General features: G+C 42.8%; 2 protein-coding genes and 1 long non-coding RNA gene across 11 annotated transcripts in view; all 3 read left to right on the top strand.

Annotated features, from left to right (window-relative positions):
* The first annotated feature begins 5346 nt into the window (after nt 1-5346).
* Nucleotides 5347-7947, top strand: LOC109200499 (uncharacterized). Its single transcript, XR_002060667.2, has 2 exons — nt 5347-5692; nt 7543-7947. It is a non-coding gene; the product is annotated as an uncharacterized LOC109200499 (long non-coding RNA).
* Nucleotides 7948-34862: 26915 nt separating this feature from the next.
* LOC109200498 (uncharacterized protein K02A2.6-like) lies at nt 34863-42214 on the top strand. Of its 5 annotated transcripts, none has more exons than XR_002060665.2 (3): nt 34863-34991; nt 36912-37118; nt 41362-42214. XR_002060665.2 is itself a non-coding variant. In XM_025904743.1 (2 exons), exons 1-2 carry the CDS (start codon nt 38074-38076, stop codon nt 41529-41531), a joined length of 1338 nt encoding a protein of 445 aa, XP_025760528.1. In that variant the 5' UTR covers nt 37906-38073; the 3' UTR covers nt 41532-42214. The 5 variants fall into 5 exon arrangements, 2 of the variants coding, with proteins under 2 accessions (XP_025760528.1, XP_019211631.1); XR_002060666.2 differs by having other exon boundaries at nt 41355-42214; XM_025904743.1 differs by lacking the exons at nt 34863-34991; nt 36912-37118 and adding an exon at nt 37906-39241.
* Nucleotides 42215-45881: 3667 nt separating this feature from the next.
* LOC109200501 (uncharacterized) overlaps nt 45882-57170 on the top strand; it is a 12079-nt gene continuing 790 nt past the window's right edge. For 2 of the 5 annotated variants that reach the window (XR_002060669.2, XR_002060670.2), the window contains exons 1-2: nt 45882-46316; nt 48143-48349. Coding sequence is in view for 2 of the 5 variants with exons in the window: in XM_019356090.2 (XP_019211635.1) it covers nt 48925-50741 (1817 nt within the window). In the remaining 3 variants the exon portion in view is untranslated. The other 3 variants (XR_002060671.2, XM_025904744.1, XM_019356090.2) reach the window with 3 other exon arrangements.

The following is a 57170-nucleotide window of genomic DNA, read 5'->3' as shown; positions in this document are numbered from 1 at the left end:
GGAGCCTCGTCGTCTCGTCTCTCTACATACTGGACTGTATGTAGCGGAGATGACAATAAAGTTTACTTTGACTTCAGCAGCGCGCAGGCGCACCGAGAGCTCTCGCGCTCACTTTTCAGGTATAGAATTTCGAAAAAACATCAGTGCAAATTATAAGTCTGTATCATGATGTCTGGTGTTTTCGTATTGTTGGTTTGTTTTAATTTTGTTTTATTTTGCGAGTTGGTTATTAGATGCTGCTCCAGTCAGCCAGAGAATCCCCCGCCGCCCCGCCCTCTCCTCCCTGTGCTGCAAGAAGCAGGCGCACCTCGCAAACGGAGGGCGCCCTTACTCCCAGCAAATGGGCGATAGAAAACCGATCGGTGCCTATGCCATTCCCAATATGCGCTGGCTGATGTCGGGGCAGCATGAGTATGAGCAATTTATTTATTTATTTATTTTGCCGATGCCCGTGATGCCGCCCCCACCAGGATGCAGCCCCGGTCAACTGCCCGTGTCGCCCGTATCTAAAACCGCTACTGATTGTAACATTGTAAATATAATGTTACAATTTTACATTATGTTAAATTGTAACATAATGTAAAATTGCAACATTGTAAACATAATGTTACAATTTTACATTATGTTACAATTTAACATAATGTAAAATTGTAACATTGTAAACATAATGTTACAATTTACATTATGTTACAATTTAAAAAATTGTACAATGCAATTTAATGTAAAATTGTAACATTATGTTACAATGTTACAATTTTACATTATGTTACAATTTAACATAATGTAAAATTGTAACATTAGTTACAATGTTGCAATTTTACATTATGTTACTGTCAGAGTCGGACGGTGCCCCGACCGGTCGACCTGTGTGTGTGTTTGTTCTCCTCTCTCTCGCTCTGCTTTTTCTCCGGCTCCGCTGCTATTGTCACGCGGTCGCGTAGCAACGGAAGACCTCAGACCCGGAAGTGCTGCCGCTCTGAGCTGCCTCACCTGCGACCGATTTGTCGCCAGCTACTGCCAATTATCCACCATCGTTGGCAGGGCTGTTTAACGGTGTGGCTGAGTGACAGACAGCGCTGGAGTATTGCACCAAGCCTGGAAGCGAACGAGACAGAAGGGGAGACTTCACTGATTCTCTGGAGTTTTGTGGACACACGAGGGGAGACGGGGAGAGGAGCACTGAAGGGACTTGCACTGTGGATAACTGTGGATTGGTTTTGGCTTCACTGTAAATAAAGACACTGTTCAACTTAAACGAGAGGTCAGCGTCTGGGTTCGCTAACTCACCACCCTTAACAGTTACAATTTAACATAATGTAAAATTGTAACATTATTACATGTTACAATTTAACAATGTTACAATTTACATTAATTACATTTTTTTTTTTAAATTTTTTTTTTTTTTTTTTTTTTTTTTTTTTTTTTTTTGTGTTAATTGTAACATAATGCTTAACAGATAATGGTTATCTTTTTTATATCATACACAATTGTCTTTTTCACAGGTATTGATGGTAATTTGCAGTGGTTTAGTATTGATTGAAATACCTGTGAAGTCCTGTTGGTTTTTAATGATGATTTTATTGTTGCTTCAATATTATCCAAGGTTGCAAACGTGGTGGAAAATCAGAATCAGAATTTAACATTGATCCAACATCAGACCCTAACATTGTTTCAATATAGGACAGCGAACTGGATGAAAGTGACAGCGAGTACGAGAGGATCCCAGAGTCAGGCCTGAGAACAGTTGTGTTTGTGTGTTGTGTGTGTGTTGTGTGTGTGTGTGTGTGGTGTGTGAGTGTGTGTGTGTGTGAGTGTGAGTGTGCGTGCCCTCACAGAAGGAAGGTCACAGCAGGAGCTTTTTCAAACGCATTTCCAATCATTTTTTTACAAGAAGTGTGGCTCATACAATGGTATAAATGTATTATTTGCGATACTTTATAAATATGAAACTCTAAAGATTTTGAGTTCATGCACATTGTGAAACAAGAATCTAAATATTTTGTGTCACAATGATTTCTATAAAGCATGTTGTTTATGGGCATAATGTGACAAATCTTTTGCGGGCCCTATTAATGATCAATGGTAATTGAAGAGGAAGCTGAACCCAGGCTCTGGACATTTTCATGACAAGTGACAGCGCAGACATCTACTAATGAGAGAACATGTTTTATCATCATAAAGACTGTGATATGAAGCATCGTTAAAGTGTCACTTCAGTAATGTTGACTCGTGTTTTTAATAGATGACTTTAAAACACTAAACTCTAATTTCTGTGGTTTATTTTAAGTTTACAGAATATAACATGTGGTAAGACGATGAGTTTTACTTCTCACAGGTCGTGTTATGTGTATCTATTTATCATGTATGCTACTTTGCTCTGTGGACTGTAAAATGTTTCATTGTGTTCATGAAATAAACCAGACTTTCACCGTCTGCATCTTTTACTGTTTTTCTGCTTTTGTTCACTCCAAGTTTGACAAACCCACAGATATCCAGAGTTAACTTGCTAACAATGTGGAGCAGTCTCAGTGTATTTAGCTGCTTTTCCCTAAACACAACCAACTGAGAGAAACGCTTGTAGTCCTCACTTTGGTCATTTTGAACACTGAAGGAGATTTGTTCCATAGACACCTTATACTAGTGTTTCCTGCACTTAATCCATCACTACTATGTTCTATTAAAATTCAGATTCCTTTTATAGTTTGCAGTGAAATTTGTTAAACCGTTGCTTAATGTGACAGCAGTACACGTCACTCTTTACTAACACATTTGTAGATAAGTTTATTGCTGAACCACACAACTAGCAGTCTCACACACTCTTTAGGTTTTGAAGTTTTGTGTGTAATGGTTTAGTCTATCAAACCTTACCCTTTTCTCCCCAGTATCACAACAGTATGACTCCAAAGTACGGATCAGTAAACAACCAATGATTCTAAAGCCAGAACAGAAAGATACGGTTGGAAGATGCATGATTGCGTTTTTATGATGCATAGTAAAACTACCCCCTCTTCTTCTTCTCTGTGTTGTTGTTGTTCTTGTGTGTGTGTGTGTGTGTGTGTGTGTGTGTGTTTTGTTTGTTTGTTTTGTTTTTTTTAAGGTCGGGTTTCTGAATCCAGTGAAGGTACGTCCACTGAGGATCTGCGCCTCACGCTCCGCATAAGAGAGGTGGAGACCCGAAACAGGCAGCTGGAGGTGCAGGCTATGCATCTCCGTATCAGGGCTCTTGAGCTTGAAAAGGGCTCAGCTGGTGTTTCCCCGACGTCTCAAGCACAAGTGCTTCTTCTTCTGCCAGCTTTGACATAAGTAAGCACATCAAGTTGGTTCCCCCGTTTCGTGAGTCTGAGGTAGACTCTTATTTTAGAGCATTCGAGCGCATAGCCGCTGCTTTGAAGTGGCCGAAGGAGTTTTGGTCCCTCTTACTTCAATGTAAGCTTGTGGGAAAAGCCCAGGAAGTGTGGTCAAGCCTGTCTATTGAGCAGAGTTTAGATTATGAAACTCTTAAGAAAACTGTGTTGCATGCATATGAACTTGTCCCTGAAGCATATCGGCAGAAATTTAGGAATCTTAATAAAACTGCTAACCAGACTTTTGTTGAGTTTGCGCGAGAAAAGAATGTGTTATTTGAGAAATGGTGTTGTTCATGTAAAGTTAAAACCGTGGAAGAGTTGAAAACTCTTATTTTGCTGGAGGACTTTAAAAAATGTTTGCCAGAACGCATAGTGACCTATTTAAACGAGCAAAAGGTTTCATCTCTCACCAACGCAGCACTTTTGGCTGACGAGTTTGTTTTAACGCACAAAAGTGTGTTCTGTGCACAGAATTCGTTTCCGGAAATTTTCTCTGAACGAAAAAGGTCACCAAAAGCAGTGCGTAACAATATGCCTGCGTTTATTGCTAAATCAAACGGTCGCGAATGTTTTTATTGTCAGGACTCAGGACATTTAATTGCTGCGTGCCCGGTATTAAAGAGAAAAGAAGCGAGGGGCGCTAAATCTCCTGCAGGCGTGGGTTTGATTAAAACCGCTTGCTCGCCAAAGGTGCGCATGGAGGCTGAACAAAACCCGAAAACTGACAGCGACCCGCAGTTTCTACCATTTGTGTCACGCGGCTTTGTTTCGTTGACAGGTGAAGAAAATGATAAAGTGCCAGTCACAATCCTGAGAGATACGGGTGCGTATCACTCATTTTTACTAGAGTCTGTACTGCCTTTATCTGAGAAAACATCCTGTGTTCCGACATACTAGTGTGGGGAATAAAAATGAGTGTGACCAAAGCCCCTCTGCATATGGTACACCTGCATTCGCCGTTAGTGTCGGGCTACGTTAAAGTCGCCGTGCGCCAGCGATTGCCAATTGAAGGAGTTTCCTTCATTCTGGGTAATGATCTAGCTGGTGGGCATGTTTTTCCCCGCCAGAAGTCGTTGATGTTCCTGCCCTCGCTGCTGATTCAGGCTCACCCGCTTCAGAGGTGTTTCCTGCGTGCGCAATTACTCGTGCGCAGGCTCGTAAAATGGGTGAGATGGTGGACTTGTCGGGGTCGTTTATGGCAACGCTTGATGAAGACGACTCTTTTGTGTCACCCATTGAGTCTGTGAAAATATCAGCATGTGATGTTCCAGAAATGATTCCTGAAGACATTAATCAAAGCTTAAACATGTCCAGAGAAATGTCGATCAAAGGCAGCAGGGTGACCCTTCACTGGTGCCTTGTTTTTCCTCTGTTGTGGACAGAGAGGCATCTAAAGCGCCAGTAAAATATTTCCTTGAGAACGGTGTGCTTTTGCGGTCTTGGTCTCCTGACTCGACTGATCTACACAGAGTAAATCAGGTACTGGTGCCAAAGGAATATAGACTCCAGATTCTCAGTCTCGCGCACGATGCCAGCTTAGCTGGACATCTTGGGGTCAAGAAGACGTATCACCGTGTATTACGTAACTTCTTTTGGCCTGGATTAAAATCGGATGTGGTGAAATATTGTCGCTCATGTCATACTTGCCAGGTAGTGGGAAAGCCAAATAAACCGATTCCACCAGCGCCTCTTCACCCTATTCCAGCGTTGGGTGAGCCATTTGAGAGGGTTCTGTTGGACTGTGTGGGCCCGTTGCCAAAATCGAAATCAGGCCACCAGTACATATTAACTGTAATGTGCGCTGCCACTCGCTTTCCAGAGGCAATCCCATTACGCACATTAAAGGCAAAGAACGTTGTGAAAGCCCTCACAAAATTCTTTTCAACTTTTGGGTTACCCAGAGTTGTTCAAACTGATCAGGGAACAAACTTTATGTCAAAGGTGTTTGCCCAGGTTTTGAAGGAGTTAAAAATTAAACATCAGAGGTCCAGCCCTTATCACCCAGAGAGTCAAGGTGCACTGGAACGATTTCATCAAACCCTAAAAACCATGTTGCGCAAATACTGCCTTGAATCAGGTAAAGACTGGGAGGAGGGACTTCCACTTCTGCTTTTTGCTGTTAGAGAAGCCACCCAGGAATCCCTTGGATTTAGTCCGGCTGACTTAGTTTTTGGACACACTGTGCGCGGTCCCCTGCGACTGCTTAAAGAAAAGTGGTTATCAGAGTCGCATCAAGCCGAACATAATGTGTTAGATTACGTTTGCAGTTTTAGAGAGCGTCTTTTCCGGGCATGTCAGCTGGCCCGTGAAAATTTGGAACAAACCCAAGGCAACATGAAAGCCCGGTATGATAAAAGGACGGTGGTCCGACATTTTGCTCCTGGTGAAAAGGTTCTGGTGTTGCTTCCTTTAGTCGGGTCTAGCCTCCATGCTCAGTTTTCCGGTCCCTATGAGGTGGACAAAAAGATTAGTGACACTAGCTACGCAGTAAAAACTCCTGATCGAAGGAGAAATTGAGGGTTTGCCACGTTAACATGCTTAAACGCTATGCTTCTAGAGAGGACGCGGCAGCTGAAAAAACCTCACCCATAGCGCCTGTCTCTGTGAGTTCGGCACCACCACTGTATGTTTTGCAAGATGATGACTTGATTGAGAAGAGCGGTTGTATGCCTGTTGCCCGTTTGCGAAACTCAGAAGTGTTAGGAAACTTAGAATCTTTTCTGTCGCATCTGTCAGGTTCCGCCCGCAAAGATATCAGTGATCTGATCGAAGCTAATTTGCTGATTTTCTCTGACCATCCCCGGCAAACGTCTGTGCTGTTTCATGATATTGTTGTGGAAGTTGATAAGCCAATAAAACAACACGCTTATAGAGTGAATCCAACCAAGCGGATTTTAATGCAACAGGAAGTAGAGTACCTGGTTAAACATGGGTTAGCTGAGCCCAGTAACAGTGCGTGGAGTTCGCCCTGCATTTTGGTGCCGAAACCTGATAACACCCCACGTTTCTGTACCGATTTCAGAAAGGTTAATGCAGTCACAAAACCAGATTCCTTTCCTCTTCCCAGAATGGAGGACTGCATTGATCGTGTCGGCTCAGCTACATTTGTCACTAAATTAGACCTGTTAAAAGGGTATTGGCAAGTTCCGTTAACCCCCAGAGCTTCTGAAGTCTCCGCTTTTGTAACTCCAGATCATTTCCTCCAATATACTGTAATGCCCTTCGGGTTGCGAAACGCACCTGCAACATTCCAGCGTCTAATGCAGAGGGTATTGTGTGGAGTGAAAAACTGTGAGGCATACTTGGATGACATTGTCGTTTATTCTCCAACATGGTCAGAACATCTAGAAACGCTCTCTCAGGTGTTCAGACGTTTTTGCGAATCTTGTCTCACATTAAACCTCTCTAAGTGTGAGTTTGGGAAAGCCACCATTACTTATTTGGGGAAACAGGTCGGACAGGGGCAAGTGCGCCCTGTGACTGCGAAAGTACAGGCCATTGTTGATTTTCCTGTCCCGCAGACAAAAAGAGCTCTGCGTCGCTTTTTAGGAATGGCTGGTTTTTATCGAGGGTTTTGCAGAAATTTCTCTGATGTGGTTAGTCCCCTAACTGATCTTGTTAGCCCTTTAAAGCCTTTTATTTGGTCTCCAGCATGTCAGGTGGCATTCGAGTCTGCCAAGGCATTGTTGTGCAGTGCACCAGTGCTAGCTGCGCCGAATTTTGAGCGCTCTTTTAAATTAGAAGTAGATGCCAGCGCGTGTGGTGCAGGCGCTGTTTATTACAGGAAGATGGTCGTGGCGTAGATCATCCCGTCTGCTACTTTTCGAAAAAGTTTAACAGACACCAGACCCATTATAGTACCATTGAAAAGGAGGCTCTTGCCTTACTACTTGCTTTACAGCACTTTGAGGTCTATGTTGGGTCAAGTGTTTTGCCCGTGCACGTGTTTACCGACCACAACCCACTGGTGTTTCTTTCCCAAATGCGCAATTCCAACCAAAGACTTATGCGCTGGTCCTTGTTACTGCAAGATTTTAACTTGGAGATCAGTTACAAGAAAGGGAAAGAGAATGTGTTGGCTGATACTCTGTCTAGGGCACTTTCTCCTTGAATTAAACATTTGGTGGTAATGTTAATTCTTGGGTAAGGGGTGTTACGACTGGGATTGTAATTATATGCAAATTTGAGTGTGCAGGTGCTCCTCCGTGGTTGGTGCATCCAGGGTGGATGGCTCGCACCGATTGGCTGACGACCGGGAGGCAGCGGATGAGAAGAGACCACCAGGGACTGCCATTCATTCATCCTCGGCCCAACCCAACCGGCAGACCGTTCACTGTGTCACTGTTACTATGTTGGTTAATGTAAGAGCATGTAGGGGTGGACCGCCTTTTTGTTTGATCAGTTTTCTCCTGTTTCTGTTAGGTAGGGAGGAAAGTGATTGTCGTTTGGTTTAGTTCTTTTGAGTAGGTAAGTTGTGTTTATTCCTGAGATAGGCTATCTTTTGTTTGTTGTTTTGGCCTTGGGTTCACCCTGAAGTTATGATATGCTCCCTTCCTTTGTTTAACTGCACTCATTGTAAATAAATCACTGTCACAAAATATTAAGTGTGTGACGTGCTGCTTGGGGTTGGACGGGGATGGATCACCCTTTATGTTGTGGTCTGGCCGCGCCTAGACGGGCCATAACACTGAATCTTTGAGATGATTAAACTTAATCTAAGTCTGGTGTGACTTTGAGAACATAAGGGTAATGGTGTTACTTTGTCTCTGTTAGAGCTCCCCCTGCTGGTCAGGGTGGCAGCAAAAAAAACATTTTTGCAAGAGCTTTGTAAACACTGGCAATCCCACGTCTCCCAAACTGCCTACCACCTCATTTATTTCAAGCATCGGCTTATTAATTATCTCTCTGTTAGTCTCTACATCCTTCCTATAGCCGTTATGTGACATTTGGAAATTATCCTACAGACAATCGCACCAGATCTCTTGTTTTTTCTCTTTTCTTTTTGAAATTCAGCATATTCATGCAGGATAAGACCAACACTAAAAAGAGAAGATGAGAACCTGAAAGACATGTATTTCATGCTTCTAGATTATTTAATATTTTAGGGGTGGCTGTAGCTCAGGAGGTAGAGCAGGTCACCTACACCTACAGACAACGATGAGACGGCCTATAGAGAGGAGGTGATGGCACTGTACGAGTGGTGCCTGGAAAATAACCTGACTCTCAACATCAGCAAAACTAGAGAAATGATAGTGGACTACCGGAAACGACCAGTCAGGGAACACCAGCCCATCCACATCAACGGTGTCAAGGTCGAAAGGGTCAGCAGCTTCAAGTTCCTTGGAGTCAACATCACTGAGGACTTCTCCTGGACCCTCCACACAGACACTGCTATCAGGAAAGCTCGCCAGCAGCTTTACTTCCTGAGGAGGCTGAGGAAGTTTAGCATGAACGCCAACATCACCTCAAATTTTTACAGGTGTGCAATTGAGAGCTTGCTGACGAGCTGCATCACAGTTTTGGTACGGAAGCTGCTCTGCCAGCAGCCGTAAATCACTACAGAGGGTGGTGAAGGCAGCAGAGCACATCACTGGCACGAGGCTTCCTGCCATTCAGGACATTTATCTCCAGCGAATCCTCCGTAAAGCACACAGCATCATCAAGGACCACAGCCACCCAGCACATCAGCTCTTCTCCTTGTTACCATCTGGCAGACGTTACAGGAGTCTGTCTGCTCGGACTACAAGACTTAAAAACAGTTTTTACCACCAAGCCATACGACACCTCAACCACAACACTTAAACACACACAACACAGCACTCAGAAGCTACCCTGCAGCTTCACAAGTACTCTGTTTAATCTGCACTGGTCACTTCACTTTATTGTTATTGATATTTATATTTAAAAAGTGCAATACTGTAATTTTCTGCTGCTCATTCCTGTGCAATATCCCATCTGCCCTCCCGTCATATTTCTTTTCAAGATTTTCTTATTTAATCACTAGTGTACATATATTTATATTTATAGATACATATATATTTAGTCATCTTTTCTCTTTTACCATGTCTCTCTAATATTTTGCTCTTTACTATTTTTTTATTTTTTATTTTATTTTATTATATTTTGTTATATTTTCTCCTACTGTATCATGCTGCTGAGTGACTGCTGCTCGTCAAACACATTTCATTGCAATGTTGACCCTGTGCTAACTTGGATATGACAAATAAAACTGAAAACTGGGAATCCCCGGCAGCCTACGTCTATTGCAGCATAACTAAGGGAGGATTCAGGGTCACCTGGTCCAGCCCTAACTATATGCTTTAGCAAAAAGGAAAGTTTTAAGCCTAATCTTGAAAGTAGAGATAGTGTCTGTCTCCCGAATCCAAACTGGAAGCTGGTTCCACAGAAGAGGGGCCTGAAAACTGAAGGCTCTCCCTCCCATTCTACTTTTAAATACTCTAGGAACAGCAAGTAGGCCTGCAGAGCGAGAGCGAAGTGCTCTAATAGGGTGATATGGCACTACAAGGTCATTAAGATAAGATGGGGCCTGATTATTTAAGACCTTGTATGTGAGGAGCAGGATTTTGAATTCAATTCTGGATTTAACAGGAAGCCAATGAAGGGAAGCCAAAACAGGAGAAATATGCTCTCTCTTTCTAGTCCCTGTCAGGACTCTTGCTGCAGCATTTTGGATCAGCTGAAGGCTTTTCAGCGAGTTTTTAGGACATCCTGATAATAAAGAATTACAGTAGTCCAGCCTGGAAGTAATAAATGCATGAACTAGTTTTTCAGCATCGCTCTGAGACAGGATATTTCTAATTTTAAAGATATTGCGCAAATGGAAGAAAGAAGTCCTACATATTTGTTTAATATGTGCGTTGAAGGACATGTCCTGGTCAAAAATGACTCCAAGGTTCCTCACAGCATTACTGAAGGCCAAGGTAATGCCATCCAGAGTAAGAATCTGGTTAGATACCATATTTCTAAGATTTTCAGGGCCAAGTATAATAACTTCAGTTTTATCTGAATTAAGAAGCAGAAAGTTAGCGGCCATCCAGGTCTTTATGTCTTTAAGGCATTCCTGCAGTTTAACTAATTGGTGTGTGTTACCCGGCTTCATGGATAGATAGAGCTGCGTGTCATCTGCATAGCAGTGAAAATTTATGCTATGTCTTCTAATGATGCTGCCTAGGGGAAGCATGTATAATGTAAATAGAATTGGTCCTAGCACCGAACCCTGTGGAACACCATAATTGACCTTAGTGTGTGAAGAGGACTCTCCATTTACTTGAACAAATTGGAGTCTATTAGACAGATATGATACAAACCACTGCAGCACAGTACCTGTAATACCTACAGCATGTTCTAATCGCTCTAATAGGATATTATGGTCAACAGTATCAAACGCAGCACTAAGGTCTAGCAGGACAAGCACAGAGATGAATCCACTGTCAGAGGCCATAAGAAGATCATTTGTAACCTTCACTAAAGCTGTTTCTGTGCTGTGATGAGCTCTGAAACCTGACTGAAACTCTTCAGATAAGCCATTCCTCTGCAGATGACCTGTTAGCTGTTTGACAACTACTCCAACACTTCCAGTGTTAAGAGCCCAGACCCATTTTTTACCGTCATAAAAACCATGGGACAGTCAATTCTGAAACATTAACAGAAAGTGTCCTCAATGTGTAAAGGGGCAGTGACACCTGTGTCACTGTGGGTGCTTAATATATACATTTTAAATTGTTATTGATCCCTTTACCCCGAATCCTAAAGTATATATTTATTTTCTTACTCTTCTTATATTTGTTGTTTGTTTACTTGCACTGCTGTAACTGGAGCCTCGTCGTCTCGTCTCTCTACATACTGGACTGTATGTAGCGGAGATGACAATAAAGTTTACTTTGACTTCAGCAGCGCGCAGGCGCACTGAGAGCTCTCGCGCTCACTTTTCAGGTATAGAATTTCGAAAAAACATCAGTGCAAATTATAAGTCTGTATCATGATGTCTGGTGTTTTCGTGTTGTTGGTTTGTTTTAATTTTGTTTTATTTTGCGAGTTGGTTATTAGATGCTGCTCCAGTCAGCCAGAGAATCCCCCGCCGCCCCGCCCTCTCCTCCCTGTGCTGCAAGAAGCAGGCGCACCTCGCAAACGGAGGGCGCCCTTACTCCCAGCAAATGGGCGATAGAAAACCGATCGGTGCCTATGCCATTCCCAATATGCGCTGGCTGATGTCGGGGCAGCATGAGTACGAGCAATTTATTTATTTATTTATTTTGCCGATGCCCGTGATGCCGCCCCCCACCAGGATGCAGCCCCGGTCAACTGCCCTGTCGCCCGTATCTAAAACCGCTACTGATTGTAACATTGTAAACATAATGTTACAATTTTACATTATGTTAAATTGTAACATAATGTAAAATTGTAACATTGTAAACATAATGTTACAATTTTACATTAAAATTGCAACATTGTAAACATAATGTTACAATTTTACATCAAAATTGCAACATTGTAAACATAATGTTACAATTTTACATTATGTTACAATTTAACATAATGTAAAATTGTAACATTGTAAACATAATGTTACAATTTTACATTATGTTCCTGTCAGAGTCGGACGGTGCCCCGACCGGTCGACCTGTGTGTGTGTTTGTTCTCCTCTCTCTCGCTCTGCTTTTTCTCCGGCTCCGCTGCGATTGTCACGCGGTCGCGTAGCAACGGAAGACCTCAGACCCGGAAGTGCTGCCGCTCTGAGCTGCCTCAGCTGCGACCGATTTGTCGCCAGCTACTGCCAATTATCCACCATCGTTGGCAGGGCTGTTTAACGGTGTGGCTGAGTGACAGACAGCGCTGGAGTATTGCACCAAGCCTGGAAGCGAACGAGACGGAAGGGGAGACTTCACTGATTCTCTGGAGTTTTGTGGACGCACGAGGGGAGACGGGGAGAGGAGCACTGAAGGGACTTGCACTGTGGATAACTGTGGATTGGTTTTGGCTTCACTGTAAATAAAGACACTGTTCAACTTAAACGAGAGGTCAGCGTCTGGGTTCGCTAACTCACCACCCTTAACAGTTACAATTTAACATAATGTAAAATTGTAACATTATGTTTACAATGTTACAATTTTACATTATGTTAAATTGTAACATAATGTAAAATTGTAACATTATTTTTACAATGTTACAATATAAAATTGTAACATTATTTTTACAATGTTACAATTTTACATTGTGTTAAATTGTAACATTATGTTTACAATGTTACAATTTTACATTGTGTTAAATTGTAACATAATGCTTAACAGATAATGGTTATCCTTTTTTTATATCATACACAATTGTCTTTTTCACAGGTATTGATGGTAATTTGCAGTGGTTTAGTATTGATTGAAATACCTGTGAAGTCCTGTTGGTTTTTAATGATGATTTTATTGTTGCTTCAATATTATCCAAGGTTGCAAACGTGGTGGAAAATCAGAATCAGAATTTAACATTGATCCAACATCAGACCCTAACATTGTTTCAATATAGGACAGCGAACTGGATGAAAGTGACAGCGAGTACGAGAGGATCCCAGAGTCAGGCCTGAGGAACAGTTGTGTTTGTGTGTGTGTGTGTGTGTGTGTGTGTGTGTGTGTTTGTGTGTGTGTGTGTGCGTGTGTGAGTGTGTGAGTGTGTGTGTGTGTGTGAGTGTGAGTGTGCGTGCCCTCACAGAAGGAAGGTCACAGCAGGAGCTTTTTCAAACGCATTTCCAATCATTTTTTTACAAGAAGTGTGGCTCATACAATGGTATAAATGTATTATTTGCGATACTTTATAAATATGAAACTCTAAAGATTTTGAGTTCATGCACATTGTGAAACAAGAATCTAAATATTTTGTGTCACAATGATTTCTATAAAAGCATGTTGTTTATGGGCATAATGTGACAAATCTTTTGCGGGCCCTATTAATGATCAATGGTAATTGAAGAGGAAGCTGAACCCAGGCTCTGGACATTTTCATGACAAGTGACAGCGCAGACATCTACTAATGAGAGAACATGTTTTATCATCATAAAGACTGTGATATGAAGCATCGTTAAAGTGTCACTTCAGTAATGTTGACTCGTGTTTTTAATAGATGACTTTAAAACACTAAACTCTAATTTCTGTGGTTTATTTTAAGTTTACAGAATATAACATGTGGTAAGACGATGAGTTTTACTTCTCACAGGTCGTGTTATGTGTATCTATTTATCATGTATGCTACTTTGCTCTGTGGACTGTAAAATGTTTCATTGTGTTCATGAAATAAACCAGACTTTCACCGTCTGCATCTTTTACTGTTTTTCTGCTTTTGTTCACTCCAAGTTTGACAAACCCACAGATATCCAGAGTTAACTTGCTAACAATGTGGAGCAGTCTCAGTGTATTTAGCTGCTTTTTCCCTAAACACAACCAACTGAGAGAAACGCTTGTAGTCCTCACTTTGGTCATTTTGAACACTGAAGGAGATTTGTTCCATAGACACCTTATACTAGTGTTTCCTGCACTTAATCCATCACTACTATGTTCTATTAAAATTCAGATTCCTTTTATAGTTTGGAGTGAAATTTGTTAAACCGTTGCTTAATGTGACAGAAGTACACGTCACTCTTTACTAACACATTTGTAGATAAGTTTATTGCTGAACCACACAACTAGCAGTCTCACACACTCTTTAGGGTTTTGAAGTTTTGTGTGTAATGGTTTAGTCTATCAAACCTTACCCTTTTCTCCCCAGTATCACAACAGTATGACTCCCAAAGTACGGATCAGTAAACAACCAATGATTCTAAAGCCAGAACAGAAAGATACGGTTGGAAGATGCATGATTGCGTTTTTATGATGCATAGTAAAACTATACCCCCTCTTCTTCTTCTCTGTGTTGTTGTTGTTCTTGTGTGTGTGTGTGTGTGTGTGTGTGTGTGTGTGTTTTGTTTGTTTGTTTTGTTTTTTTAAGGTCGGGTTTCTGAATCCAGTGAAGGTACGTCCACTGAGGATCTGCGCCTCACGCTCCGCATAAGAGAGGTGGAGACCCGAAACAGGCAGCTGGAGGTGCAGGCTATGCATCTCCGTATCAGGGCTCTTGAGCTTGAAAAGGGCTCAGCTGGTGTTTCCCCGACGTCATCAAGCACAAGTGCTTCTTCTTCTGCCAGCTTTGACATAAGTAAGCACATCAAGTTGGTTCCCCCGTTTCGTGAGTCTGAGGTAGACTCTTATTTTAGAGCATTCGAGCGCATAGCCGCTGCTTTGAAGTGGCCGAAGGAGTTTTGGTCCCTCTTACTTCAATGTAAGCTTGTGGGAAAAGCCCAGGAAGTGTGGTCAAGCCTGTCTATTGAGCAGAGTTTAGATTATGAAACTCTTAAGAAAACTGTGTTGCATGCATATGAACTTGTCCCTGAAGCATATCGGCAGAAATTTAGGAATCTTAATAAAACTGCTAACCAGACTTTTGTTGAGTTTGCGCGAGAAAAGAATGTGTTATTTGAGAAATGGTGTTGTTCATGTAAAGTTAAAACCGTGGAAGAGTTGAAAACTCTTATTTTGCTGGAGGACTTTAAAAAATGTTTGCCAGAACGCATAGTGACCTATTTAAACGAGCAAAAGGTTTCATCTCTCACCAACGCAGCACTTTTGGCTGACGAGTTTGTTTTAACGCACAAAAGTGTGTTCTGTGCACAGAATTCGTTTCCGGAAATTTTCTCTGAACGAAAAAGGTCACCAAAAGCAGTGCGTAACAATATGCCTGCGTTTATTGCTAAATCAAACGGTCGCGAATGTTTTTATTGTCAGGACTCAGGACATTTAATTGCTGCGTGCCCGGTATTAAAGAGAAAAGAAGCGAGGGGCGCTAAATCTCCTGCAGGCGTGGGTTTGATTAAAACCGCTTGCTCGCCAAAGGTGCGCATGGAGGCTGAACAAAACCCGAAAACTGACAGCGACCCGCAGTTTCTACCATTTGTGTCACGCGGCTTTGTTTCGTTGACAGGTGAAGAAAATGATAAAGTGCCAGTCACAATCCTGAGAGATACGGGTGCGTATCACTCATTTTTACTAGAGTCTGTACTGCCTTTATCTGAGAAAACATCCTGTGGTTCCGACATACTAGTGTGGGGAATAAAAATGAGTGTGACCAAAGCCCCTCTGCATATGGTACACCTGCATTCGCCGTTAGTGTCGGGCTACGTTAAAGTCGCCGTGCGCCAGCGATTGCCAATTGAAGGAGTTTCCTTCATTCTGGTAATGATCTAGCTGGTGGGCATGTTTTTCCCCCGCCAGAAGTCGTTGATGTTCCTGCCCTCGCTGCTGATTCAGGCTCACCCGCTTCAGAGGTGTTTCCTGCGTGCGCAATTACTCGTGCGCAGGCTCGTAAAATGGGTGAGATGGTGGACTTGTCGGGGTCGTTTATGGCAACGCTTGATGAAGACGACTCTTTTGTGTCACCCATTGAGTCTGTGAAAATATCAGCATGTGATGTTCCAGAAATGATTCCTGAAGACATTAATCAAAGCTTAAACATGTCCAGAGAAATGTCGATCAAAGCGCAGCAGGGTGACCCTTCACTGGTGCCTTGTTTTTCCTCTGTTGTGGACAGAGAGGCATCTAAAGCGCCAGTAAAATATTTCCTTGAGAACGGTGTGCTTTTGCGGTCTTGGTCTCCTGACTCGACTGATCTACACAGAGTAAATCAGGTACTGGTGCCAAAGGAATATAGACTCCAGATTCTCAGTCTCGCGCACGATGCCAGCTTAGCTGGACATCTTGGGGTCAAGAAGACGTATCACCGTGTATTACGTAACTTCTTTTGGCCTGGATTAAAATCGGATGTGGTGAAATATTGTCGCTCATGTCATACTTGCCAGGTAGTGGGAAAGCCAAATAAACCGATTCCACCAGCGCCTCTTCACCCTATTCCAGCGTTGGGTGAGCCATTTGAGAGGGTTCTGTTGGACTGTGTGGGCCCGTTGCCAAAATCGAAATCAGGCCACCAGTACATATTAACTGTAATGTGCGCTGCCACTCGCTTTCCAGAGGCAATCCCATTACGCACATTAAAGGCAAAGAACGTTGTGAAAGCCCTCACAAAATTCTTTTCAACTTTTGGGTTACCCAGAGTTGTTCAAACTGATCAGGGAACAAACTTTATGTCAAAGGTGTTTGCCCAGGTTTTGAAGGAGTTAAAAATTAAACATCAAAGGTCCAGCCCTTATCACCCAGAGAGTCAAGGTGCACTGGAACGATTTCATCAAACCCTAAAAACCATGTTGCGCAAATACTGCCTTGAATCAGGTAAAGACTGGGAGGAGGGACTTCCACTTCTGCTTTTTGCTGTTAGAGAAGCCACCCAGGAATCCCTTGGATTTAGTCCGGCTGACTTAGTTTTTGGACACACTGTGCGCGGTCCCCTGCGACTGCTTAAAGAAAAGTGGTTATCAGAGTCGCATCAAGCCGAACATAATGTGTTAGATTACGTTTGCAGTTTTAGAGAGCGTCTTTTCCGGGCATGTCAGCTGGCCCGTGAAAATTTGGAACAAACCCAAGGCAACATGAAAGCCCGGTATGATAAAAGGACGGTGGTCCGACATTTTGCTCCTGGTGAAAAGGTTCTGGTGTTGCTTCCTTTAGTCGGGTCTAGCCTCCATGCTCAGTTTTCCGGTCCCTATGAGGTGGACAAAAAGATTAGTGACACTAGCTACGCAGTAAAAACTCCTGATCGAAGGAGAAAATTGAGGGTTTGCCACGTTAACATGCTTAAACGCTATGCTTCTAGAGAGGATGCGGCAGCTGAAAAAACCTCACCCATAGCGCCTGTCTCTGTGTGTTCGGCACCACCACTGTATGTTTTGCAAGATGATGACTTGATTGAGAAGAGCGGTTGTATGCCTGTTGCCCGTTGCGAAACTCAGAAGTGTTAGGAAACTTAGAATCTTTTCTGTCGCATCTGTCAGGTTCCGCCCGCAAAGATATCAGTGATCTGATCGAAGCTAATTTGCTGATTTTCTCTGACCATCCCCGGCAAACGTCTGTGCTGTTTCATGATATTGTTGTGGAAGTTGATAAGCCAATAAAACAACACGCTTATAGAGTGAATCCAACCAAGCGGATTTTAATGCAACAGGAAGTAGAGTACCTGGTTAAACATGGGTTAGCTGAGCCCAGTAACAGTGCGTGGAGTTCGCCCTGCATTTTGGTGCCGAAACCTGATAACACCCCACGTTTCTGTACCGATTTCAGAAAGGTTAATGCAGTCACAAAACCAGATTCCTTTCCTCTTCCCAGAATGGAGGACTGCATTGATCGTGTCGGCTCAGCTACATTTGTCACTAAATTAGACCTGTTAAAAGGGTATTGGCAAGTTCCGTTAACCCCCAGAGCTTCTGAAGTCTCCGCTTTTGTAACTCCAGATCATTTCCTCCAATATACTGTAATGCCCTTCGGGTTGCGAAACGCACCTGCAACATTCCAGCGTCTAATGCAGAGGGTATTGTGTGGAGTGAAAAACTGTGAGGCATACTTGGATGACATTGTCGTTTATTCTCCAACATGGTCAGAACATCTAGAAACGCTCTCTCAGGTGTTCAGACGTTTTTGCGAATCTTCTCTCACATTAAACCTCTCTAAGTGTGAGTTTGGGAAAGCCACCATTACTTATTTGGGGAAACAGGTCGGACAGGGGCAAGTGCGCCCTGTGACTGCGAAAGTACAGGCCATTGTTGATTTTCCTGTCCCGCAGACAAAAGAGCTCTGCGTCGCTTTTTAGGAATGGCTGGTTTTTATCGAGGGTTTTGCAGAAATTTCTCTGATGTGGTTAGTCCCCTAACTGATCTTGTTAGCCCTTTAAAGCCTTTTATTTGGTCTCCAGCATGTCAGGTGGCATTCGAGTCTGCCAAGGCATTGTTGTGCAGTGCACCAGTGCTAGCTGCGCCGAATTTTGAGCGCTCTTTTAAATTAGAAGTAGATGCCAGCGCGTGTGGTGCAGGCGCTGTTTTATTACAGGAAGATGGTCGTGGCGTAGATCATCCCGTCTGCTACTTTTCGAAAAAGTTTAACAGACACCAGACCCATTATAGTACCATTGAAAAGGAGGCTCTTGCCTTACTACTTGCTTTACAGCACTTTGAGGTCTATGTAGGGTCAAGTGTTTTGCCCGTGCAGGTGTTTACCGACCACAACCCACTGGTGTTTCTTTCCCAAATGCGCAATTCCAACCAAAGACTTATGCGCTGGTCCTTGTTACTGCAAGATTTTAACTTGGAGATCAGTTACAAGAAAGGGAAAGAGAATGTGTTGGCTGATACTCTGTCTAGGGCACTTTCTCCTTGAATTAAACATTTTGGTGGTAATGTTAATTCTTGGTAAGGGGGTGTTACGACTGGGATTGTAATCATATGCAAATTTGAGTGTGCAGGTGCTCCTCCGTGGTTGGTGCATCCAGGGTGGATGGCTCGCACCGATTGGCTGACGACCGGGAGGCAGCGGATGAGAAGAGACCACCAGGGACTGCCATTCATTCATCCTCGGCCCAACCCAACCGGCAGACCGTTCACTGTGTCACTGTTACTATGTTGGTTAATGTAAGAGCATGTAGGGGTGGACCGCCTTTTTGTTTGATCAGTTTTCTCCTGTTTCTGTTAGGTAGGGAGGAAAGTGATTGTCGTTTGGTTTAGTTCTTTTGAGTAGGTAAGTTGTGTTTATTCCTGAGATAGGCTATCTTTTGTTTGTTGTTTTGGCCTTGGGTTCACCCTGAAGTTATGATATGCTCCCTTCCTTTGTTTAACTGCACTCATTGTAAATAAATCACTGTCACAAAATATTAAGTGTGTGACGTGCTGCTTGGGGTTGGACGGGGATGGATCACCCTTTATGTTGTGGTCTGGCCGCGCCTAGACGGGCCATAACACTGAATCTTTGAGATGATTAAACTTAATCTAAGTCTGGTGTGACTTTTGAGAACATAAGGGTAATGGTGTTACTTTGTCTCTGTTAGAGCTCCCCCTGCTGGTCAGGGTGGCAGCAAAAAAAACATTTTTTGCAAGAGCTTTGTAAACACTGGCAATCCCACGTCTCCCAAACTGCCTACCACCTCATTTATTTCAAGCATCGGCTTATTAATTATCTCTCTGTTAGTCTCTACATCCTTCCTATATCCGTTATGTGACATTTGGAAATTATCCTACAGACAATCGCACCAGATCTCTTGTTTTTTCTCTTTTCTTTTTGAAATTCAGCATATTCATGCAGGATAAGACCAACACTAAAAGAGAAGATGAGAACCTGAAAGACATGTATTTCATGCTTCTAGATTATTTAATATTTTAGGGGTGGCTGTAGCTCAGGAGGTAGAGCAGGTCACCTACACCTACAGACAACGATGAGACGGCCTATAGAGAGGAGGTGATGGCACTGTACGAGTGGTGCCTGGAAAATAACCTGACTCTCAACATCAGCAAAACTAGAGAAATGATAGTGGACTACCGGAAACGACCAGTCAGGGAACACCAGCCCATCCACATCAACGGTGTCAAGGTCGAAAGGGTCAGCAGCTTCAAGTTCCTTGGAGTCAACATCACTGAGGACTTCTCCTGGACCCTCCACACAGACACTGCTATCAGGAAAGCTCGCCAGCAGCTTTACTTCCTGAGGAGGCTGAGGAAGTTTAGCATGAACGCCAACATCACCTCAAATTTTTACAGGTGTGCAATTGAGAGCTTGCTGACGAGCTGCATCACAGTTTTGGTACGGAAGCTGCTCTGCCAGCAGCCGTAAATCACTACAGAGGGTGGTGAAGGCAGCAGAGCACATCACTGGCACGAGGCTTCCTGCCATTCAGGACATTTATCTCCAGCGAATCCTCCGTAAAGCACACAGCATCATCAAGGACCACAGCCACCCAGCACATCAGCTCTTCTCCTTGTTACCATCTGGCAGACGTTACAGGAGTCTGTCTGCTCGGACTACAAGACTTAAAAACAGTTTTACCACCAAGCCATACGACACCTCAACCACAACACTTAAACACACACAACACAGCACTCAGAAGCTACCCTGCAGCTTCACAAGTACTCTGTTTAATCTGCACTGGTCACTTCACTTTATTGTTATTGATATTTATATTTAAAAAGTGCAATACTGTAATTTTCTGCTGCTCATTCCTGTGCAATATCCCATCTGCCCTCCGTCATATTTCTTTTCAAGATTTTCTTATTTAATCACTAGTGTACATATATTTATATTTATAGATACATATATATTTAGTCATCTTTTCTCTTTTACCATGTCTCTCTAATATTTGCTCTTTACTATTTTTTTATTTTTATTTTATTTTATTTTATTATATTTTGTTATATTTTCTCCTACTGTATCATGCTGCTGAGTGACTGCTGCTCGTCAAACACATTTCATTGCAATGTTGACCCTGTGCTAACTTGGATATGACAAATAAAACTGAAAACTGGGAATCCCCGGCAGCCTACGTCTATTGCAGCATAACTAAGGGAGGATTCAGGGTCACCTGGTCCAGCCCTAACTATATGCTTTAGCAAAAGGAAAGTTTTAAGCCTAATCTTGAAAGTAGAGATAGTGTCTGTCTCCCGAATCCAAACTGGAAGCTGGTTCCACAGAAGAGGGGCCTGAAAACTGAAGGCTCTCCCTCCCATTCTACTTTTAAATACTCTAGGAACAGCAAGTAGGCCTGCAGAGCGAGAGCGAAGTGCTCTAATAGGGTGATATGGCACTACAAGGTCATTAAGATAAGATGGGGCCTGATTATTTAAGACCTTGTATGTGAGGAGCAGGATTTTGAATTCAATTCTGGATTTAACAGGAAGCCAATGAAGGGAGCCAAACAGGAGAAATATGCTCTCTCTTTCTAGTCCCTGTCAGGACTCTTGCTGCAGCATTTTGGATCAGCTGAAGGCTTTTCAGCGAGTTTTTAGGACATCCTGATAATAAAGAATTACAGTAGTCCAGCCTGGAAGTAATAAATGCATGAACTAGTTTTTCAGCGTCACTCTGAGACAGGATATTTCTAATTTAAAGATATTGCGCAAATGGAAGAAAGAAGTCCTACATATTTGTTTAATATGTGCGTTGAAGGACATGTCCTGGTCAAAAATGACTCCAAGGTTCCTCACAGCATTACTGAAGGCCAAGGTAATGCCATCCAGAGTAAGAATCTGGTTAGATACCATATTTCTAAGATTTTCAGGGCCAAGTATAATAACTTCAGTTTTATCTGAATTAAGAAGCAGAAAGTTAGCGGCCATCCAGGTCTCTATGTCTTTAAGGCATTCCTGCAGTTTAACTAATTGGTGTGTGTTACCCGGCTTCATGGATAGATAGAGCTGCGTGTCATCTGCATAGCAGTGAAAATTTATGCTATGTCTTCTAATGATGCTGCCTAGGGGAAGCATGTATAATGTAAATAGAATTGGTCCTAGCACCGAACCCTGTGGAACACCATAATTGACCTTAGTGTGTGAAGAGGACTCTCCATTTACTTGAACAATTGGAGTCTATTAGACAGATATGATACAAACCACTGCAGCACAGTACCTGTAATACCTACAGCATGTTCTAATCGCTCTAATAGGATATTATGGTCAACAGTATCAAACGCAGCACTAAGGTCTAGCAGGACAAGCACAGAGATGAGTCCACTGTCAGAGGCCATAAGAAGATCATTTGTAACCTTCACTAAAGCTGTTTCTGTGCTGTGATGAGCTCTGAAACCTGACTGAAACTCTTCAGATAAGCCATTCCTCTGCAGATGACCTGTTAGCTGTTTGACAACTACTCCAACACTTCCAGTGTTAAGAGCCCAGACCCATTTTTTACCGTCATAAAAACCATGGGACAGTCAATTCTGAAACATTAACAGAAAGTGTCCTCAATGTGTAAAGGGGCAGTGACACCTGTGTCACTGTGGGTGCTTAATATATACATTTTAAATTGTTATTGATCCCTTTACCCCGAATCCTAAAGTATATATTTATTTTCTTACTCTTCTTATATTTGTTGTTTGTTTACTTGCACTGCTGTAACTGGAGCCTCGTCGTCTCGTCTCTCTACATACTGGACTGTATGTAGCGGAGATGACAATAAAGTTTACTTTGACTTCAGCAGCGCGCAGGCGCACCGAGAGCTCTCGCGCTCACTTTTCAGGTATAGAATTTCGAAAAAACATCAGTGCAAATTATAAGTCTGTATCATGATGTCTGGTGTTTTCGTGTTGTTGGTTTGTTTTAATTTGTTTGATTTTGCGAGTTGGTTATTAGATGCTGCTCCAGTCAGCCAGAGAATCCCCGCCGCCCCGCCCTCTCCTCCCTGTGCTGCAAGAAGCAGGCGCACCTCGCAAACGGAGGGCGCCCTTACTCCCAGCAAATGGGCGATAGAAAACCGATCGGTGCCTATGCCATTCCCAATATGCGCTGGCTGATGTCGGGCAGCATGAGTATGAGCAATTTATTTATTTATTTATTTTGCCGATGCCCGTGATGCCGCCCCCACCAGGATGCAGCCCCGGTCAACTGCCCGTGTCGCCCGTATCTAAAACCGCTACTGATTGTAACATTGTAAATATAATGTTACAATTTTACATTATGTTAAATTGTAACATAATGTAAAATTGCAACATTGTAAACATAATGTTACAATTTTACATTAAAATTGCAACATTGTAAACATAATGTTACAATTTTACATTATGTTACAATTTAACATAATGTAAAATTGTAACATTGTAAACATAATGTTACAATTTTACATTATGTTACAATTTAAAATTGTAACATTATGTTTACAATGTTGCAATTTTAATGTAAAATTGTAACATTATGTTTACAATGTTACAATTTTACATTATGTTACAATTTAACATAATGTAAAATTGTAACATTATGTTTACAATGTTGCAATTTTACATTATGTTACTGTTAGAGTCGGACGGTGCCCCGACCGGTCGACCTGTGTGTGTGTTTGTTCTCCTCTCTCTCGCTCTGCTTTTTCTCCGGCTCCGCTGCGATTGTCACGCGGTCGCGTAGCAACGGAAGACCTCAGACCCGGAAGTGCTGCCGCTCTGAGCTGCCTCACCTGCGACCGATTTGTCGCCAGCTACTGCCAATTATCCACCATCGTTGGCAGGGCTGTTTAACGGTGTGGCTGAGTGACAGACAGCGCTGGAGTATTGCACCAAGCCTGGAAGCGAACGAGACAGAAGGGGAGACTTCACTGATTCTCTGGAGTTTTGTGGACACACGAGGGGAGACGGGGAGAGGAGCACTGAAGGGACTTGCACTGTGGATAACTGTGGATTGGTTTTGGCTTCACTGTAAATAAAGACACTGTTCAACTTAAACGAGAGGTCAGCGTCTGGGTTCGCTAACTCACCACCCTTAACAGTTACAATTTAACATAATGTAAAATTGTAACATTATGTTTACAATGTTAGAGTTTTACATTATGTTAAATTGTAACATAATGTAAAATTGTAACATTATTTTTACAATGTTGCAATTTAAAATTGTAACATTATTTTTACAATGTTACAATTTTACATTGTGTTAAATTGTAACATAATGCTTAACAGATAATGGTTATCCTTTTTTATATCATACACAATTGTCTTTTTCACAGGTATTGATGGTAATTTGCAGTGGTTTAGTATTGATTGAAATACCTGTGAAGTCCTGTTGGTTTTTAATGATGATTTTATTGTTGCTTCAATATTATCCAAGGGTGCAAACGTGGTGGAAAATCAGAATCAGAATTTAACATTGATCCAACATCAGACCCTAACATTGTTTCAATACAGGACAGCGAACTGGATGAAAGTGACAGCGAGTACGAGAGGATCCCAGAGTCAGGCCTGAGGAACAGTTGTGTTTGTGTGTGTGTGTGTGTGTGTGTGTGTGTGTGCGTGTGTGAGTGAGTGTGTGAGTGTGTGTGTGTGTGAGTGTGAGTGTGCGTGCCCTCACAGAAGGAAGGTCACAGCAGGAGCTTTTTCAAACGCATTTCCAATCATTTTTTTACAAGAAGTGTGGCTCATACAATGGTATAAATGTATTATTTGCGATACTTTATAAATATGAAACTCTAAAGATTTTGAGTTCATGCACATTGTGAAACAAGAATCTAAATATTTTGTGTCACAATGATTTCTATAAAAGCATGTTGTTTATGGGCATAATGTGACAAATCTTTTGCGGGCCCTATTAATGATCAATGGTAATTGAAGAGGAAGCTGAACCCAGGCTCTGGACATTTTCATGACAAGTGACAGCGCAGACATCTACTAATGAGAGAACATGTTTTATCATCATAAAGACTGTGATATGAAGCATCGTTAAAGTGTCACTTCAGTAATGTTGACTCGTGTTTTTAATAGATGACTTTAAACACTAAACTCTAATTTCTGTGGTTTATTTTAAGTTTACAGAATATAACATGTGGTAAGACGATGAGTTTTACTTCTCACAGGTCGTGTTATGTGTATCTATTTATCATGTATGCTACTTTGCTCTGTGGACTGTAAAATGTTTCATTGTGTTCATGAAATAAACCAGACTTTCACCGTCTGCATCTTTTACTGTTTTTCTGCTTTTGTTCACTCCAAGTTTGACAAACCCACAGATATCCAGAGTTAACTTGCTAACAATGTGGAGCAGTCTCAGTGTATTTAGCTGCTTTTTCCCTAAACACAACCAACTGAGAGAAACGCTTGTAGTCCTCACTTTGGTCATTTTGAACACTGAAGGAGATTTGTTCCATAGACACCTTATACTAGTGTTTCCTGCACTTAATCCATCACTACTATGTTCTATTAAAATTCAGATTCCTTTTATAGTTTGGAGTGAAATTTGTTAAACCGTTGCTTAATGTGACAGAAGTACACGTCACTCTTTACTAACACATTTGTAGATAAGTTTATTGCTGAACCACACAACTAGCAGTCTCACACACTCTTTAGGGTTTTGAAGTTTTGTGTGTAATGGTTTAGTCTATCAACCTTACCCTTTTCTCCCCAGTATCACAACAGTATGACTCCCAAAGTACGGATCAGTAAACAACCAATGATTCTAAAGCCAGAACAGAAAGATACGGTTGGAAGATGCATGATTGCGTTTTTATGATGCATAGTAAAACTATACCCCTCTTCTTCTTCTCTGTGTTGTTGTTGTTCTTGTGTGTGTGTGTGTGTGTGTGTGTGTGTGTGTGTGTGTGTGTTTTGTTTGTTTGTTTTGTTTTTTTAAGGTCGGGTTTCTGAATCCAGTGAAGGTACGTCCACTGAGGAACAGGCAGCTGGAGGTGCAGGCTATGCATCTCCGTATCAGGGCTCTTGCGCTTGAAAAGGGCTCAGCTGGTGTTTCCCCGACGTCATCAAGCACAAGTGCTTCTTCTTCTGCCAGCTTTGACATAAGTAAGCACATCAAGTTGGTTCCCCCGTTTCGTGAGTCTGAGGTAGACTCTTATTTTAGAGCATTGAGCGCATAGCCGCTGCTTTGAAGTGGCCGAAGGAGTTTTGGTCCCTCTTACTTCAATGTAAGCTTGTGGGAAAAGCCCAGGAAGTGTGGTCAAGCCTGTCTATTGAGCAGAGTTTAGATTATGAAACTCTTAAGAAAACTGTGTTGCATGCATATGAACTTGTCCCTGAAGCATATCGGCAGAAATTTAGGAATCTTAATAAAACTGCTAACCAGACTTTTGTTGAGTTTGCGCGAGAAAAGAATGTGTTATTTGAGAAATGGTGTTGTTCATGTAAAGTTAAAACCGTGGAAGAGTTGAAAACTCTTATTTTGCTGGAGGACTTTAAAAAATGTTTGCCAGAACGCATAGTGACCTATTTAAACGAGCAAAAGGTTCATCTCTCACCAACGCAGCACTTTTGGCTGACGAGTTTGTTTTAACGCACAAAAGTGTGTTCTGTGCACAGAATTCGTTTCCGGAAATTTTCTCTGAACGAAAAAGGTCACCAAAAGCAGTGCGTAACAATATGCCTGCGTTTATTGCTAAATCAAACGGTCGCGAATGTTTTTATTGTCAGGACTCAGGACATTTAATTGCTGCGTGCCCGGTATTAAAGAGAAAAGAAGCGAGGGGCGCTAAATCTCCTGCAGGCGTGGGTTTGATTAAAACCGCTTGCTCGCCAAAGGTGCGCATGGAGGCTGAACAAAACCCGAAAACTGACAGCGACCCGCAGTTTCTACCATTTGTGTCACGCGGCTTTGTTTCGTTGACAGGTGAAGAAAATGATAAAGTGCCAGTCACAATCCTGAGAGATACGGGTGCGTATCACTCATTTTTACTAGAGTCTGTACTGCCTTTATCTGAGAAAACATCCTGTGGTTCCGACATACTAGTGTGGGGAATAAAAATGAGTGTGACCAAAGCCCCTCTGCATATGGTACACCTGCAATTGCCGTTAGTGTCGGGCTACGTTAAAGTCGCCGTGCGCCAGCGATTGCCAATTGAAGGAGTTTCCTTCATTCTGGGTAATGATCTAGCTGGTGGGCATGTTTTTCCCCCGCCAGAAGTCGTTGATGTTCCTGCCCTCGCTGCTGATTCAGGCTCACCCGCTTCAGAGGTGTTTCCTGCGTGCGCAATTACTCGTGCGCAGGCTCGTAAAATGGGTGAGATGGTGGACTTGTCGGGGTCGTTTATGGCAACGCTTGATGAAGACGACTCTTTTGTGTCACCCATTGAGTCTGTGAAAATATCAGCATGTGATGTTCCAGAAATGATTCCTGAAGACATTAATCAAAGCTTAAACATGTCCAGAGAAATGTCGATCAAAGCGCAGCAGGGTGACCCTTCACTGGTGCCTTGTTTTTCCTCTGTTGTGGACAGAGAGGCATCTAAAGCGCCAGTAAAATATTTCCTTGAGAACGGTGTGCTTTTGCGGTCTTGGTCTCCTGACTCGACTGATCTACACAGAGTAAATCAGGTACTGGTGCCAAAGGAATATAGACTCCAGATTCTCAGTCTCGCGCACGATGCCAGCTTAGCTGGACATCTTGGGGTCAAGAAGACGTATCACCGTGTATTACGTAACTTCTTTTGGCCTGGATTAAAATCGGATGTGGTGAAATATTGTCGCTCATGTCATACTTGCCAGGTAGTGGGAAAGCCAAATAAACCGATTCCACCAGCGCCTCTTCACCCTATTCCAGCGTTGGGTGAGCCATTTGAGAGGGTTCTGTTGGACTGTGTGGGCCCGTTGCCAAAATCGAAATCAGGCCACCAGTACATATTAACTGTAATGTGCGCTGCCACTCGCTTTCCAGAGGCAATCCCATTACGCACATTAAAGGCAAAGAACGTTGTGAAAGCCCTCACAAAATTCTTTTCAACTTTTGGGTTACCCAGAGTTGTTCAAACTGATCAGGGAACAAACTTTATGTCAAAGGTGTTTGCCCAGGTTTTGAAGGAGTTAAAAATTAAACATCAAAGGTCCAGCCCTTATCACCCAGAGAGTCAAGGTGCACTGGAACGATTTCATCAAACCCTAAAAACCATGTTGCGCAAATACTGCCTTGAATCAGGTAAAGACTGGGAGGAGGGACTTCCACTTCTGCTTTTTGCTGTTAGAGAAGCCACCCAGGAATCCCTTGGATTTAGTCCGGCTGACTTAGTTTTTGGACACACTGTGCGCGGTCCCCTGCGACTGCTTAAAGAAAAGTGGTTATCAGAGTCGCATCAAGCCGAACATAATGTGTTAGATTACGTTTGCAGTTTTAGAGAGCGTCTTTTCCGGGCATGTCAGCTGGCCCGTGAAAATTTGGAACAAACCCAAGGCAACATGAAAGCCCGGTATGATAAAAGGACGGTGGTCCGACATTTTGCTCCTGGTGAAAAGGTTCTGGTGTTGCTTCCTTTAGTCGGGTCTAGCCTCCATGCTCAGTTTTCCGGTCCCTATGAGGTGGACAAAAAGATTAGTGACACTAGCTACGCAGTAAAAACTCCTGATCGAAGGAGAAAATTGAGGGTTTGCCACGTTAACATGCTTAAACGCTATGCTTCTAGAGAGGACGCGGCAGCTGAAAAAACCTCACCCATAGCGCCTGTCTCTGTGAGTTCGGCACCACCACTGTATGTTTTGCAAGATGATGACTTGATTGAGAAGAGCGGTTGTATGCCTGTTGCCCGTTTGCGAAACTCAGAAGTGTTAGGAAACTTAGAATCTTTTCTGTCGCATCTGTCAGGTTCCGCCCGCAAAGATATCAGTGATCTGATCGAAGCTAATTTGCTGATTTTCTCTGACCATCCCCGGCAAACGTCTGTGCTGTTTCATGATATTGTTGTGGAAGTTGATAAGCCAATAAAACAACACGCTTATAGAGTGAATCCAACCAAGCGGATTTTAATGCAACAGGAAGTAGAGTACCTGGTTAAACATGGGTTAGCTGAGCCCAGTAACAGTGCGTGGAGTTCGCCCTGCATTTTGGTGCCGAAACCTGATAACACCCCACGTTTCTGTACCGATTTCAGAAAGGTTAATGCAGTCACAAAACCAGATTCCTTTCCTCTTCCCAGAATGGAGGACTGCATTGATCGTGTCGGCTCAGCTACATTTGTCACTAAATTAGACCTGTTAAAAGGGTATTGGCAAGTTCCGTTAACCCCCAGAGCTTCTCAAGTCTCCGCTTTTGTAACTCCAGATCATTTCCTCCAATATACTGTAATGCCCTTCGGGTTGCGAAACGCACCTGCAACATTCCAGCGTCTAATGCAGAGGGTATTGTGTGGAGTGAAAAACTGTGAGGCATACTTGGATGACATTGTCGTTTATTCTCCAACATGGTCAGAACATCTAGAAACGCTCTCTCAGGTGTTCAGACGTTTTTGCGAATCTTCTCTCACATTAAACCTCTCTAAGTGTGAGTTTGGGAAAGCCACCATTACTTATTTGGGGAAACAGGTCGGACAGGGGCAAGTGCGCCCTGTGACTGCGAAAGTACAGGCCATTGTTGATTTTCCTGTCCCGCAGACAAAAAGAGCTCTGCGTCGCTTTTTAGGAATGGCTGGTTTTTATCGAGGGTTTTGCAGAAATTTCTCTGATGTGGTTAGTCCCCTAACTGATCTTGTTAGCCCTTTAAAGCCTTTTATTTGGTCTCCAGCATGTCAGGTGGCATTCGAGTCTGCCAAGGCATTGTTGTGCAGTGCACCAGTGCTAGCTGCGCCGAATTTTGAGCGCTCTTTTAAATTAGAAGTAGATGCCAGCGCGTGTGGTGCAGGCGCTGTTTTATTACAGGAAGATGGTCTTGGCGTAGATCATCCCGTCTGCTACTTTTCGAAAAAGTTTAACAGACACCAGACCCATTATAGTACCATTGAAAAGGAGGCTCTTGCCTTACTACTTGCTTTACAGCACTTTGAGGTCTATGTTGGGTCAAGTGTTTTGCCCGTGCAGGTGTTTACCGACCACAACCCACTGGTGTTTCTTTCCCAAATGCGCAATTCCAACCAAAGACTTATGCGCTGGTCCTTGTTACTGCAAGATTTTAACTTGGAGATCAGTTACAAGAAAGGGAAAGAGAATGTGTTGGCTGATACTCTGTCTAGGGCACTTTCTCCTTGAATTAAACATTTTGGTGGTAATGTTAATTCTTGGGTAAGGGGGTGTTACGACTGGGATTGTAATCATATGCAAATTTGAGTGTGCAGGTGCTCCTCCGTGGTTGGTGCATCCAGGGTGGATGGCTCGCACCGATTGGCTGACGACCGGGAGGCAGCGGATGAGAAGAGACCACCAGGGACTGCCATTCATTCATCCTCGGCCCAACCCAACCGGCAGACCGTTCACTGTGTCACTGTTACTATGTTGGTTAATGTAAGAGCATGTAGGGGTGGACCGCCTTTTTGTTTGATCAGTTTTCTCCTGTTTCTGTTAGGTAGGGAGGAAAGTGATTGTCGTTTGGTTTAGTTCTTTTGAGTAGGTAAGTTGTGTTTATTCCTGAGATAGGCTATCTTTTGTTTGTTGTTTTGGCCTTGGGTTCACCCTGAAGTTATGATATGCTCCCTTCCTTTGTTTAACTGCACTCATTGTAAATAAATCACTGTCACAAAATATTAAGTGTGTGACGTGCTGCTTGGGGTTGGACGGGGATGGATCACCCTTTATGTTGTGGTCTGGCCGCGCCTAGACGGGCCATAACACTGAATCTTTGAGATGATTAAACTTAATCTAAGTCTGGTGTGACTTTTGAGAACATAAGGGTAATGGTGTTACTTTGTCTCTGTTAGAGCTCCCCCTGCTGGTCAGGGTGGCAGCAAAAAAAACATTTTTTGCAAGAGCTTTGTAAACACTGGCAATCCCACGTCTCCCAAACTGCCTACCACCTCATTTATTTCAAGCATCGGCTTATTAATTATCTCTCTGTTAGTCTCTACATCCTTCCTATAGCCGTTATGTGACATTTGGAAATTATCCTACAGACAATCGCACCAGATCTCTTGTTTTTTCTCTTTTCTTTTTGAAATTCAGCATATTCATGCAGGATAAGACCAACACTAAAAGAGAAGATGAGAACCTGAAAGACATGTATTTCATGCTTCTAGATTATTTAATATTTTAGGGGTGGCTGTAGCTCAGGAGGTAGAGCAGGTCACCTACACCTACAGACAACGATGAGACGGCCTATAGAGAGGAGGTGATGGCACTGTACGAGTGGTGCCTGGAAAATAACCTGACTCTCAACATCAGCAAAACTAGAGAAATGATAGTGGACTACCGGAAACGACCAGTCAGGGAACACCAGCCCATCCACATCAACGGTGTCAAGGTCGAAAGGGTCAGCAGCTTCAAGTTCCTTGGAGTCAACATCACTGAGGACTTCTCCTGGACCCTCCACACAGACACTGCTATCAGGAAAGCTCACCAGCAGCTTTACTTCCTGAGGAGGCTGAGGAAGTTTAGCATGAACGCCAACATCACCTCAAATTTTTACAGGTGTGCAATTGAGAGCTTGCTGACGAGCTGCATCACAGTTTTGGTACGGAAGCTGCTCTGCCAGCAGCCGTAAATCACTACAGAGGGTGGTGAAGGCAGCAGAGCACATCACTGGCACGAGGCTTCCTGCCATTCAGGACATTTATCTCCAGCGAATCCTCCGTAAAGCACACAGCATCATCAAGGACCACAGCCACCCAGCACATCAGCTCTTCTCCTTGTTACCATCTGGCAGACGTTACAGGAGTCTGTCTGCTCGGACTACAAGACTTAAAAACAGTTTTTACCACCAAGCCATACGACACCTCAACCACAACACTTAAACACACACAACACAGCACTCAGAAGCTACCCTGCAGCTTCACAAGTACTCTGTTTAATCTGCACTGGTCACTTCACTTTATTGTTATTGATATTTATATTTAAAAAGTGCAATACTGTAATTTTCTGCTGCTCATTCCTGTGCAATATCCCATCTGCCCTCCCGTCATATTTCTTTTCAAGATTTTCTTATTTAATCACTAGTGTACATATATTTATATTTATAGATACATATATATTTAGTCATCTTTTCTCTTTTACCATGTCTCTCTAATATTTTGCTCTTTACTATTTTTTTATTTTATTTTATTTTATTATATTTTGTTATATTTTCTCCTACTGTATCATGCTGCTGAGTGACTGCTGCTCGTCAAACACATTTCATTGCAATGTTGACCCTGTGCTAACTTGGATATGACAAATAAAACTGAAAACTGGGAATCCCCGGCAGCCTACGTCTATTGCAGCATAACTAAGGGAGGATTCAGGGTCACCTGGTCCAGCCCTAACTATATGCTTTAGCAAAAGGAAAGTTTTAAGCCTAATCTTGAAAGTAGAGATAGTGTCTGTCTCCCGAATCCAAACTGGAAGCTGGTTCCACAGAAGAGGGGCCTGAAAACTGAAGGCTCTCCCTCCCATTCTACTTTTAAATACTCTAGGAACAGCAAGTAGGCCTGCAGAGCGAGAGCGAAGTGCTCTAATAGGGTGATATGGCACTACAAGGTCATTAAGATAAGATGGGGCCTGATTATTTAAGACCTTGTATGTGAGGAGCAGGATTTTGAATTCAATTCTGGATTTAACAGGAAGCCAATGAAGGGAGGCCAAAACAGGAGAAATATGCTCTCTCTTTCTAGTCCCTGTCAGGACTCTTGCTGCAGCATTTTGGATCAGCTGAAGGCTTTTCAGCGAGTTTTTAGGACATCCTGATAATAAAGAATTACAGTAGTCCAGCCTGGAAGTAATAAATGCATGAACTAGTTTTTCAGCGTCACTCTGAGACAGGATATTTCTAATTTTAAAGATATTGCGCAAATGGAAGAAAGAAGTCCTACATATTTGTTTAATATGTGCGTTGAAGGACATGTCCTGGTCAAAAATGACTCCAAGGTTCCTCACAGCATTACTGAAGGCCAAGGTAATGCCATCCAGAGTAAGAATCTGGTTAGATACCATATTTCTAAGATTTTCAGGGCCAAGTATAATAACTTCAGTTTTATCTGAATTAAGAAGCAGAAAGTTAGCGGCCATCCAGGTCTCTATGTCTTTAAGGCATTCCTGCAGTTTAACTAATTGGTGTGTGTTACCCGGCTTCATGGATAGATAGAGCTGCGTGTCATCTGCATAGCAGTGAAAATTTATGCTATGTCTTCTAATGATGCTGCCTAGGGGAAGCATGTATAATGTAAATAGAATTGGTCCTAGCACCGAACCCTGTGGAACACCATAATTGACCTTAGTGTGTGAAGAGGACTCTCCATTTACTTGAACAAATTGGAGTCTATTAGACAGATATGATACAAACCACTGCAGCACAGTACCTGTAATACCTACAGCATGTTCTAATCGCTCTAATAGGATATTATGGTCAACAGTATCAAACGCAGCACTAAGGTCTAGCAGGACAAGCACAGAGATGAGTCCACTGTCAGAGGCCATAAGAAGATCATTTGTAACCTTCACTAAAGCTGTTTCTGTGCTGTGATGAGCTCTGAAACCTGACTGAAACTCTTCAGATAAGCCATTCCTCTGCAGATGACCTGTTAGCTGTTTGACAACTACTCCAACACTTCCAGTGTTAAGAGCCCAGACCCATTTTTTACCGTCATAAAAACCATGGGACAGTCAATTCTGAAACATTAACAGAAAGTGTCCTCAATGTGTAAAGGGGCAGTGACACCTGTGTCACTGTGGGTGCTTAATATATACATTTTAAATTGTTATTGATCCCTTTACCCCGAATCCTAAAGTATATATTTATTTTCTTACTCTTCTTATATTTGTTGTTTGTTTACTTGCACTGCTGTAACTGGAGCCTCGTCGTCTCGTCTCTCTACATACTGGACTGTATGTAGCGGAGATGACAATAAAGTTTACTTTGACTTCAGCAGCGCGCAGGCGCACCGAGAGCTCTCGCGCTCACTTTTCAGGTATAGAATTTCGAAAAAACATCAGTGCAAATTATAAGTCTGTATCATGATGTCTGGTGTTTTCGTGTTGTTGGTTTGTTTTAATTTTGTTTGATTTTGCGAGTTGGTTATTAGATGCTGCTCCAGTCAGCCAGAGAATCCCCCGCCGCCCCGCCCTCTCCTCCCTGTGCTGCAAGAAGCAGGCGCACCTCGCAAACGGAGGGCGCCCTTACTCCCAGCAAATGGGCGATAGAAAACCGATCGGTGCCTATGCCATTCCCAATATGCGCTGGCTGATGTCGGGGCAGCATGAGTATGAGCAATTTATTTATTTATTTATTTTGCCGATGCCCGTGATGCCGCCCCCCACCAGGATGCAGCCCCGGTCAACTGCCCGTGTCGCCCGTATCTAAAACCGCTACTGATTGTAACATTGTAAATATAATGTTACAATTTTACATTATGTTAAATTGTAACATAATGTAAAATTGCAACATTGTAAACATAATGTTACAATTTTACATTAAAATTGCAACATTGTAAACATAATGTTACAATTTTACATTATGTTACAATTTAACATAATGTAAAATTGTAACATTGTAAACATAATGTTACAATTTTACATTATGTTACAATTTAAAATTGTAACATTATGTTTACAATGTTGCAATTTTAATGTAAAATTGTAACATTATGTTTACAATGTTACAATTTTACATTATGTTACAATTTAACATAATGTAAAATTGTAACATTATGTTTACAATGTTGCAATTTTACATTATGTTACTGTTAGAGTCGGACGGTGCCCCGACCGGTCGACCTGTGTGTGTGTTTGTTCTCCTCTCTCTCGCTCTGCTTTTTCTCCGGCTCCGCTGCGATTGTCACGCGGTCGCGTAGCAACGGAAGACCTCAGACCCGGAAGTGCTGCCGCTCTGAGCTGCCTCACCTGCGACCGATTTGTCGCCAGCTACTGCCAATTATCCACCATCGTTGGCAGGGCTGTTTAACGGTGTGGCTGAGTGACAGACAGCGCTGGAGTATTGCACCAAGCCTGGAAGTGAACGAGACAGAAGGGGAGACTCACTGATTCTCTGGAGTTTTGTGGACACACGAGGGGAGACGGGGAGAGGAGCACTGAAGGGACTTGCACTGTGGATAACTGTGGATTGGTTTTGGCTTCACTGTAAATAAAGACACTGTTCAACTTAAACGAGAGGTCAGCGTCTGGGTTCGCTAACTCACCACCCTTAACAGTTACAATTTAACATAATGTAAAATTGTAACATTATGTTTACAATGTTACAATTTTACATTATGTTAAATTGTAACATAATGTAAAATTGTAACATTATTTTTACAATGTTGCAATTTAAAATTGTAACATTATTTTTACAATGTTACAATTTTACATTGTGTTAAATTGTAACATTATGTTTACAATGTTACAATTTTACATTGTGTTAAATTGTAACATAATGCTTAACAGATAATGGTTATCCTTTTTTATATCATACACAATTGTCTTTTTCACAGGTATTGATGGTAATTTGCAGTGGTTTAGTATTGATTGAAATACCTGTGAAGTCCTGTTGGTTTTTAATGATGATTTTATTGTTGCTTCAATATTATCCAAGGGTGCAAACGTGGTGGAAAATCAGAATCAGAATTTAACATTGATCCAACATCAGACCCTAACATTGTTTCAATACAGGACAGCGAACTGGATGAAAGTGACAGCGAGTACGAGAGGATCCCAGAGTCAGGCCTGAGGAACAGTTGTGTTTGTGTGTGTGTGTGTGTGTGTGTGTGTGTGCGTGTGTGAGTGAGTGTGTGAGTGTGTGTGTGTGTGAGTGTGAGTGTGCGTGCCCTCACAGAAGGAAGGTCACAGCAGGAGCTTTTTCAAACGCATTTCCAATCATTTTTTTACAAGAAGTGTGGCTCATACAATGGTATAAATGTATTATTTGCGATACTTTATAAATATGAAACTCTAAAGATTTTGAGTTCATGCACATTGTGAAACAAGAATCTAAATATTTTGTGTCACAATGATTTCTATAAAAGCATGTTGTTTATGGGCATAATGTGACAAATCTTTTGCGGGCCCTATTAATGATCAATGGTAATTGAAGAGGAAGCTGAACCCAGGCTCTGGACATTTTCATGACAAGTGACAGCGCAGACATCTACTAATGAGAGAACATGTTTTATCATCATAAAGACTGTGATATGAAGCATCGTTAAAGTGTCACTTCAGTAATGTTGACTCGTGTTTTTAATAGATGACTTTAAAACACTAAACTCTAATTTCTGTGGTTTATTTTAAGTTTACAGAATATAACATGTGGTAAGACGATGAGTTTTACTTCTCACAGGTCATGTTATGTGTATCTATTTATCATGTATGCTACTTTGCTCTGTGGACTGTAAAATGTTTCATTGTGTTCATGAAATAAACCAGACTTTCACCGTCTGCATCTTTTACTGTTTTTCTGCTTTTGTTCACTCCAAGTTTGACAAACCCACAGATATCCAGAGTTAACTTGCTAACAATGTGGAGCAGTCTCAGTGTATTTAGCTGCTTTTTCCCTAAACACAACCAACTGAGAGAAACGCTTGTAGTCCTCACTTTGGTCATTTTGAACACTGAAGGAGATTTGTTCCATAGACACCTTATACTAGTGTTTCCTGCACTTAATCCATCACTACTATGTTCTATTAAAATTCAGATTCCTTTTATAGTTTGCAGTGAAATTTGTTAAACCGTTGCTTAATGTGACAGAAGTACACGTCACTCTTTACTAACACATTTGTAGATAAGTTTATTGCTGAACCACACAACTAGCAGTCTCACACACTCTTTAGGGTTTTGAAGTTTTGTGTGTAATGGTTTAGTCTATCAAACCTTACCCTTTTCTCCCCAGTATCACAACAGTATGACTCCCAAAGTACGGATCAGTAAACAACCAATGATTCTAAAGCCAGAACAGAAAGATACGGTTGGAAGATGCATGATTGCGTTTTTATGATGCATAGTAAAACTATACCCCCTCTTCTTCTTCTCTGTGTTGTTGTTGTTCTTGTGTGTGTGTGTGTGTGTGTGTGTGTTTTGTTTGTTTGTTTTGTTTTTTTTAAGGTCGGGTTTCTGAATCCAGTGAAGGTACGTCCACTGAGGATCTGCGCCTCACGCTCCGCATAAGAGAGGTGGAGACCCGAAACAGGCAGCTGGAGGTGCAGGCTATGCATCTCCGTATCAGGGCTCTTGAGCTTGAAAAGGGCTCAGCTGGTGTTTCCCCGACGTCATCAAGCACAAGTGCTTCTTCTTCTGCCAGCTTTGACATAAGTAAGCACATCAAGTTGGTTCCCCCGTTTCGTGAGTCTGAGGTAGACTCTTATTTTAGAGCATTCGAGCGCATAGCCGCTGCTTTGAAGTGGCCGAAGGAGTTTTGGTCCCTCTTACTTCAATGTAAGCTTGTGGGAAAAGCCCAGGAAGTGTGGTCAAGCCTGTCTATTGAGCAGAGTTTAGATTATGAAACTCTTAAGAAAACTGTGTTGCAGGCATATGAACTTGTCCCTGAAGCATATCGGCAGAAATTTAGGAATCTTAATAAAACTGCTAACCAGACTTTTGTTGAGTTTGCGCGAGAAAAGAATGTGTTATTTGAGAAATGGTGTTGTTCATGTAAAGTTAAAACCGTGGAAGAGTTGAAAACTCTTATTTTGCTGGAGGACTTTAAAAAATGTTTGCCAGAACGCATAGTGACCTATTTAAACGAGCAAAAGGTTTCATCTCTCACCAACGCAGCACTTTTGGCTGACGAGTTTGTTTTAACGCACAAAAGTGTGTTCTGTGCACAGAATTCGTTTCCGGAAATTTTCTCTGAACGAAAAAGGTCACCAAAAGCAGTGCGTAACAATATGCCTGCGTTTATTGCTAAATCAAACGGTCGCGAATGTTTTTATTGTCAGGACTCAGGACATTTAATTGCTGCGTGCCCGGTATTAAAGAGAAAAGAAGCGAGGGGCGCTAAATCTCCTGCAGGCGTGGGTTTGATTAAAACCGCTTGCTCGCCAAAGGTGCGCATGGAGGCTGAACAAAACCCGAAACTGACAGCGACCCGCAGTTTCTACCATTTGTGTCACGCGGCTTTGTTTCGTTGACAGGTGAAGAAAATGATAAAGTGCCAGTCACAATCCTGAGAGATACGGGTGCGTATCACTCATTTTTACTAGAGTCTGTACTGCCTTTATCTGAGAAAACATCCTGTGGTTCCGACATACTAGTGTGGGGAATAAAAATGAGTGTGACCAAAGCCCCTCTGCATATGGTACACCTGCATTCGCCGTTAGTGTCGGGCTACGTTAAAGTCGCCGTGCGCCAGCGATTGCCAATTGAAGGAGTTTCCTTCATTCTGGGTAATGATCTAGCTGGTGGGCATGTTTTTCCCCCGCCAGAAGTCGTTGATGTTCCTGCCCTCGCTGCTGATTCAGGCTCACCCGCTTCAGAGGTGTTTCCTGCGTGCGCAATTACTCGTGCGCAGGCTCGTAAAATGGGTGAGATGGTGGACTTGTCGGGGTCGTTTATGGCAACGCTTGATGAAGACGACTCTTTTGTGTCACCCATTGAGTCTGTGAAAATATCAGCATGTGATGTTCCAGAAATGATTCCTGAAGACATTAATCAAAGCTTAAACATGTCCAGAGAAATGTCGATCAAAGCGCAGCAGGGTGACCCTTCACTGGTGCCTTGTTTTTCCTCTGTTGTGGACAGAGAGGCATCTAAAGCGCCAGTAAAATATTTCCTTGAGAACGGTGTGCTTTTGCGGTCTTGGTCTCCTGACTCGACTGATCTACACAGAGTAAATCAGGTACTGGTGCCAAAGGAATATAGACTCCAGATTCTCAGTCTCGCGCACGATGCCAGCTTAGCTGGACATCTTGGGGTCAAGAAGACGTATCACCGTGTATTACGTAACTTCTTTTGGCCTGGATTAAAATCGGATGTGGTGAAATATTGTCGCTCATGTCATACTTGCCAGGTAGTGGGAAAGCCAAATAAACCGATTCCACCAGCGCCTCTTCACCCTATTCCAGCGTTGGGTGAGCCATTTGAGAGGGTTCTGTTGGACTGTGTGGGCCCGTTGCCAAAATCGAAATCAGGCCACCAGTACATATTAACTGTAATGTGCGCTGCCACTCGCTTTCCAGAGGCAATCCCATTACGCACATTAAAGGCAAAGAACGTTGTGAAAGCCCTCACAAAATTCTTTTCAACTTTTGGGTTACCCAGAGTTGTTCAAACTGATCAGGGAACAAACTTTATGTCAAAGGTGTTTGCCCAGGTTTTGAAGGAGTTAAAAATTAAACATCAAAGGTCCAGCCCTTATCACCCAGAGAGTCAAGGTGCACTGGAACGATTTCATCAAACCCTAAAAACCATGTTGCGCAAATACTGCCTTGAATCAGGTAAAGACTGGGAGGAGGGACTTCCACTTCTGCTTTTTGCTGTTAGAGAAGCCACCCAGGAATCCCTTGGATTTAGTCCGGCTGACTTAGTTTTTGGACACACTGTGCGCGGTCCCCTGCGACTGCTTAAAGAAAAGTGGTTATCAGAGTCGCATCAAGCCGAACATAATGTGTTAGATTACGTTTGCAGTTTTAGAGGGCGTCTTTTCCGGGCATGTCAGCTGGCCCGTGAAAATTTGGAACAAACCCAAGGCAACATGAAAGCCCGGTATGATAAAAGGACGGTGGTCCGACATTTTGCTCCTGGTGAAAAGGTTCTGGTGTTGCTTCCTTTAGTCGGGTCTAGCCTCCATGCTCAGTTTTCCGGTCCCTATGAGGTGGACAAAAAGATTAGTGACACTAGCTACGCAGTAAAAACTCCTGATCGAAGGAGAAAATTGAGGGTTTGCCACGTTAACATGCTTAACGCTATGCTTCTAGAGAGGACGCGGCAGCTGAAAAAACCTCACCCATAGCGCCTGTCTCTGTGTGTTCGGCACCACCACTGTATGTTTTGCAAGATGATGACTTGATTGAGAAGAGCGGTTGTATGCCTGTTGCCCGTTTGCGAAACTCAGAAGTGTTAGGAAACTTAGAATCTTTTCTGTCGCATCTGTCAGGTTCCGCCCGCAAAGATATCAGTGATCTGATCGAAGCTAATTTGCTGATTTTCTCTGACCATCCCCGGCAAACGTCTGTGCTGTTTCATGATATTGTTGTGGAAGTTGATAAGCCAATAAAACAACACGCTTATAGAGTGAATCCAACCAAGCGGATTTTAATGCAACAGGAAGTAGAGTACCTGGTTAAACATGGGTTAGCTGAGCCCAGTAACAGTGCGTGGAGTTCGCCCTGCATTTTGGTGCCGAAACCTGATAACACCCCACGTTTCTGTACCGATTTCAGAAAGGTTAATGCAGTCACAAAACCAGATTCCTTTCCTCTTCCCAGAATGGAGGACTGCATTGATCGTGTCGGCTCAGCTACATTTGTCACTAAATTAGACCTGTTAAAAGGGTATTGGCAAGTTCCGTTAACCCCCAGAGCTTCTGAAGTCTCCGCTTTTGTAACTCCAGATCATTTCCTCCAATATACTGTAATGCCCTTCGGGTTGCGAAACGCACCTGCAACATTCCAGCGTCTAATGCAGAGGGTATTGTGTGGAGTGAAAAACTGTGAGGCATACTTGGATGACATTGTCGTTTATTCTCCAACATGGTCAGAACATCTAGAAACGCTCTCTCAGGTGTTCAGACGTTTTTGCGAATCTTTCTCACATTAAACCTCTCTAAGTGTGAGTTTGGGAAAGCCACCATTACTTATTTGGGGAAACAGGTCGGACAGGGGCAAGTGCGCCCTGTGACTGCGAAAGTACAGGCCATTGTTGATTTTCCTGTCCCGCAGACAAAAAGAGCTCTGCGTCGCTTTTTAGGAATGGCTGGTTTTTATCGAGGGTTTTGCAGAAATTTCTCTGATGTGGTTAGTCCCCTAACTGATCTTGTTAGCCCTTTAAAGCCTTTTATTTGGTCTCCAGCATGTCAGGTGGCATTCGAGTCTGCCAAGGCATTGTTGTGCAGTGCACCAGTGCTAGCTGCGCCGAATTTTGAGCGCTCTTTTAAATTAGAAGTAGATGCCAGCGCGTGTGGTGCAGGCGCTGTTTTATTACAGGAAGATGGTCGTGGCGTAGATCATCCCGTCTGCTACTTTTCGAAAAAGTTTAACAGACACCAGACCCATTATAGTACCATTGAAAAGGAGGCTCTTGCCTTACTACTTGCTTTACAGCACTTTGAGGTCTATGTTGGGTCAAGTGTTTTGCCCGTGCACGTGTTTACCGACCACAACCCACTGGTGTTTCTTTCCCAAATGCGCAATTCCAACCAAAGACTTATGCGCTGGTCCTTGTTACTGCAAGATTTTAACTTGGAGATCAGTTACAAGAAAGGGAAAGAGAATGTGTTGGCTGATACTCTGTCTAGGGCACTTTCTCCTTGAATTAAACATTTTGGTGGTAATGTTAATTCTTGGGTAAGGGGGTGTTACGACTGGGATTGTAATCATATGCAAATTTGAGTGTGCAGGTGCTCCTCCGTGGTTGGTGCATCCAGGGTGGATGGCTCGCACCGATTGGCTGACGACCGGGAGGCAGCGGATGAGAAGAGACCACCAGGGACTGCCATTCATTCATCCTCGGCCCAACCCAACCGGCAGACCGTTCACTGTGTCACTGTTACTATGTTGGTTAATGTAAGAGCATGTAGGGGTGGACCGCCTTTTTGTTTGATCAGTTTTCTCCTGTTTCTGTTAGGTAGGGAGGAAAGTGATTGTCGTTTGGTTTAGTTCTTTTGAGTAGGTAAGTTGTGTTTATTCCTGAGATAGGCTATCTTTTGTTTGTTGTTTTGGCCTTGGGTTCACCCTGAAGTTATGATATGCTCCCTTCCTTTGTTTAACTGCACTCATTGTAAATAAATCACTGTCACAAAATATTAAGTGTGTGACGTGCTGCTTGGGGTTGGACGGGGATGGATCACCCTTTATGTTGTGGTCTGGCCGCGCCTAGACGGGCCATAACACTGAATCTTTGAGATGATTAAACTTAATCTAAGTCTGGTGTGACTTTTGAGAACATAAGGGTAATGGTGTTACTTTGTCTCTGTTAGAGCTCCCCCTGCTGGTCAGGGTGGCAGCAAAAAAAACATTTTTTGCAAGAGCTTTGTAAACACTGGCAATCCCACGTCTCCCAAACTGCCTACCACCTCATTTATTTCAAGCATCGGCTTATTAATTATCTCTCTGTTAGTCTCTACATCCTTCCTATATCCGTTATGTGACATTTGGAAATTATCCTACAGACAATCGCACCAGATCTCTTGTTTTTTCTCTTTTCTTTTTGAAATTCAGCATATTCATGCAGGATAAGACCAACACTAAAAAGAGAAGATGAGAACCTGAAAGACATGTATTTCATGCTTCTAGATTATTTAATATTTTAGGGGTGGCTGTACTCAGGAGGTAGAGCAGGTCACCTACACCTACAGACAACGATGAGACGGCCTATAGAGAGGAGGTGATGGCACTGTACGAGTGGTGCCTGGAAAATAACCTGACTCTCAACATCAGCAAAACTAGAGAAATGATAGTGGACTACCGGAAACGACCAGTCAGGGAACACCAGCCCATCCACATCAACGGTGTCAAGTCGAAAGGGTCAGCAGCTTCAAGTTCCTTGGAGTCAACATCACTGAGGACTTCTCCTGGACCCTCCACACAGACACTGCTATCAGGAAAGCTCGCCAGCAGCTTTACTTCCTGAGGAGGCTGAGGAAGTTTAGCATGAACGCCAACATCACCTCAAATTTTTACAGGTGTGCAATTGAGAGCTTGCTGACGAGCTGCATCACAGTTTTGGTACGGAAGCTGCTCTGCCAGCAGCCGTAAATCACTACAGAGGGTGGTGAAGGCAGCAGAGCACATCACTGGCACGAGGCTTCCTGCCATTCAGGACATTTATCTCCAGCGAATCCTCCGTAAAGCACACAGCATCATCAAGGACCACAGCCACCCAGCACATCAGCTCTTCTCCTTGTTACCATCTGGCAGACGTTACAGGAGTCTGTCTGCTCGGACTACAAGACTTAAAAACAGTTTTTACCACCAAGCCATACGACACCTCAACCACAACACTTAAACACACACAACACAGCACTCAGAAGCTACCCTGCAGCTTCACAAGTACTCTGTTTAATCTGCACTGGTCACTTCACTTTATTGTTATTGATATTTATATTTAAAAAGTGCAATACTGTAATTTTCTGCTGCTCATTCCTGTGCAATATCCCATCTGCCCTCCCGTCATATTTCTTTTCAAGATTTTCTTATTTAATCACTAGTGTACATATATTTATATTTATAGATACATATATATTTAGTCATCTTTTCTCTTTTACCATGTCTCTCTAATATTTTGCTCTTTACTATTTTTTTATTTTTTATTTTATTTTATTTTATTATATTTTGTTATATTTTCTCCTACTGTATCATGCTGCTGAGTGACTGCTGCTCGTCAAACACATTTCATTGCAATGTTGACCCTGTGCTAACTTGGATATGACAAATAAAACTGAAAACTGGGAATCCCCGGCAGCCTACGTCTATTGCAGCATAACTAAGGGAGGATTCAGGGTCACCTGGTCCAGCCCTAACTATATGCTTTAGCAAAAGGAAAGTTTTAAGCCTAATCTTGAAAGTAGAGATAGTGTCTGTCTCCCGAATCCAAACTGGAAGCTGGTTCCACAGAAGAGGGGCCTGAAAACTGAAGGCTCTCCCTCCCATTCTACTTTTAAATACTCTAGGAACAGCAAGTAGGCCTGCAGAGCGAGAGCGAAGTGCTCTAATAGGGTGATATGGCACTACAAGGTCATTAAGATAAGATGGGGCCTGATTATTTAAGACCTTGTATGTGAGGAGCAGGATTTTGAATTCAATTCTGGATTTAACAGGAAGCCAATGAAGGGAGCCAAAACAGGAGAAATATGCTCTCTCTTTCTAGTCCCTGTCAGGACTCTTGCTGCAGCATTTTGGATCAGCTGAAGGCTTTTCAGCGAGTTTTTAGGACATCCTGATAATAAAGAATTACAGTAGTCCAGCCTGGAAGTAATAAATGCATGAACTAGTTTTTCAGCGTCACTCTGAGACAGGATATTTCTAATTTTAAAGATATTGCGCAAATGGAAGAAAGAAGTCCTACATATTTGTTTAATATGTGCGTTGAAGGACATGTCCTGGTCAAAAATGACTCCAAGGTTCCTCACAGCATTACTGAAGGCCAAGGTAATGCCATCCAGAGTAAGAATCTGGTTAGATACCATATTTCTAAGATTTTCAGGGCCAAGTATAATAACTTCAGTTTTATCTGAATTAAGAAGCAGAAAGTTAGCGGCCATCCAGGTCTTATGTCTTTAAGGCATTCCTGCAGTTTAACTAATTGGTGTGTGTTACCCGGCTTCATGGATAGATAGAGCTGCGTGTCATCTGCATAGCAGTGAAAATTTATGCTATGTCTTCTAATGATGCTGCCTAGGGGAAGCATGTATAATGTAAATGAATTGGTCCTAGCACCGAACCCTGTGGAACACCATAATTGACCTTAGTGTGTGAAGAGGACTCTCCATTTACTTGAACAAATTGGAGTCTATTAGACAGATATGATACAAACCACTGCAGCACAGTACCTGTAATACCTACAGCATGTTCTAATCGCTCTAATAGGATATTATGGTCAACAGTATCAAACGCAGCACTAAGGTCTAGCAGGACAAGCACAGAGATGAGTCCACTGTCAGAGGCCATAAGAAGATCATTTGTAACCTTCACTAAAGCTGTTTCTGTGCTGTGATGAGCTCTGAAACCTGACTGAAACTCTTCAGATAAGCCATTCTCTGCAGATGACCTGTTAGCTGTTTGACAACTACTCCAACACTTCCAGTGTTAAGAGCCCAGACCATTTTTTACCGTCATAAAAACCATGGGACAGTCAATTCTGAAACATTAACAGAAAGTGTCCTCAATGTGTAAAGGGGCAGTGACACCTGTGTCACTGTGGGTGCTTAATATATACATTTTAAATTGTTATTGATCCCTTTACCCCGAATCCTAAAGTATATATTTATTTTCTTACTCTTCTTATATTTGTTGTTTGTTTACTTGCACTGCTGTAACTGGAGCCTCGTCGTCTCGTCTCTCTACATACTGGACTGTATGTAGCGGAGATGACAATAAAGTTTACTTTGACTTCAGCAGCGCGCAGGCGCACCGAGAGCTCTCGCGCTCACTTTTCAGGTATAGAATTTCGAAAAAACATCAGTGCAAATTATAAGTCTGTATCATGATGTCTGGTGTTTTCGTGTTGTTGGTTTGTTTTAATTTTGTTTATTTTGCGAGTTGGTTATTAGATGCTGCTCCAGTCAGCCAGAGAATCCCCCGCCGCCCCGCCCTCTCCTCCCTGTGCTGCAAGAAGCAGGCGCACCTCGCAAACGGAGGGCGCCCTTACTCCCAGCAAATGGGCGATAGAAAACCGATCGGTGCCTATGCCATTCCCAATATGCGCTGGCTGATGTCGGGGCAGCATGAGTATGAGCAATTTATTTATTTATTTATTTTGCCGATGCCCGTGATGCCGCCCCCACCAGGATGCGCCCCGGTCAACTGCCCGTGTCGCCCGTATCTAAAACCGCTACTGATTGTAACATTGTAAATATAATGTTACAATTTTACATTATGTTAAATTGTAACATAATGTAAAATTGCAACATTGTAAACATAATGTTACAATTTTACATTAAAATTGCAACATTGTAAACATAATGTTACAATTTTACATTATGTTACAATTTAACATAATGTAAAATTGTAACATTGTAAACATAATGTTACAATTTTACATTATGTTACAATTTAAAATTGTAACATTATGTTTACAATGTTGCAATTTTAATGTAAAATTGTAACATTATGTTTACAATGTTACAATTTTACATTATGTTACAATTTAACATAATGTAAATTGTAACATTATGTTTACAATGTTGCAATTTTACATTATGTTACTGTCAGAGTCGGACGGTGCCCCGACCGGTCGACCTGTGTGTGTGTTTGTTCTCCTCTCTCTCGCTCTGCTTTTTCTCCGGCTCCGCTGCGATTGTCACGCGGTCGCGTAGCAACGGAAGACCTCAGACCCGGAAGTGCTGCCGCTCTGAGCTGCCTCACCTGCGACCGATTTGTCGCCAGCTACTGCCAATTATCCACCATCGTTGGCAGGGCTGTTTAACGGTGTGGCTGAGTGACAGACAGCGCTGGAGTATTGCACCAAGCCTGGAAGCGAACGAGACAGAAGGGGAGACTTCACTGATTCTCTGGAGTTTTGTGGACACACGAGGGGAGACGGGGAGAGGAGCACTGAAGGGACTTGCACTGTGGATAACTGTGGATTGGTTTTGGCTTCACTGTAAATAAAGACACTGTTCAACTTAAACGAGAGGTCAGCGTCTGGGTTCGCTAACTCACCACCCTTAACAGTTACAATTTAACATAATGTAAAATTGTAACATTATGTTTACAATGTTACAATTTTACATTGTGTTAAATTGTAACATAATGCTTAACAGATAATGGTTATCCTTTTTTTATATCATACACAATTGTCTTTTTCACAGGTATTGATGGTAATTTGCAGTGGTTTAGTATTGATTGAAATACCTGTGAAGTCCTGTTGGTTTTTAATGATGATTTTATTGTTGCTTCAATATTATCCAAGGTTGCAAACGTGGTGGAAAATCAGAATCAGAATTTAACATTGATCCAACATCAGACCCTAACATTGTTTCAATATAGGACAGCGAACTGGATGAAAGTGACAGCGAGTACGAGAGGATCCCAGAGTCAGGCCTGAGGAACAGTTGTGTTTGTGTGTGTGTGTGTGTGTGTGTGTGTGTGTTTGTGTGTGTGTGTGTGCGTGTGTGAGTGTGTGAGTGTGTGTGTGAGTGTGAGTGTGCGTGCCCTCACAGAAGGAAGGTCACAGCAGGAGCTTTTTCAAACGCATTTCCAATCATTTTTTTACAAGAAGTGTGGCTCATACAATGGTATAAATGTATTATTTGCGATACTTTATAAATATGAAACTCTAAAGATTTTGAGTTCATGCACATTGTGAAACAAGAATCTAAATATTTTGTGTCACAATGATTTCTATAAAGCATGTTGTTTATGGGCATAATGTGACAAATCTTTTGCGGGCCCTATTAATGATCAATGGTAATTGAAGAGGAAGCTGAACCCAGGCTCTGGACATTTTCATGACAAGTGACAGCGCAGACATCTACTAATGAGAGAACATGTTTTATCATCATAAAGACTGTGATATGAAGCATCGTTAAAGTGTCACTTCAGTAATGTTGACTCGTGTTTTTAATAGATGACTTTAAAACACTAAACTCTAATTTCTGTGGTTTATTTTAAGTTTACAGAATATAACATGTGGTAAGACGATGAGTTTTACTTCTCACAGGTCGTGTTATGTGTATCTATTTATCATGTATGCTACTTTGCTCTGTGGACTGTAAAATGTTTCATTGTGTTCATGAAATAAACCAGACTTTCACCGTCTGCATCTTTTACTGTTTTTCTGCTTTTGTTCACTCCAAGTTTGACAAACCCACAGATATCCAGAGTTAACTTGCTAACAATGTGGAGCAGTCTCAGTGTATTTAGCTGCTTTTTCCCTAAACACAACCAACTGAGAGAAACGCTTGTAGTCCTCACTTTGGTCATTTTGAACACTGAAGGAGATTTGTTCCATAGACACCTTATACTAGTGTTTCCTGCACTTAATCCATCACTACTATGTTCTATTAAAATTCAGATTCCTTTTATAGTTTGGAGTGAAATTTGTTAAACCGTTGCTTAATGTGACAGAAGTACACGTCACTCTTTACTAACACATTTGTAGATAAGTTTATTGCTGAACCACACAACTAGCAGTCTCACACACTCTTTAGGGTTTTGAAGTTTTGTGTGTAATGGTTTAGTCTATCAAACCTTACTCTTTTCTCCCCAGTATCACAACAGTATGACTCCCAAAGTACGGATCAGTAAACAACCAATGATTCTAAAGCCAGAACAGAAAGATACGGTTGGAAGATGCATGATTGCGTTTTTATGATGCATAGTAAAACTATACCCCCTCTTCTTCTTCTCTGTGTTGTTGTTGTTCTTGTGTGTGTGTGTGTGTGTGTGTGTGTGTGTGTGTGTGTGTGTGTGTGTGTGTGTGTGTGTGTGTGTTTTGTTTGTTTGTTTTGTTTTTTTAAGGTCGGGTTTCTGAATCCAGTGAAGGTACGTCCACTGAGGATCTGCGCCTCACGCTCCGCATAAGAGAGGTGGAGACCCGAAACAGGCAGCTGGAGGTGCAGGCTATGCATCTCCGTATCAGGGCTCTTGAGCTTGAAAAGGGCTCAGCTGGTGTTTCCCCGACGTCATCAAGCACAAGTGCTTCTTCTTCTGCCAGCTTTGACATAAGTAAGCACATCAAGTTGGTTCCCCCGTTTCGTGAGTCTGAGGTAGACTCTTATTTTAGAGCATTCGAGCGCATAGCCGCTGCTTTGAAGTGGCCGAAGGAGTTTTGGTCCCTCTTACTTCAATGTAAGCTTGTGGGAAAAGCCCAGGAAGTGTGGTCAAGCCTGTCTATTGAGCAGAGTTTAGATTATGAAACTCTTAAGAAAACTGTGTTGCATGCATATGAACTTGTCCCTGAAGCATATCGGCAGAAATTTAGGAATCTTAATAAAACTGCTAACCAGACTTTTGTTGAGTTTGCGCGAGAAAAGAATGTGTTATTTGAGAAATGGTGTTGTTCATGTAAAGTTAAAACCGTGGAAGAGTTGAAAACTCTTATTTTGCTGGAGGACTTTAAAAAATGTTTGCCAGAACGCATAGTGACCTATTTAAACGAGCAAAAGGTTTCATCTCTCACCAACGCAGCACTTTTGGCTGACGAGTTTGTTTTAACGCACAAAAGTGTGTTCTGTGCACAGAATTCGTTTCCGGAAATTTTCTCTGAACGAAAAAGGTCACCAAAAGCAGTGCGTAACAATATGCCTGCGTTTATTGCTAAATCAAACGGTCGCGAATGTTTTTATTGTCAGGACTCAGGACATTTAATTGCTGCGTGCCCGGTATTAAAGAGAAAAGAAGCGAGGGGCGCTAAATCTCCTGCAGGCGTGGGTTTGATTAAAACCGCTTGCTCGCCAAAGGTGCGCATGGAGGCTGAACAAAACCCGAAAACTGACAGCGACCCGCAGTTTCTACCATTTGTGTCACGCGGCTTTGTTTCGTTGACAGGTGAAGAAAATGATAAAGTGCCAGTCACAATCCTGAGAGATACGGGTGCGTATCACTCATTTTTACTAGAGTCTGTACTGCCTTTATCTGAGAAAACATCCTGTGGTTCCGACATACTAGTGTGGGGAATAAAAATGAGTGTGACCAAAGCCCCTCTGCATATGGTACACCTGCATTCGCCGTTAGTGTCGGGCTACGTTAAAGTCGCCGTGCGCCAGCGATTGCCAATTGAAGGAGTTTCCTTCATTCTGGGTAATGATCTAGCTGGTGGGCATGTTTTTCCCCCGCCAGAAGTCGTTGATGTTCCTGCCCTCGCTGCTGATTCAGGCTCACCCGCTTCAGAGGTGTTTCCTGCGTGCGCAATTACTCGTGCGCAGGCTCGTAAAATGGGTGAGATGGTGGACTTGTCGGGGTCGTTTATGGCAACGCTTGATGAAGACGACTCTTTTGTGTCACCCATTGAGTCTGTGAAAATATCAGCATGTGATGTTCCAGAAATGATTCCTGAAGACATTAATCAAAGCTTAAACATGTCCAGAGAAATGTCGATCAAAGCGCAGCAGGGTGACCCTTCACTGGTGCCTTGTTTTTCCTCTGTTGTGGACAGAGAGGCATCTAAAGCGCCAGTAAAATATTTCCTTGAGAACGGTGTGCTTTTGCGGTCTTGGTCTCCTGACTCGACTGATCTACACAGAGTAAATCAGGTACTGGTGCCAAAGGAATATAGACTCCAGATTCTCAGTCTCGCGCACGATGCCAGCTTAGCTGGACATCTTGGGGTCAAGAAGACGTATCACCGTGTATTACGTAACTTCTTTTGGCCTGGATTAAAATCGGATGTGGTGAAATATTGTCGCTCATGTCATACTTGCCAGGTAGTGGGAAAGCCAAATAAACCGATTCCACCAGCGCCTCTTCACCCTATTCCAGCGTTGGGTGAGCCATTTGAGAGGGTTCTGTTGGACTGTGTGGGCCCGTTGCCAAAATCGAAATCAGGCCACCAGTACATATTAACTGTAATGTGCGCTGCCACTCGCTTTCCAGAGGCAATCCCATTACGCACATTAAAGGCAAAGAACGTTGTGAAAGCCCTCACAAAATTCTTTTCAACTTTTGGGTTACCCAGAGTTGTTCAAACTGATCAGGGAACAAACTTTATGTCAAAGGTGTTTGCCCAGGTTTTGAAGGAGTTAAAAATTAAACATCAAAGGTCCAGCCCTTATCACCCAGAGAGTCAAGGTGCACTGGAACGATTTCATCAAACCCTAAAAACCATGTTGCGCAAATACTGCCTTGAATCAGGTAAAGACTGGGAGGAGGGACTTCCACTTCTGCTTTTTGCTGTTAGAGAAGCCACCCAGGAATCCCTTGGATTTAGTCCGGCTGACTTAGTTTTTGGACACACTGTGCGCGGTCCCCTGCGACTGCTTAAAGAAAAGTGGTTATCAGAGTCGCATCAAGCCGAACATAATGTGTTAGATTACGTTTGCAGTTTTAGAGAGCGTCTTTTCCGGGCATGTCAGCTGGCCCGTGAAAATTTGGAACAAACCCAAGGCAACATGAAAGCCCGGTATGATAAAAGGACGGTGGTCCGACATTTTGCTCCTGGTGAAAAGGTTCTGGTGTTGCTTCCTGTAGCGATAGACATTACTACAGCAGTCTTGCGTGTAAACCTTTTCCAAAGTGGCTAGCTTGCACTCTTTAGTGGCTTAATATTCACGGAGAGAAAATAACGATAGCCATCTTCCTTTTGGCCTGGGAACCACACTGGCCATTTATTGCGCATGCTCACAAGAGAAAACAATCTCGTGCACGCAGGCACGCACCTCTCTGACGTCATCTCGTCACTTGGACATGACTTTGCTTATAGTGAAATACTTAACACTCCCACTCAAAGACATGTTCGTTGTTCTCTGTAATAGAAAATAGAACAAACAAAAAAAAATATACAGATATATTTTTCAATACTGGCCATACTCAAAAAAAACTTTGCATCGCTCCTTTGTTCATTTTTTTTTTTTTTTTTTTTTTTTTAGGATTCTCTGTGCTGATCCATTTTATTTTCCAAATAGATACTCCTTGAAACTCTCGAACTTGACCTTTGTCACTGACTTAGTAAGAACATCAGCTATCATATTTTCAGTAGGGCAGTACTCAATAGATATCTTTCCCTCAGTGTGCGCAGATCGAACAAAGTGAAACTTTATATCTATGTGTTTGCTCCTCTGTGTGCATACCGGGTTCTTTGATAAAGCTATCGCCCCCTGGTTGTCTTCATATATCTTAACAGGTACATGCTCTCTACTATCTACTCCTCTAAGTAGTTGTACAAGATACATACTTTCTTGGGTAGCAGCAGCCAGCGCCATATACTCTGCCTCACACGTAGATAGAGCTACTGTTGACTGTTTTCTGCTTTTCCAGGATATAACTGGACCATTTTCAGTTAGACTAAAACAGTATCCAGTTGTGCTCCTCCTGTCATCTTTATCTGACGCCCAGTCAGCATCACTGTACCCTTCAAGCTTTAGACCTTTCTCACTTTTGTGATAGTGAAGCTCTTGGTCTCTAGTACCCTTCAAATATCTCAATAGATGTTTTGCTGCAGACCAGTGCTGTTGTTTTGGTTCCGCAAGATGTTGTGATAATTTACTAACGATCCAGCTTAGATCGGGTCTGGTGCATGTCATAATGTAAATCAAGCTTCCCACCATCTCTCTGTACCCTGTAGGATCAATGATCTCTCCTTCACTGTCAAAACTTAACTTTTGCTCGCCTGGCGTGAATCTCGGTTTACAATCGGACATCCCCAATTTTGTCAGCACCTTTTCAATATGTCTTTTTTGAGTCATTTTAATCTCTCCCTCACCCTGTGAAAAATCGATGCCTAGAAAATGTTTAAGTGGACCCATGTCTTTCATCTTGAACCTTTTCTTTAACACCTCTTTCACATCCCTGAGTAAGGTGTTGTCACTTGCTGCTATGATCAAGTCATCTACCCACACTAATAGAATGACCTTCCCACTCTCAGAACCTCTGTTGTAGACACAATGATCAGCATCATTCTGGACAAAACCATTCTCTTCAAGGTAATCGTGCAGTAACAAGTTCCAGTTACGTCCCGACTGTTTTAAACCATACAGTGACTTGTTCAGTTTACACACTAAGTGTTCTCCTGTCTTGGATTTTACCTCAAAACCTTCTGGTTGCTCCACATAAACTTCACAGTCCATCGGAGCGTGGAGATAAGCAGTCTTTACGTCCATTTGGTGCAGTGTGAGGTCTTCCTGCACCGCCACCTGCATCAAAGCTCGAACAGACGTCATACTCGCTGTTGGTGAAAAAGTCTCTTTATAGTCAATCCCTTCTTTTTGTCCATATCCTTTTGCAACATACCTTGCTTTGTAAGTCTCAGATCCATCTGGGCTTTCCTTTACTGCATACACCCAACGGCCTCCCACTGCTTGTTTACCTTCTGGCAGCGGCATCAAAATAAAAGTCTCATTTTCCTTTAAAGAGTTCATTTCCTCTCTCATGGCATTTTTCCACATTTTTGATTTTTTAGAGTCCATGGCTTCTTTGAATGTTATTGGCACCCCATAAGCCACTTTATAGAAATAGTCTACACCTTCATCATCATCATTGTCACACTCAGTTTTGCATTGATAATCCTTTAAATACTCTGGAGCTTTTCTCTGTCTTGTAGGATATCTCACTTCTTCTCCTTCCTGAGTACTTTCTGTTGAATCTGCCCCTGTAAACTCATCTAGGTTTGGTTCTACACTCGCCTTTGGTTCTACTTCATTTTGGTCAACCATGTTTGGTGGTGTATTTTTGTGGATCTCAAAAACATTTCTGACGTCAAAATCTGTTTGTGTCTGACTGTCTGCACTACTTTTAGTAAGACATTTTATCAGCCTGTGTTTTTGGATCTTTCCTACTTCAGGATAGTAGACATTGTAGGCTGGGCTATATTTGTCATAGCCTAAGAAAATTCCCTTTTCACATCTAGAGTCCAGTTTCTTTTTATCCTGTTTGTACACGTAGCACTCAGAACCGAATACCTTCATGTTTGATAGGTCAGGTGTTTTTCCAGTGAATACACAGTAAGGAGTCTGTTCCAGTCGCCTACTGTAACATCTGTTGCGGATTTGGGCAGCTGTTTGCACAGCATACGTCCATAAATGCTTTGGGAGTTTGCTCTCCAACAGCATGCATCGTGACATCTCAAATAAGGTTCTCCAACCTCTTTCTGCAGTTCCGTTCTGGTGTGGTGAGTAGGGTGCACTAGTCTCGTGCCTTATCCCATTACTCCTGAGTAAAGTTTGGAACGGTTGCCCGGTAAACTCTGTACCATTGTCGGATCTTATACATTTTATCTTTCCATATGGAGCTACGTCTGCAATGAACTTTTCTGTAGCTTTTGTTGTGCCACTCTTTGCTTTTATAAAGTACGGAAAAATCATTCCACTGTAATCATCAGTAAATGTTATCGCATACTTGTACCCATCTTTGCCTACTGGCTCTATAGGGCCACATAAATCTGTGTGTACTAGCTCCAGTATAGTTTTAGCTTTAGCATCTGCCTGTCTGTTTCTGTTTTGTGTGAATTTTCCCTGTATGCAAACTTCACAGTTTTGGTTGGACCCTTCCTGTTTTCCTTTTATGGTCATGCCTTTAACCACCTTTTCAAGTTTTGCAACATCATCTAGGTTACAATGACCAAGTATTCTGTGCCAGGTCTGAATATCATGACAACCATATATCTCATCAACATTTTCATTTTCTACAGTGTTCAGGTAATACAGCCTACCGTACACCTTCACCTCAAATTTGGTTCCATTTTTGTGGAATAACCAGTTATCCCCATTCTTGAAATGGAGTTCGGCTCCGTTGGCTGTTGCTGCTTTAACTGAGAAAATGTTCTGAGGAAACGATGGGACGAAGAGTGCTTGCTTCAGCCTTGTTTTCACCTGCCGTCCCTCGCTGTCCAGGATGTAGATCTCTGCGTCGCCCCTCATCTTCGCCATTCCTTTCACCTTGGTTCCATCTGCAAGTTCGATCACGTGGTTCTCTGGTTTGAAGTTCTTGTCCACTGTCTTGAACTTTGTGGCGTCGTTAATCATGTGTGTGGTGGCACCGCAGTCTACTAAAAGACTTTTCTTTTCTTGTTGCATAGGACAGTCACTCATTTTAAAGAAACAAAAGGATGTAGCCTCTTCCTCTGCTTTATTCATGTAGTCACGTCCTCGTCCACGACCGCGTCCTCTTCCTCGTTGTGGTGTGCCCCAGTTTTGCTCCTCTCTCTTTAACTGGGGATCTGCAAGACAAGTCCTGGCCATGTGTCCCTTTTTACCACAGGTGTAGCACTCGATAGTAGCCATGTCCACTTTCTTTCCTCTCTGTCTTCCCCGCGACCTTGTCCCGCCGATGGTCTTCATCACGTTGTCCTCCTCTACACTCACGTCACTCCTCCCGTATCTTTCGGTACTCTCGTAACTCCGCAGTTTTGTTTTAAACTCGCTGAACGTTACCGTGTCATTTGTCTGAGTGATGTGCACGACAAAGGGTTTATATGAATCAGGTAGCCCTTTTACTACCATGGCTATCTGGAGTCCATCACTTATATTTTCATCAGCCCTTCTTAATGACGTGAATATAGTCTCTGCTCTGATAATATAGTCAGTTACTGTTTCTTTACTAGTCATCTGGAGGGAGGACAGTTCACAGTATAAACTTACGACACGTGGTTTGTCTTTTCCTGCATAGTGCTCGCGGAGAATCTCCAGCGCTTTTCTTCCGTTATTTCTTGCATCTCTCATGACCAGTGACAAACTCTTGTCATCCAAGCACTGTACCAGCTCTGCGTATGCTTCCCCGTTCTTCGCTTCGTCTTCGGCGCGGGCATCCTCGTCGTCCTCTGCTTCCTGCTGCAGGACAGCACCGAGGCCGCGCAACTCCATGTGCGCGAGGAACCGCGTTTCCCAGAGCTCGTAGTTTTTCTCATCGCCGTCGAATAAAAGCTTAAACCACCTTTGGCTGGTATGACTGGGCCCATAACCTGTAGCGATAGACATTACTACAGCAGTCTTGCGTGTAAACCTTTTCCAAAGTGGCTAGCTTGCACTCTTTAGTGGCTTAATATTCACGGAGAGAAAATAACGATAGCCATCTTCCTTTTGGCCTGGGAACCACACTGGCCATTTATTGCGCATGCTCACAAGAGAAAACAATCTCGTGCACGCAGGCACGCACCTCTCTGACGTCATCTCGTCACTTGGACATGACTTTGCTTATAGTGAAATACTTAACACTTCCTTTAGTCGGGTCTAGCCTCCATGCTCAGTTTTCCGGTCCCTATGAGGTGGACAAAAAGATTAGTGACACTAGCTACGCAGTAAAAACTCCTGATCGAAGGAGAAAATTGAGGGTTTGCCACGTTAACATGCTTAAACGCTATGCTTCTAGAGAGGATGCGGCAGCTGAAAAAACCTCACCCATAGCGCCTGTCTCTGTGTGTTCGGCACCACCACTGTATGTTTTGCAAGATGATGACTTGATTGAGAAGAGCGGTTGTATGCCTGTTGCCCGTTTGCGAAACTCAGAAGTGTTAGGAAACTTAGAATCTTTTCTGTCGCATCTGTCAGGTTCCGCCCGCAAAGATATCAGTGATCTGATCGAAGCTAATTTGCTGATTTTCTCTGACCATCCCCGGCAAACGTCTGTGCTGTTTCATGATATTGTTGTGGAAGTTGATAAGCCAATAAAACAACACGCTTATAGAGTGAATCCAACCAAGCGGATTTTAATGCAACAGGAAGTAGAGTACCTGGTTAAACATGGGTGAGCTGAGCCCAGTAACAGTGCGTGGAGTTCGCCCTGCATTTTGGTGCCGAAACCTGATAACACCCCACGTTTCTGTACCGATTTCAGAAAGGTTAATGCAGTCACAAAACCAGATTCCTTTCCTCTTCCCAGAATGGAGGACTGCATTGATCGTGTCGGCTCAGCTACATTTGTCACTAAATTAGACCTGTTAAAAGGGTATTGGCAAGTTCCGTTAACCCCCAGAGCTTCTGAAGTCTCCGCTTTTGTAACTCCAGATCATTTCCTCCAATATACTGTAATGCCCTTCGGGTTGCGAAACGCACCTGCAACATTCCAGCGTCTAATGCAGAGGGTATTGTGTGGAGTGAAAAACTGTGAGGCATACTTGGATGACATTGTCGTTTATTCTCCAACATGGTCAGAACATCTAGAAACGCTCTCTCAGGTGTTCAGACGTTTTTGCGAATCTTCTCTCACATTAAACCTCTCTAAGTGTGAGTTTGGGAAAGCCACCATTACTTATTTGGGGAAACAGGTCGGACAGGGGCAAGTGCGCCCTGTGACTGCGAAAGTACAGGCCATTGTTGATTTTCCTGTCCCGCAGACAAAAAGAGCTCTGCGTCGCTTTTTAGGAATGGCTGGTTTTTATCGAGGGTTTTGCAGAAATTTCTCTGATGTGGTTAGTCCCCTAACTGATCTTGTTAGCCCTTTAAAGCCTTTTATTTGGTCTCCAGCATGTCAGGTGGCATTCGAGTCTGCCAAGGCATTGTTGTGCAGTGCACCAGTGCTAGCTGCGCCGAATTTTGAGCGCTCTTTTAAATTAGAAGTAGATGCCAGCGCGTGTGGTGCAGGCGCTGTTTTATTATAGGAAGATGGTCGTGGCGTAGATCATCCCGTCTGCTACTTTTCGAAAAAGTTTAACAGACACCAGACCCATTATAGTACCATTGAAAAGGAGGCTCTTGCCTTACTACTTGCTTTACAGCACTTTGAGGTCTATGTTGGGTCAAGTGTTTTGCCCGTGCACGTGTTTACCGACCACAACCCACTGGTGTTTCTTTCCCAAATGCGCAATTCCAACCAAAGACTTATGCGCTGGTCCTTCTTACTGCAAGATTTTAACTTGGAGATCAGTTACAAGAAAGGGAAAGAGAATGTGTTGGCTGATACT

Source organism: Oreochromis niloticus, unplaced genomic scaffold (genome assembly GCF_001858045.2).
Source record: "Oreochromis niloticus isolate F11D_XX unplaced genomic scaffold, O_niloticus_UMD_NMBU tig00006667_pilon, whole genome shotgun sequence".
Classification (NCBI taxonomy): Eukaryota; Metazoa; Chordata; class Actinopteri; order Cichliformes; family Cichlidae; genus Oreochromis; species Oreochromis niloticus.
Note: the sequence above shows the minus strand (reverse complement) of the source record. Positions and strands in the feature narration are given on the sequence as shown.

Bases quoted from the DNA above. Each gene is read 5' to 3' on its own strand.
- LOC109200498 (XM_019356086.2), top strand. From the start codon at position 38,074: ATGAGTGTGACCAAAGCCCCTCTGCATATGGTACACCTGCATTCGCCG. The intron at 39,510-41,361 runs GTATGATAAAAG...TTGAGTGTGCAG, and splicing joins CAAGGCAACATGAAAGCCCG to GTGCTCCTCCGTGGTTGGTG.